The sequence below is a fragment of the Felis catus genome, chromosome C1 (genome assembly GCF_018350175.1).
Source record: "Felis catus isolate Fca126 chromosome C1, F.catus_Fca126_mat1.0, whole genome shotgun sequence".
In the NCBI taxonomy this organism is placed as follows: domain Eukaryota; kingdom Metazoa; phylum Chordata; class Mammalia; order Carnivora; family Felidae; genus Felis; species Felis catus.
This window is the reverse complement of record NC_058375.1, coordinates 202,098,424-202,168,578: the sequence shown is the minus strand read 5'-3', so window position 1 is coordinate 202,168,578 and position 70,155 is coordinate 202,098,424. Positions and strand designations below refer to the sequence as shown.

Here is a 70,155-nt window from a genome sequence, read left to right as displayed (position 1 = left end):
TGAGCAGGGGAGGGGCAGAGAGAGAGGGAGAGAGAATCCCAAGCAGGCTCCGCTCTTAGTATGGAGCTGGAATCAGGGCTTGATCCCGTGACCCTGGGATCGTGACCTGAGCTGAAATCAAGAGTCAGATGCTTAACTGATCCACCCTGGTGCCCCAACCAGTTTTTTTTTTTTTATGTATTTCCTAATTTATCTATGCAATGTTCTGTAGTTTTCAGTACATAGATCTTGTACCTATTTTGTTAAATTTGTCCCTAGGTATTTTGTGGTTATTTTGATGCTTTTATAAATGGTATTCAAATTTTTTTCCAGTTTCTTTTTCTTACCAGTATATAGAAATATAACTGCATTATGTAACTTGACCTTGTATCCTGGGACTTCAGTAAATTCTCTTGTTAGTTTTAGTGACTTTATTTTTTTAAAGATTCTTTTGGATTTTATAGGCACATAATCATGTCATCTGAGAATAAAGACAGTTTTATTTCTTTGTTTTATTATTTATTTATTTATTTATTTTTAAATTTTTTTTTAACGTTTATTTATTTTTGAGACGAAGAGAGACAGAGCATGAACAGGGGAGGGGCAGAGAGAGAGGGAGACACAGAATCTGAAACAGGCTCCAGGCTCTGAGCTGTCAGCACAGAGCCCGACGCGGGGCTCGAACTCTTGGACCGAGAGATCATGACCTGAGCCGAAGTCGCACGCTTAACCAACCGAGCCACCCAGGCGCCCCTATTTCTTCATTTTAAAAATTTCTTTTAGTGGGGCACCAGGGTGGCTCAGTTGGTTGAGCAACCAACATCAGCTCAGGCCATGATCTCATGGTTTGTGAGTTCGAGCCCCTCATCGGGCTTGCTTCTGTCAGTGCAGAATCCACTTCAGATCTTCTGTTCTTCTCTCTCTCTGTCCCTCCCCCTCTCCTGCTCTCACTCTCAAAAGTAAATAAAGTGTTAAAAATTTTTTAAATAAACAAATAAAATAAAATGTCTTTTATTCATTTTTCTTGCCTTAATTCATTGTCTAGGACCTCCAATATGATGCCGAAGAGAAGTTGTGAGAGTGGACATTCTTGCCCTGTTCCCAGTCTTAGGGGTAAAGCATTCAACCTTTATTAAATGTGATGTTAAGTGACGATTTTTCACAGAGGATCTTTATCAGGTTGAGGAAGTTCCTTTCATGAATGGGTGTTAAATCTTCCTCTTTCTTTGAGCGCATGGCTCTGGTGCTTTAATGCTTACTATAACTACTGCTTTGTGACCAAGGGCAGATTTCTCAGCTTTCTTCTACTACCTTGTAAAATGTGCATAATAACAATGCTCAGCTAAAATCTATGAGGATTAAATTAAATGAGCACACAGACACCAATATAGCATTTAGAAGAATGCCTAGCGTACAATAGGTACTATATAAATGTCATCTATCGTCATTATTTTGGTTTATCCTTTGTTTTGCTAGATTACTGGGTCTTGATAAGGAAGGATATAAGGGAAATAACTTTTTGAAGACCTTGAATTTCCAGAAAAGCTTTTATTCAGCTCCTGCACTTGACTGGTATTTGGGCTGAGTATTGAATTCTAGGTTGCAATTCATTTTCCTTCAGAATTTTTCAGGTTCTTAGTTTCATCTAGCTTCTAGGGTTGCTGTTGACACTGCTCATGCTATTCTGATTCTTGACCTGTTGTATGAGACTGACTTTTCTCTTAGAAAGTTTTAGAATATTCTCTTTATCTTCTTAGTGTTATTTTAAATTGACTTTTAATTTTTATTTGAAAGAGAGAGAGAGAGAGCAAGCATGATGAAGGGAGAGACGTAGAGAGGGGGAGAGAGAGAGAGAGAGAGAAAGAGAGAGAGAGAGGGAATCTCAAGCAGGCTTCATGCCCAATGTGAAGCCCAATGTGGGGCTCAATCCCACAACTCTGGGATCATGACCTGAGCTAAATCAAGAGTCAAGCTCAACTGACTGAGCCACCCAGGCACCCCAATCTTAGTTATAGAATGCACAATGATGTGTCTTGGCGGGAGCTCTTTTCTCATTCATTTTGCTGGTGAATCCGTTTAATCTAGAAACTCAGATTCTGTGAAATTTTCTTGTAGTATTTATTTGGTACTTTTCTACCCTTCATTTTCTCTATTCTCTTCTTTCTGGGATTCCTTTTACTTGTGTGTTGAATTCCCCAAGGTTGATTCTCTAATATATATTTTTAAATCACTCTTTGTTTTTCAATGTCTTCATCTTTCCACGTCTCATGAAGTTACCCTTAACTTTATCTTCCAGCCTGTTAATTGGCATTTAAAATTTCTGATCATATTTTAAATTTCTAATAGGCTTTTTTCCTGTTCCTTAAGGTTCCCTTTTAGAGCACCTCTTTCTTGCCTCACTAATGCAATATTTCCTCTTATCTTTCTGAGGTTACTATGGTTTTTGTGAAGATTTCTTTAGCTCCCTTCATGGTCTTTGTGTCTTTTCTTCTGGTCCAATAACATCTACTTTTTGATTTCTATTAAAAAATATCTCATATATTCTTTCACATTTTCTTTGTTCTTTACCTTGTGGGATTATACCTTTAGTGTCATTTTTAGTGGATTTTTAAAAATATAATTTATTGTCAAATTGGTTTCCATTCAACACCCAGTGCTCATCCCAACAGGTGCCCTCCTCAATGGCCATCACCCACTTTCCCTTCCCCCCCCCATAAACCCTCTGTTTGTTCTCAATATTTAAGAGTCTCTTATGGTTTGGCTCTCTCTCTCTCTCTGTAACTTTTTTTCCCCCTTCCCCTCCCTCATGGTCTTCTGTTAAGTTTCTCAAGATCCACATATGAGTGAAATTTAGTGGATTTTTGAGAGGGAGAAGAGATAAAAACATTCCTTCAATCTTGAACTTTTTTAGATAAAACTCTCCTGGATTTAAAAAATATACTTATTGTTTTTATTTTATTTTATTTAAAAAAATTTTAATGTTTATTTATTTTTGAGAGAGACAGAGCGTGAGTGGGGGAGGGGCAGAGAGAGAGGGAGACACAGAATCAGAAGCAGGCTCCGGGCTCCGAGCTGTCAACACACAGCTTGACATGGAGCTTGAACCTACGAACTGTGAGATCGTGACCTGAACTGAAGTCGGACGCTTTGCCGACCGACCCACCCAAGCGCCCCCCAAAATATGCTTATTATAAAGGCACATTCAGATGCTCTGTTATCTTCAGTCCCTCAGGTATAAATTCTCCCAATTGTTATGTTGGCTGAGTGTTGACGGTAGAGGTATTAATTCTATGGAATATTGATTGTGAGCTCATATGTTGAAGAGCATTTTGTTTCATGGGCATCTTGCATATGTTTTGGATTATGAAGAAGTCTACCCAGGGGAAGTGTCATGGCTATCTTTACTGGAGCTCTACTGGGTCACATGGTTCAGAGCATTTGTTGTTGTTGTTGTTGTTGTTGTTGTTTTTCTTAGTCCTGGGTTTCCACACCATTTCAAAGGGCAGATTTGTGTCCTCACCATTTGTCACTCAGGCTTGGGATTTGGGACTGTCCCCCAGGTGGCTCTCTTTTCCCCATGGCCTAGGGAAGGTAGTTCACTTACAGGACACGTCTCAGAGCTAAGTGGTATTTTTCTATCTCCAGACAAGCGTGGGCCAACTCTTTCCTGGTTCGTAGCCTTTTTCTGGGAAACCAGTTCCAGTTCCCTGCTGCGGGGTCTGTAAACCTACTGTAGACCTTCTGTTGTCACTATTCCCATCATTAAGATACATGACCAGTTCTAGCATCCTTCTGGGTTCCTGTGGTTTTAGGTCCTTCCTAATAAGTCCAAACCTCTTTATGTTCCTCTTCTCTCTCTCTTACTCTCCTTTTGCTTTTGATCTCAGATATTTACTTAAAAACTTAAAAATACATGTTATCTAACACTTCTCTGTAGATTGTGTGTGTGTGTGTGTGTGTGTGTGTGGTTGTTGTTGTTTCCCATGCCTCCTCAGCCCAACATCATGATGATGGGATATCAGTAAAAATTGATATATCTCATGAAATAAAAACAAAGTTTCCCTTCCTGTACTCTACTTCTTCTTTTCAATGAAGATAAGCATTGTTAAAACCTTCTTCCAATACATTTTAAATGTCAACCTGGAAGACACATTGACCAGATTTCTAGTTAACTCACAGTGTGATGTGTATGTGTGTGTTGGAGGTACATGGCACTGGGTTATCCCAGAATTACCACCCTCTTCTTTCAGCCAGGTTAGGATTGGGGGTGTGGGAGAAGTAAGATATAAAGGTAAGTAGGAAGGTGCTTGTGAAAAAATCCAGTCATTTCCGACACTGTATTGCCCAACAGAAATGTGAGGCCACATCCGTACCTCTTTTGGTTCCCATATTGTAAACAAGGCTATCTTCCTGAAAGGGTTGGCTTTGCTCCAACTTTGAAAGTGTTGAGGGTGGAGGGAAATCAAGGACGCAGTGCAGGGCTCCCCACTTTGACAGTGTACTGTGCACTCCTCTTAGCTGGGATCCCGATGATACTTAGCATGTACTATGCCCTGTGCACATTGATTGAGGTGTTCTAGAAAACATACGTTCGTAAGTTAGGATCAAATAACCAGTTATTGGATTATGTATCAAATGCCTACTATGCACCCAACTTCGTGTTAGTTCCTTAAGACAAGGGCACATACTATAGAAATGAAACTTAGGGGACAAAGGAAACTTGTGAATGGAGGATATGTGAAGAGTTATGAAATTTCCTGTCGCATCATGGTGGCCAGAACAAAGAGATCTAGCTGGGGATCCTATTGTACTACAAGCGGACTATGAAGATTTGGGAAAATGCTTCTAATTAAATAAAAGAGAGAGAAAAGAAAGACTTAGCAGCTGTGTGACCTTGAATATTCACTTAAACTTTCTGAACCTCAGTTTCCTCTTCATTGAATAGAAGTTTGATTAGGGAAGCTCCCTTCAAGTTCTAAGAGGTGATCTAAATCTAAGAGTCTACTGAGAAGTGCACATGCATCTATATTTGTGCAGATGTATAGCTCCATGTAAACTTGATAAGAAACTTTTATCTTTGCTCAGATCATGATCATTAGTGATTAGGTACGTCACAGAAGGCCACTTTGTGCTTTCCAGGCAGATGCTGACTAGGCCTAACATGAAGGGTTCCAGAGAGGCCTCCCTTCTCTCCCTTGCTCTCCCCTCTTTCCTTCTTTCTTCCTCCTTCCCTTCCAATATCTCCTTTTCTCATCTATCAGCAACTAATTCCTTTGGGTTAGGCAGGTCATCTGGAAAAAGGGAAAATGCTCCTGGGTGAGGGAAACACTTGTCTTTCAGTTATTAAGCCTAGAACAAAAATGGTTGGAATCGTTCCCTTGCACAGAAGACTCTCTCCTTCTGAGCCTTCAAGGTCATGAGAGACTTGCATGCTGCGATCTGACATGTCAGCTTAGCCTGGCACTAACAGATGTGTCTGCTAATTGAAAACCTACTCAGTGCCAGGCACTGCGAAAAGCACTTCTTACATTCATTATTTCATTTAATGCTCGCCGAGACCTTATGTTAGGAATTATTACTATCCCCACTTTACAGATGAGAGAAATAAGGACCAAGGAGATTAAGTACCTCGCTCAAGGTAACACAGCGACAGAGAAGTGGCAAAACTGGAGGTTAAATCAAGGACTAAGTGCTTTCAGAGTCTGAGCTCTCAACTGCTCATGGTAGGTGGAGAAGCACTATGGTAGAGCGAGAGCCATGTGGCGCTTTGAGTCAGGATCGGTCTCGGTCTATCCTGACTTCTTTAATCCTGAGCAAGTAACTTAACTTGTCTGAACTCCTGTCTCCTTGAAGGGATGATAGCATGAGATGCTTGGCAATATATGGCAGACTCTTGGAATAGACCAGGGCCTTGACAAATGGCAGACATTATTATCATAGCAGAGCCTTGGAAGGGTGGCTCAGTTGAAGAACTGGCAAGTATCCTGAAACCTTCTAACTTTAATGGCAGTGCTTCCTGCATGATGTTACAGGGGTTGGGGGCTAATAGGAGAGTTGGTATACATTACTTTCAAAGGCATCAGGCCACTCTGAGATGAAAGGACAGAGCTTGGAAAGGGGATCAATTGTCTTGCTTCATGTTCCTACAACCATTTTTTTTCTCTTCTCCTGAATCATTCCCATTAGCATCTAAGCTCCCTTCTTATAATAACCATCCCTTCACCCCACATCCCTGTCAGCTACGGTCCTATTTCTCTGCTCCACTTTGCAGCTAAGATCTGAGTCTTATGGCTCGAGGGATGCTTCAAACCCATGAAGGGAGATGAGGGACATTGAGCAGAGTCTCAGTTGGAACCTGACCTGGGCCATTCTGGGGGTTCATGTAAGCCTGAGCACACCTGAAAGGAACAAGAGGTCAGGGGCTTTTTAGGAAGTGAGCTCATTTCTATAGGACTAGAGTAAAGTCCATGGGCCTGCAGAGGGTAATGAGTCAGAACTGGGGGCAATGGGAGTGGGCGTTGTGGTTAAGACCATGGACTCTGGCCCATGGATTCTCACCTGTCAGGGAGATGGGGCTGGGAGAGAAAATGAAAAACACTGGGAGATTTTGCCAGTGCAAACAACATGCTCAGGGAGACTGGGCCTGTTCTTTCTAGGTGGCCAGGCTGGAATTGGCAGAGGAATGAGGGCCAGCTTGACGAAAAGGCCAAGGGGCTTCAAAGGGGCAGGTGGGAGGCAGTCCCAGAGAGGTTCCCTGAGGTGACAAATCACAGCTTGCTCACTGGGTGTCTACATACAGGTTGTAAGCAAGGAAAGAGCTCAAGAAGGAAATGGCGGGCAGATTTCCGGGACCACCAGTAGCAGAGGAGGGCATTACTTCTCCACATACCTCACTTCCTCCTTCTTAAAGATCTATTCTCCCTGGTCTCCTGCTTTCCTTCTGCACGTTGGTCTTCTTTTCAGTCTCTTTGGAAGGCTCCGCTTCCTCTCCCAGACTCTTAAATGCTGACGTTCTTCCAGATCCAGTTCCCCCTTTCCTGCTCTTTATCTATTATCATCTTTCCCTGGGTGATGAGATCTACCCCTGTGGCTTTAATGATCTGCCACCTCTGTGAAAATGATCTTCAAAAATGTGTTTCTAGGGTAGCCATTTTTCCTGGGCTTCCCGAACTAAATTTTCCAAAGCACATCGACATGCCTACTTGGACCCTCACCATAAATCCAAAATGAAAGCTGGCGTCTTCGCTCCAAAACCTGCTTCCTTCAGGCTGTTTGTCCAAGCTACGGGTGGAAGAAAACTTTTTGACCCATTCCCTCTTTTTCACTTCCTCACTCCTATCCTTGATGGCCGAGTCCTGTTGTCTTGCCCTTAAAGGTCTCTTAAACTCCACCCACATTGTCCTTACTTTGCCCAGACTTTCATCATTTCTGCTATAGCCTACTGACTGGACTCCTGCCTGAGCCTCTAGATCTCTGGGTCCATTCACACACTACTCATGGAACAGTCCGATTTCATTATTTATCGGCCGAAAGCTTTCCCAGAGCTTCTATTTCTTGTGGGATAAAGCTCCAACATTTTGGCACAGCACTCAAGGCCTCCTGAGGTTTGGACTTGCCCAGTCTTATCTCTCTTATCCTCACATCTGTTATGACCTTTGCTTTGGCCAGACTGTTTTCCTTAAATTTCCCCTAATACATAATGCTGTCTGCTTTGGTCTAGATTTCTTTGCTTGTAAGTAACAGAAACTTGCTTTAAAGAGACCGAAGCCTGAAAGGAATTTAGTGGAAGGGCCATCTGATGGAACCCAAGGGTGAGGTGGTTCTAGGAGGGACAAGAACAAGGAGGAGGAAGGTAACTCTTTTCTTGGGCTCTCTTTCCTTGGGGGCTACTGATTTTTCACCTCTACTTCATTTAGCAAGTCTGTTTCACTCCTCTTTCTAGGCATACCAGCTTTTTCTGCTTCTTCCTGCTCACAGCTACCCCATAAGTGAATTTATATCACCCTAAATCAATTGAAAATTCCAGGAAACATCCCAGGCTTCCATTTCCAGGCAAGCAGCTCTTGTTGGCCCAGCTTTGGCCATGGAGGCAGCTTCTGGGCAGAACATACATAGCTTCATAAGGGAGGCTTGGATGATACCTTCAAAGAAGTCTCTAAACTGTCATTGCTGAGCTTGTGCATATACTATTCCCTTTCACTGGATGCCCTTCCTTGCATCTCCAGCTGTTAAAGTCTACTCATATCTCAAAAGGTAGCTCAAAATTTAGACTGTTTTGAAAACCTCCCTACACAGAGTTATGAGTCCCTCCATGTGTTCCCATAAAACTATTGTATATCTTGACTCGGATGCTTATTGCGTTTGGGTTATGTCAATTAATTTTCTCCGTCTTTCCTTTAGACCTTAAGATCTCGGGAGTAGACAGTGAATCTTTTCACCTCTTTTTCTTCAGAGTCGGGGGAAGAGTGAGGCCTAAAATGGGGGTAGATCACCTTTTGAACGAATGAAGAGAAAGGTGATTAATCTCCATCTGCTGCATGTAGGTATTTTTCAGGGCAGGACTCAGGCATACGGTGGGAAAAGACAAAATACCACACTGACTTATTCTAATGGCAGCATGTTCTTTCACTGTTCGTCAGAGTCCTACGAGTGTCAGCCCTGAGGAAGCTGCGTAATTTAGGATTAGTGTTCTGCAGGTTTACAGGGTTCTGACTTCCTGGATAAAAAGGGCCTAATCTGACTTATAAGCTGATACAAGAAAATGAATGGCTAAACGAAGAACAGACTGGGTTGCAGACACATTTTAAAAATGTTACCACCTTCCTAGGATGGGCAAGTTGATAGTGGCTGTGTTCATTTTATATTAAAACTATAGCTGGGAACTCATTTGAACTTTATTATCAATGTTGCTGTGCATAAAGTTTAGCCCAAATTATGACTGACCTCTGTAAAGTTGGAGCAAAGTTAAATATTTGAATAAAAATTAATAGCTAACATTTATCAGAGTTTACAATGCTCTATTACTGGGCTAAGTGCTTTTTTTAAATATGTTTTTTAAAAAGTTTATTTAGTTTGAGAGAGAGAGAGAGAGAGAGAGAGAGAACATGCGTGCGCATGCGCACAAGCAGAGGCGAGGCAGAGAGAAGGAGAGACAGAATCCTAAGCAGGCTCCACGCCTTCAGCACGGAGCCCGATGCAGGGCTCAAACTTAGGAACTGTGAGATCATGACCTGAGCCGAGATCAAGAGTCGGAGGCTTAACTGCACCACTCAGGTGCTCCTGAGCTAAGAACTTTAAAAAATTTTTTTAAATTTTAATTCCAATTAGTTAACATACAGTGTTGTATTAGTTTTGGATGTACAATATAGTGATTCCATACATCATCTGGTGCTTATCATGACACGTGCATTCCTTAACCCCCATCACGAGTTCCCCCATCCCCTCTTGCTCCTCCCTCAGGTAACCATCAGTTTGTTCTCTACAATTAAGAATCTGTTCCCCGAGTGCCTGGGTGGCTTAGTCGGTTACAGCTCAGATCATGATTCTGCGGTTTGTGAGCTCGAGCCCGGCATCGGGCTCTGTGCTGGGACTCGGGGCTGACAGCTTGGAACCTGGAGCCTGTTTCAGAGTCTGTGGATCCCTGTCTCTCTGCTCCTCCCCCACTCATGCGCCATCTCTCAAAAATAAACTTAAAAAAAAATCTGTTTCCTGGGTTGGTTCTCCCTCTTGTTTTTTTTCCCTTTGCTTGTTTGCTAAGTGCTTTAGATGTGTTCACTAACTACTCTGATCCTTAAAACTACCCTATGAGGCTGGTTTTATAATTAGTCCGTTTTGCAGAAGAGGAAGGCGAGGCACAAGACTTTAACTAGAGTTGGGATGTGCCTGTAGGGATCTGGCCCCGAAGCTAAACCTACTTACAGGTGGTAGACCCTGGGGCCAGACCCTTAAGTAGCTAAATCTACCACATAAACCAGCTCCAAATGTTTACCTGCTTCTCACGATGGGTGGGAATACATGAAGAAGTGTTTAGAACAGCCCTCTAAGTCTCTAATTTTGGGTTTTCTTATCCCTTGAATCTTTATAGGTGCTGGAAGAAAAAGGTCATGGGCACAATCTCATGAGTCTTGCTGTCAGTCCTATGCGGATTAGTTTCCCCAGTGACTTGACTGGAGGCTTCCTGGTCTAGTGAAGAGGGTAATGGATGGGGAATCTGGAGACCAGGGTCCAGCTCTGCTTCTGTCACTTGTAGTTCAAGACCTTCGGCAAGGGTCCATCTGCTCTCGGTCTTGAGTCACTCACTTGTCAAAAGGGGAGTTCAGACTGGAAGGGGATATTTTTAAGCTCTCTTCCAACCAGTCTAGACTTAGGTAAAGCAGTTCAGGGCCACCACTCGTAGATGGGCAGGTTTGACACTGCACAGCCTAAGGGGGTGCCATTTGCAGAGTATGAGGTGAATAACACACACACACACACACACACACACACACACACACACATATATATATGTATATGTATATACATGTATGCCCTAAGCTGAATTAGCAGGGCCTCCCCATAACGGAGGGTTTTTGTGCAACCCTGACCCTGGTCCCCGGGAGCTACTATGACGTTGAGAGTCCTGAGCCTTTCAGAAGCTCCCTGGGAGTCACACTCCTGCATTTTGACAACTGAGTGAGACCCTCGGGCAAGCGTAGACTTATGGGACAGCAGAGTTGCCCAAAGTGCCAGCTATGCAGTCTCGTGTAGTAAATCCCATAGCATAATGCTGGACATCCGACAAAGTCCCCTAGAAATGCTAGTTGGTATTATTACTGTAGTGGAATAGAGAAGAAACATGGGTCAGATCACCTCATGGGATTCAAGACTTTGACCCAATCTCTGAGGTGGCTTGGCACAGAGCCAGCTTCGATAGGAAGCTGACCCTGCCATTTATGGCCGGGGGAACATGTCTGACATCAGACCTTGCAAGGCTCTGTTGAGAAATCAGTTGTGTGTCTGTCTTCTCCGGGAAGGTGACTTGTGAATGTCTCTGAAGGGCTGGGGGAGGGGCCTTGAGTTGGGAATGTGATCTCTGTTTTCCCCGCTCTCCCTCCCCATCCCCACATCTGTTCTATTTTGAGCAGATGGAATGGTCAGGAGGAGGCTGAAATGCAAGGCCACCTTGCTTTGGGCTAGGGGTCAGCAGGAGTTGGAGGGTCTTAGAAACTGGAAGCATACACGGAGAGAGAGAGAGAGAGAAAGTAGAATATATACCTTGTGCAAGGGAAAGACTCACCTTCACACACAATTCTAATTGCAACGGGGCATTTCTCATCTCTGGTTTGGGCAGCTCGGCCATCACTGCTTCTGGGTCAGTGGGCTTTACGCTTGAGTCTTGATGATACTCCTCTGGGACTCCAGATTTCCAGGACCCCACCCTCAGCTATTCAGATTCGGTAGGACTGGGACCCTCCCCTTACATCAACCTCGGGTTGGAGCGGTGAGTTGGATACCTTCCACGTATCCACTCTCTGCCTTTCTTACCCTGCTCTATGCCGTGGGATGCTGACTGATAAGGACTACCTAAATGGATTCCCCTGTCCTCTGGATTCTGAGCTCAGCCAGCGGGACCCTAGTAGGAGATGGGTGGGCTGAAACTTCAAGTCAGGGCATTTATTCCCCCCCTAGCTCTGTCCCTGCTAGTTGCTGGGATTGGCTTCTGCTGGGCGGCCATCATACAGCTTCCTCCCTGGGCTCCCGTAATGTCTCCCTTGCTTCACTCCTTAGACCTAGAGGCAGTGACAGCTCCCAACTGTTACTGGCTTTGGGGTGCTGCACCATCACTCATTTTCTTTTCCCCGAGCCGTTTCCACATGTTATTATGCTCTCACCAGTCTGATAAAACTCTCTCTCCTTGCCCAGCTTCAGTATGCCACCTGGTGCTGCCAGGGCTCTGAGCCATTCAGGGATTGTCCATAAAGCTGCCTTTTAAGCAAGGGGCCCATCTTAAACATGAAGAACTTTTAGAAATACGGCTTTATGGCCTTTTGTGCTCTCTAGTTCTTTTTCAGTCCCTTGGCGCTTAACTCATTTGAGACCAAGGTGATGTTTTGCAAAGGCAACTTTACCAGAAAATGAAGTTAAAAAAAGAAAAGACTGTTCAATGGGAAAATATAAAAGCATAGGGACATATCCATAAAGCCTAGCCTCCTTGTCTGTAAGGAGACTGATATGCGTGCAGCCTGGCATGCCCCCTCCCCAGACAATAGGCCTCCATTCCCCCCCATTTTTGAGAAAATCCCACCCCAATCAAATATGTGAAACAATGCAAAACTCTATGAATTAATCCTAAATATAATTCCACTGTCCAATTCTCTTTAACTCTAACGCCTTTCGATAACTTTGTGTATATCCTCCCAGATATTTTTCTGAACATTTATAAACCCATATATATTATGGTTGTTTTTTTTTTTTTTTACAAAAATAAGCCATTTACTGTTCTACTTTCCTTTTTCATTCAGCATGCTTTCTTAAAGATCTTTCTGTGTCCATGCATATAACCACCTCATTATTCTTTAAGGATTTTTAAAACAGCTTTATTGACTATAATTTACTTACAATAAAATTCACCTGCTTTAAGTATATACCATCCAATGGCTTTTGGCAATTTTCCAGAGTCGTATGACTATTACCACAATCCAGATGTAGAATATTTCCACTGCCCCTAAAAGTAGTCTTGTGCCTGTCTTCAATCATTCCCTGCTCCCATCCCGAGCCCTACAGCTCACCTGATCTCTGTCTCTGTAGATACGCCTTTTTCAGACATTTTATGTCGATGGAATCATACAATATGTGATTTTCTGTTCTGACTTTTTCCACTGAACACCGTGTTTTTACCTTGTGTTTAAGCCACTGCATTCAATGCATTCCATGGTGTGGATGTTCCTTCGAACCTTATTGCATCTTTCCCTTGAGACAACAACAATTTAGGTTGTCTCGAAGCTTTGAGTTTTAACAGCAACGCAGTGACAAATATCCTTTGTCTACCTATGTGGGTATTTCTATAGGGTAGATTTCTAGAAGAGTAATTCCCGGGTCAGAAGGTATATACACTAAAATAATACGATCATATTACTTTCTCTAAAGGGTGTCCCTATTTACCCTGCTACCAAGTATGGGTGATGATATTGTCTTCTAATCTGGTGGATTCTGACCCCCAAAACTATAGGATGTGGCAGCCTCCCCTTGACTCCCTGCAGTGGCTGCTCCAAATGACCAGAGTTGTCCTTTGTTCTCCTGGTAACTTTCTTCATATTCTTTCCCTTAATTTTAGTGATTAAAAGCACTTTTATGGTGAATAGAACACATATTACAGGTTGTAGAAAACTAATGTTTTTAGCTTTAAGAATAATGATACATCAGGGGCGCCTGGGTGGCTCAGTTACTTAAGCGTCCGACTTCGGCTCAGGTTATGCTCTCACAGTTTGTGAGTTCGAGCCCCCGGTGGAACTCAGCACAGAGCTGGCTTCGGATCCTCGGTCTCCCTGGCTTTATCTGCCCCTCCCCTATTCGCACGCACGCTCGTTCTCTCAAGTATAAATAAACGTTTTAAAAAAAGAATAGTGACGCAACAAATCCCAGGTATCCATCACCTAGGTAAAGAAAGGGAATATTACCAGCATCCTCAAAAGCCCCAGTGTGTTCCTCCCTGATGGATTCAAACCCTAAGTAAACATTATCCAGATTTCGGTGGTAACCATTCTTCTTCTTTCGAGTCTGCACCTATGTTTGTGTGGAAGATTTGTAATGAGTTGATGTAGTTACACTGGAATCACGTTTCCTCAAGCTCCCTTTCTTGCCTAGTTCCGCCTCAGCCGTCGGCCAGGAGAGACTTCTGTGCGAGCTTTAGCAGCAGAAGCTGCATTCCTTTTATGCTCTGGAAGATCAGCGTGAGGCAGCAGATGCTGATCTATGTTGTGCCTCATTTGCTGGCTCCTCTTGTTAGTGTGGGGCGGCCGCTGAATCTGCAGCACTTCCTGCTCCAGAGCCAGGTGTGCTCTGACCTTCATGACGCAGGCATTGCCGTGTCCCGCAGGCCATCACACGTTGAACTTGAAGGCCGTGAGAGGCCAGCGCAGGTCTCAGTCCGTCGTTGCACGGTCCAGCTTGTCCTATTCTCTGCTTCACGTGATCTCTCCTTCTCAGCCACCTGTCCTGCCACTTCCGGGTCCCAGCACCAGAAGCAAAGACCGCAGCCTGACCTGGACTGTCTAGCCAGCTCCCACAACTGCCTACAGTCAGATCCCTATAACCTATCTCTCCTCCAAGGGGTCCCGCTTTCCTAATTGAACGCTGCGTGACAGCGCGTGTGTCCTCGATAGAGGGTTTAGGGCTGCCTGTCTTTGCGCTTTGTACTGGGTTCCAGTTGTCTCTTTAACTGGCTTTCGTACCAGCTCAGAATACGGTAACCCTGTTCTGAGCCTGCTCCCAACCCTGGGCCCCAAGCCTCAGTTGGCCCTTACCTCTATCACATGAGTGTAGGCACTGAAGTAGAGACTGGCCCTACCTGTATGAGTGGAATGCTCTGAGACGTTCATGTATATATTTCCCCCATCTGTTTGTAAGGGGCCAGAAGTCTCACCACTAGAAAAGCAAAATATCTGAAAAAACGAACCATACTAGGAATTTTCATTGCAGCTCTACTCTGACCCAGCCATGAGATTTTGATGAAGTTGCTTTGTTCGGGCCTCAGTTTCCTCATTTATGTACTGCAAGGGTTGGCGGGGAGGGAGGGGGGCTCCAGGTTGCCTCCGGCTCCACTAGGGCAGTGGTGGCATGGTTTTCCACGTGGGTCTGCATGCGATGAATTTCTTTTTTTTTTTTTTTTTTTAAATTTTTTTTTCAATGTTTATTTATTTTTGGGACAGAGAGAGATAGAGCATGAACAGGGGAGGGGCAGAGAGAGAGGGAGGCACAGAATCGGAAGCAGGCTCCAGGCTCCGAGCCATCAGCCCAGAGCCCGACGCGGGGCTCGAACTCACGGACCGTGAGATCGTGACCTGGCTGAAGTCGGACGCTTAACCGACTGCGCCACCCAGGCGCCCCATGCGATGAATTTCAATGTGATATGCAAACTGGAGGTACTTCTTTATGTCACCCAAGAGAGACTGGAGGCTGTCCTGATCTCATGAACAGAGGGAGCCCATCCCATAGAGAGTGGGGAGGGGTTGCTGTGGAGGAAGGCGGTATAAACTTGGGCCACAGAGAAAAAAGGGTGTTCGTGCAAGTAGGGGAATATATCTCCAGAAGCAAGAGCCCCCCTCGCCCCCCTCGCCCCCCTGCTTAGATGGAGCAGGCAGATCTAGACAGAAAGGAGCTGGACCCTAGGGACGCCTGGGTGGCTCAGTCAGTTAAGCGTCTGACTTCGGCTCAGGTCATGATCTCACGGTCTGTGAGTTCAAGCCCCGCGTTGGGCTCTGTGCTGACAGCTCCGAGCCTGGAGCCTGCTTCGGATTCTGTATTTCCCTCTCTCTCTGCGCCCCGCCCCGCCCCCCCCTGCTCACGCTCTGTCTCTCTCTCTCTCTCTCTCAAAAATAAATAAACGTTAAAAAAAAAAAAAAAAAAGGAGCTGGGCCCTGCCAGTGGGACTCAGGCCTGGAAACTTGGGAGGGAAGGAAGAAATCAACAACTCAAAGGCAGGCCCGGGATTTGCCTCCTCCTAGTGATGGCTTGGTCGGTCAGTCCCTTGTGCCAAGGGAGGAGGGAGGGAGAGAGTGAGAAAGAGAAACATTAACAGACACCTAATTGCAACTGAGTCTCTGCCTGATTGCTCCCGGGCTTGTTTTATCCTCTTATTTTCCTTGGAGAAACATGCTTCCTCGAGCCCTTGTTATAGGAGGAAAGAGCAGAGCCCCGGAACCAGAGTGAAACTTCCCACTGACAATGATCTCAGGGAGCCATCTGGCCCATCCACTGTGCCAGGTCAGAACACCACCGGCCCCTCTGGCAACTCGGGTGTTCCCTCTAGTAAATACATGCTCACCTGCCTTTCCCACCTGCTGAATCAGAGGCTGCTCTGGAGGCTTGGGTCATGCCTGAACCTGAGCTTAGCACAGTGCCGGGCACAGAATGAGCTCAGAACAAGGGATAAATCGTTGCCTGGATTAATCCTGTTTGCACTTTCCTGAGTTGGGAGTGCTAGTTACGTGCCCTTCGAACACTCAGCTCAAGAGATTTGCTCCTGCCTCCCTGGTGAGGCCTGTTTTCAGGCCTCCGATTTAGTGGTCAGAGAGCTGGTAACAGGAAGGGGATCAGAACCCGGTAAAGTTTGGGGACTGCGCACTTCAACTCCCCTTGACGTCTTATTTCCTTAGCAAGCTGCTCAGAGCTCTCTTGTCCCCTGCAGAGACAAGGCCTGTGAACAGGAGGGCTGCCGGGGAAGGCTCTGCCATATTCCAGAGCCCTGGGCTGGCAGGCCCTTAATAAATACTGCTAAAGCAGTGAGTTGAAGCCTTTGTTTTGTGCGGAAATCAGTTCCCCATGCTGCAAGAGTGTGCTTTTGCCATTCTGGACGATGGGTGTATATGTGCACGTGTGTGTGAGTGTACGTTTTGTGTGAGACTCGAAGTAGGGGTTGCTGACTGGGCTCAGGAGAGCTCTCTGACTTCCTGCTCTCCCGTCTAGCTGATCTGGTCAACACACTTGGCTTTTCTAATCCCATCCTTGACACTCTTGATTATGGTTTCACCCAAAGTCACGAGAAGCACTAGATGACCCCGGGACACATTTCCTTCCATAACACATGACCAGCAACAACAGGCTTGGGCTTAGGATGGAGGAGGTAGAAAGGCTGGCCTTGATCTCTATTTCAATCCTTCTCTCTGTGTGTCTAATAAACAGCAAAGGAGTTTATTTATTGTAAATAAATTTACACTCGGGACCTCTGTTCACCCTTATCTGACTTTCCAGTTTGGATGCTTTTTGTTGCAAGTAATTAAATACTCGACTAAAAGTGGTTTATATATAAAAAAAGACATTTAATTATCTCCCTTAACAAGAAATTATTGGTAGATGGTTCCATGGCTGGTTCAGTGGCTACAATTTGTCTTTTGGGAACTAGTTTTTTTTTTTTTTTTCATTGTAGTAAAATACACATAACATAGAATTTACCATTTTTTACCATTTTTAAGTGTACTGTTTAGGGGCATTAAGCACATCCACACTGTTGTACAACTATCACCACAAGCCATCTTCAGAACCTTTCATCTTCCTCAAATGAATTCTGTACTCATTAAACAATAACTTCCCATTTTCTCCTCTCCCCATTTCCTGGTAACTGTTATTTTACTTTTCGTCTATGAACTTGACTCTTCTCGGTACTTCCAATAAGTAGAATCATACGCTATTTCTGTCTGGCTTATTTCGCTTAGTGTAATGTTTTCAAGGTTCATCCATGTTGCAGCCTGTATCAGAACTTCATTCCTTTTTAAGACTGAAGACAAAATTCCATTGTACGTATATCCAACATTTTGTTTGTCCATCATCCACTGAAGGACATTTGGGTTGTTTTCCCCTCTTGGCTATCGTGAATAATGCTGCTATGAACACTGGTGTACCAATATCGGAGTCTCTGCTTTCAGTTCTTTTGGGTATACACTTAGACATGGAATTGCCAGATCGTATAGTAATTCTAGGTGTCATCTTTTGAGGCACTGTTTCTCACGGCAACTGCACCATTTCACATTCCCACCAACAGTGCACGAGGGTTCCATCAGTTTTTCCATATCCTTGCCAACACTTGTTATTGTCTGTTGTTGTTGAATTGTAGGAATTCTTTTTATATCGTGGAAAGTAACCTGTATAAGATATACGATTTGCAAATATTTTCTTCCATTCCGTGGTTTCCCTTTCCACTATGTTGATGGTACCCTTTGACGTACATAAGGTCTTACCTTTGTTGAAATCTAATTTATCTATTTATTCTTTTGTTGCGTGTGCTTTTGGTGTCACATCCAAGGAATCATTGTCGAATCCAATGTTATAAAATTTTTCCCCTATGTTTCTACTAAGAGTTTTATCATTGAAACTCTCATGTTGAGGTCTTTGATCCATTTTCAGTTAACTTTTGTGTATAGTGTAAGAGAAGAGACCAAGTTCATTCTTGTGCACGTGAATAGTTTTCCCAGCACCATTTGTTGAAAGACTATCCTTTCCCCTCTGAAGAGTCTTAACGCCCTTGTTGAAAACAATTTGACCATTTATGCTTAGGTTTCTTTCTGGGCTCTTCATTCTCGCGTCCTTTTTATACTTTGACTCCATCTGCCTAAGTATGTTGGGCATACTTAGTTTTTGCCACTTTGTCACATTATATCCTACAACCATATTTAAAGGCAAGAACCAAGGGTGTGTGTGTGTGTGTGTGTGTGTGTGTGTGTGTGTTTAATCAGGAGTACTTCCCAGGAGTCCTCCGGTCCCAGCAGACTTCCTCTTAAGCAATGGTGCACTGAAGCCAGTTTGTACCTGCTTGTGAAAGCAGATCATTACATTTCCTAGATTTTTGTGAGCTGGTTGCTAAACACCACCACCCGTGACATCGCCACGGTGGGAGCATTTACACCAGGCAACTTGGCAAATGCTACAAATCAGGACTTTTTTTTCCCCAGGACAGTGGTTGACCAGCACACTAATGCCCTTAAATCTTATTAGTCAGAAGTGAATGATAAGGCCACTCCTAGCAAAAAGGAGTCTTAGAAAGGAGTACCTGTCCTTTTTGGCCTCTCTCAAGGGAAGTGGACTTTGCTGACAGGCAAGAAAGAGAGAGTTGGGGCAGCAACCAATGCTGTTTGCCACTAATGGCTCCCAATGGTGGGAACTTTCTGTAGTCACTTAAAAGAATGTCTGTTAAATGTCTTTAAGTGTCTCAGGGGACAGGGTGCTATGGGCTCAGTGGTAGGATGGACTGAGCTCTAGCAGCTGACATAGCAACTACAGTAAGGGGAGGGGCAGCAGGGCAGGCTTTCTCAATCATACAAGGAGGGCCTGATAAGGACGTGACCCCAGTAACTCCCTGTAACCACAACGGGGGCTGCCTTGACATAGAGACTGTGGACAGCCAGTGGGCGTGAGGCTTAGAATGGGGTGCTGATGGCAAGGGAGGAGCCCCGAGGGGCTGCAACAGGGGCAGGGGCCTAGAAGGTAGTAGAAGTGTTCCCTGAAGAAGAGCCAACAAAGGAAGGCCTGCTGTCCTTGGACAAGTGCTCCTTGCTGATGAGGCCATGGATGGCCATGATCTTGATGAGTCCATGGCGAAACTTCTGGCCGATGAAGGCGTAGATGATGGGATTGAGGCAGCTGTGGAAGAAGCCCAGAATCTCGGTGGCATCCAGGGCCCGGCCAATGTCATTGCGGCGCTCACAGGTCTCTTTGATCGCCCGGAGCCTCATGAGGGTGTCTGCGATCAGGACCAGGTTGTAGGGCAGCCAGCAGAGCAGGAAGATGAGCACGACAGCAAAGATGACCCTCATGGCCCGGTGTTTCTGCCCCATGTGGGCCTCAAACAGCGTGCGCAGGGTGAGTCCATAGCAAAATAGCATGACCATCAAGGGCAGGAGGAAGCCAAAGGTCTGGGGCAGGACCCGCATCACCATCCGCCATTTTGTAGTATTGGCACCCATGTCCTCATAGCAGACTGGGCTGGAATAGGGGGGATAGATGGCCCTGCGGAAGATGAAGATGGGCAGGGACAGGATCAGGGACAGGGCCCAGATGCCTAAGCATATGAACTTGACCCAGTGCCGCTTCTGAGTCAGTGTGCGTGTGGCATGGACAATGGCCAAATAGCGGTCCACGCTGATGCAGGCCAGCAGCAGGATGCTGCTGTAGAAGTTGATTTCTTTCAGGAGCGAGACCACCTTGCAAAGGGCTGTGCCAAAGATCCAGCCCTTTGCCTTGGAGGCAGCCCAGATAGGCAAGGTCAGGGCAAAGAGCAAGTCGGCTATGGCCAGATTCAGCAGGTAGACATCAGTGACAGAACGACTCACCCGACTATATAAGACAACCAGTATCACTAAGGAGTTTCCCAGTAGGCTGAGCACGAAGACCAGGGCATAGATGACCACCATGGCATACTGATTGATTTCCAGAGATTCTGGCCTGCATGGGGCAGAGTCTGACAGAATAGTGGGCAGGTCAGTGTTGTAACTATAATTTTCCATGTCGAAGAAATCTTCCAAGCTGTAATCATCCCAGTCTACTTCCATATTTGAGGCAAACTTAAATCCTGTCCTAGAGAAGAGAGGTGAGAGTTACTGCACAGGAACATCTCCCCAGACTCTAGCCTGTTTGCCCATAAACCTCTGACTCTTTGCTTTGGCTTGTATATTACATGCAAGCAAGTTTCATGTTAGGAAATAGTGGCTCTAGGGTTTTGAGACTCATTTACTTAGTGATAAGTGGTACATTGCATGAAGAATGTAGTTCCCTTCAAAGCCAGAGAGGTTCTGAGCACTTTCCACGGCACCACCATCACCCAAAACATTGTTGAAACTTCCCTTCAAATAATCCCTATAGAGCATATCTTGGATTCTTCAGTGGTGAGCATGTCTGGCTGTTGAGGCTGAATTTAATGTCAGAAACATGAGGTACCATTTAGTTCTTGATCTGGGGGATGAAGCAGGCAATCCAGTTGGGTTTGACCACTAGAAAAAGATCAAGGTTTGACTATAAAGCTGAGGGAGGAAGCCCTTTGTCCAACTTTTTGAAAGTTATTTAAAAGAAGTGTGCGGGGAAACAGATTTAGCGGTAACAGCATACAGTTGCAGGATACTTGAGCTAGAAGAAGGAGAGTTTACTCAGTACAGCCCAGTATTTTCCTTTCAGAATGCAGGAGACCTGCAGTGGGAGTATTTGTGTAGTTTCGAAAAAAATATATTAAAAATCCTAAGCAGGTGGCTGATTGATTCTCCAAGTGGGTGGCAATGAAACAGAGTGTCTTGGGAGCTCTAAGGAGCCATATTGTGTCATGCAGAGGTGAGCAGAGAAAGCCAGCGTGCTCCCAGCATGAGGAGCAGAGGCAGCAGGAAGCAGAGAAGACAGGTGGAGACACACTATCCTTGTTTTGGTGGCTTTCCAGTTCTGGTGGGGATACTCTCTGTCCTGCTAGGGAGTGCCTTCATCCATCATTGACTCCCCAGCACCCCCAGACTCTCTCCAGGTAAACCCACTTCTCTTGGCTCTGCCCTTGTTACGGGGATAGCCCAAAGCCTGCTTCTGGAGGAAGCTGCAGTCACTCTGAAATATGAACCCAGTTTTCAAACAGGAAGTAAATTAAAATAGACTAGCTACCAAATTAGTTGCTTTTGAACCACAAAATATGTCACCATTGTGCCATTTCTTTATACCGAGGTATGACCATCCTGTGACCATATGCAAGTCTGTGACCCACCTCAAAATGGAACCAGTGTCAAAGAGAAAAAACATAAAGTAAATGGTTCTGGAATTACTTCAATACTAACTAGGATCATCATAATAAAACAAGATGGACAGCAATGATATTGACAAGGATGTGGAGAAATTGGACCCCTCATACATTGTAAGTGGGAATGTAACATGGTGCAGGTACCTTGGAAAACAGTCTGGAAGTTGTTCAAAAAGTTAAACACAGTTACCAATGACCCAGCAATTTTACTTTTAGACATGTACCCAAGGGAATTGAAAACATATGTCCACACAAAAAGTTGTACACAGATGTTCATAGCAGCATAATAGCCAAAAAGTGGAAACAATCCAAATGTCCATCATCCAATTAAAGGATAAACAAATTGTGGTCTATACAAACAAGGCAATATTATTCAACCACAAAAAGAAATGAAGTACTGATCTATGCTACAACGTGAGTGAATCTTGAAAACATTATTCCAAGTGAAAAAAGCCAGACATAAAAGGCTTCATACTGGATGAGTCCATGTATGAAGGAATAGGCAAATCAGTAAAGACAGAAAGCAGATCTGTGGTTGCCAGGGGCTGGAGGGAGGGGAATATTAATGAGTACGGGCTCTTTTTTCAAGGTGATGAAAGTGTTCAGGAATCAGACAGTGGTGATGATTGTATAACTGTGCATATATTAAGAACCACGGGTTGTACATTGGAAGTGGGTGACTTTGACAGTGTGTGAATTATATCTCAACCAGAAAAAAAATAACCAAAGGGCAAATACGTTGAAAAGCAAATACAAATAGTAAAACAATAGCATCAACAACAAAACTCCCAGGGAGCTTTTCTCTTTAACGGAAGAAAGTCTGTTATTGTCAATCACACATAGTAAAGAAGAAAGCTGGGTAGGGATAAGAGACACCAGAAAGGTAATGCCTTTTCCCCTAGAGTGACAGAATTCTTAGCCTTCACTTTCCTGAGAGGTTATTACTTTTTTGCCTAGATGATGGAGGTCAGTTAAGTTAGCCTCTTAGCCCATGGAGACCACGCACAGAGCAGATTCGATCAGTCTGTGCTGGTGGTGGTGCCCTGTCTGGCCAGGAGGAGAAGGTGGTTGTGGGATAGGCAGATGGTACAGCTGGCTCAGCCATGGTTGTTGGCAAGACCTGCAAGTCATTGGCTTCGCAGTCCCATAGTCAAGAGCATGTTTATCCCGGGGTCACATCCAAGGAAGTCACAAGGTCAAGGGTAGGTCGCCTCTGGGAACTGATGATCAAAGGTGCTCTCAAGGGAAACAAGTGACCTAAGAGAAGGCCCATTTTTGAAAGTGGATGCAGAACTTGTGCCCACAGAGGAGACCCCTTCCTCCCCCCAGTTATGAGCATTGGCTGTGAGAAGACAGGGCTACGGTGGCCACAGAAACTTCCCTATCAGGACAGGACAGGCAGCAGTCAAGTATATTTCACAGATATGCCCTCATTCTGGATAATCCAGGGCTCAGCTGTACTTCCACAAAGTGTCAGTTGGAGGGTCCAGAGGGAGACCCCGCAAATCAGGATAGAAGGTAGAGAACTCGGGAAAGAGAACCAGGCCAGGGCAATGACCCCCAGCCACTGGGAGATGGGGTGGGGGGGGGACGAGGTTTGTTGTTGCCTGTTGGGTTTTCAATTTACCAATCTCTAGGGAGGATGTTTTGACAGTTAAAGGGAGAAACTAAGGGAAGGGAGTTAACATATCTGAGATCTGCTTTGTGCCTCATAGGTACGTGATCTCCCTTGATGGTTACAAATAGATATGATTAGCCCCTGTTTACAGATGAGAAGAGAGGCCCAGAGAGGCACAAAAACCAGCCCAGGGTCACAGAGCCTACAAGTGCTGCAGCCACGATTCCAAGTAGGTGTGGACATCTCCACATGCTACTTACAGTCTACAGACCTGCTTCATGAAAAAAAAAAACATACCTCATATATTAAATATACTTCTAAGCTAAGTTCTCAAGATCTCATGAAGTCAGACTGTATACGGTTGGCTCCCATCATTTGCTGTTTTGTGCAGTGCTTTCTTAGCTATTCTGTAGACCCAGAATGAAATCTACAGCCCTTGCAGGAATGAGAAACCAAACGCCTTTGAACTGGCTAGCTGCTACTGACCACCCAGTCCTGTTCTCGGTGAACAAGCAGGAGACTCCCTCATTGAGTGAGATGGCCATACCCTTGATGACTCATGGCCGTTCAGAAACTCCACAGATGAGGGGCGCCTGGGTGGCTCAGTCGGTTGGGCGACCGACTTCGGCTCAGGTCATGATCTCACACTCCGTGAGTTCGAGCCCCGCATCGGGCTCTGTGCTGACAGCTCAGAGCCTGGAGCCTGTTTCAGATTCTGTGTCTCCCTCTCTCTCTGACCCTCCCCCGTTCATGCTCTGTCTCTCTATGTCTCAAAAATAAATAAACGTCAAATAAAAAAAAAAAAAAAAGAAACTCCAAAGATGAGATGAGTCCAATTTATTTTATGAAAATGCTATAAAACGGAGACATTTATAAGATCCCAAACATTGAAGGCAATCTTTTCAACAGCAATGGAAAATTCAATCATCTCAATACAACTTTAGCATTTTTTCTCTCTATAAATGTAATCCACACATATTTGCATTTAATATAGTGGACGGGGTGGGGGGTGGAACTCAGCAATGTCTGTCCCTTCCTCAGACCCAATCCTAGCCAAAGCAGGAGAGCTCACTGAGTTAGGAAGGGAAGGGGGTGTGAAGAGAGTTGCCCTAAGTGGTTGTTGGAGAGAGGTGTAGGGATGAAGGGCAGAAGCTCTCCCTTTGGGGGCAGGGAGGCCTAAAAATGGATAAAGCCCACCCAGGGTGGGGAGAGGTGTCTGGGATAAACAGAGGCTGGGTGTTAAGAAGAATAGAGAATAGAAACATTCTGGAAGGTGAGAGGGTAGGTGTTGCAAGACTTACCAGGAGTCTGGGACTTTCACCTGTACAATGCGATGCGTCCAGGAGGGCAGATGTGCCTGACTGACAGGGCGGCTGTGGTGAGAACACAGTGGAGGAAGTGAGTGGAGCATTTAGATTGCTCAATTCTAGGGTGGAGTCCTCAGGGTGCTGGATACTTTTGATAACTTGAATAATTAATTCCCAGGTCAGCTCTTGGATCACAAGTAATTTTCTGGACCGGGAGAGTCCCGTATTGGTAAGGGACATATGGTGTTTTCTAGACAATCTTTTCCATTTCACAGATGAGGCAATTGAGGCCCACACAAAGGCAGCGGTTTGCCCAGGACAGCACGGGTTTATCTCACCTTTGCCCTGGTCTCAGCAGCCCCTGGTTCTTTCAGCTGCCTTGTCTGACTCTCTCCACACTCCAGCTGCCTCGGGCAGCTCCCGGCTCATGAACCTCTTTCACATCTCAAAGGACAGTGACTCATGAAGACGACAGAGATCGTTTCCTCCTGCCTCCTGTCCCATCCCATTCACCCCAGGAACCCTTAAAGCCTCACAGGTTCCTTCTCCATGTCACATCCCTGTGAGAACTCCCACCCCCAAGGGGGGGGGGGCCCACTCTCTTGTCTTTCACCTCCCTGCCCAACCATCTGCCCTGACCAGGGGCTCCTCTAAGGGCATTGCGATTCTTTCTCGGCTTGTACACTTGGGATTGGCTCTGCCGTAGCTACCGTCTTTGGAGCCAAGACCATCGGATTTGGAAAGAAAGCCTTTCGGGGAAAAATTAACAGCGTATCCAAGTCCAAACAGTTTTGAAAGCAGTGTTGGGTGGCACTAGGAATAGGTTTTGTCACATCGGCTATCGATTACTATGGAAAGGATGAACACGGGCAGAGCAGTGAACACGAATTCACGGCTCCCTCCCAAGCCCCCGCCCCAGCAAACGATACCTCCATCCCCTCCACTACGCCTTACCCTAGCCTGTTAGTCCGTGTGTCCCTGCAGAATATTCTCAAAGCCTGCAGCAGACTCACCCAGGCTGCCTGCCCCTACAAAAGAACCTCTGAGTCCAACTGTTTAGCACACATTCTTCGTCACCCTTCCCTTTCCCATGCCGGAGAAGAACGCAGTGACTCCTGACCGGGTGATGCCAAAACCAGACAGAAGCTCGTTATACACGGAGGGAGGAACGTGAAAGCAGGATAAGGATTCTGCTAGCCGAGCAGCTCTAGGCAAGTGACTTTTCCTTTCCAAGTCGCAGTTTACTCATCTGTAAGATGAGACCAACGATAGCATCTAATTCGTCAGGTTGTCCTGAGGATTGACTGAAGAATTACCCGTAAAATTCTTAAGACGTACAGAAAGCGTGATGTTAGCCTCTGTCCTCGTGATCTTTAAAAAAATTTTTTTTTCATGTTTATTTATTTTTGAGAGAGAGAGAGAGAGACAGAGCGTGAGCAAGGGAGGGGCAGAGAGAGAGGGAGACACAGAATCCAAAGCAGGCTCCAAGCTCTGAGCTGTCAGCACAGAGCACAAAGCGGGGCTCGAACTCACAGACTGTGAGATCATGACCTGAGCCGAAGTCGGACGCTTAACCGAGTGAGCCACCCAGGCGCACCTATCATTGTGATCTTTATTACTGAAATAGTGTATCAACTATACGATGACGTCTCTCCACTATACCCCCAAGCAAGGAAAAGCAGTGGGTAGGCTTTCCAGGCTGACTCTGATGTACATCTTCACTTTCTCTGACCTGGATAACAATAGTCACATTAGCTATAATGTTGAGTGCCTACCAGGGTCCAGCTCCTGGGAAAAGTGCTTTCCAGAATTTGCATTTTAGGGGCGCCTGGCTGGCTCAGACAGTGGAGTAAACAACTCTTGATCTCAGGGTTGTGAGTTTGAACCCCATGTTGGGTGTGAAGAGTACTTAAACATAAAATCTTAAAAAAAAAAAAAAAAGAATCTGTACATTTAATCCTCTCAACAAACCCATGAAGTACACATTTGGTGAATGAGGAAACTGGACTCTGGGAGTTAAGCAACTTCGTCAGAGTGACGCAGGGAACTGGGTTTTAAACAATTTTTTTAAGAAATTTATTTATTTTTGGGAGAGTGCAAGTGGGGAAGGACAGAGAGAGGGGGACAGAGGATCTGAAGTGGGCTCTGTGCTGACAGGCTGACAGCAGTGAGCCCGATGTGGGGCTTGGACTCACGAACTGCGAGATGATGACCTGAGCTGAAGTTGGACGCTCATCTGACTGAGCCACCCAGGTGCCCCTTAAACAATTTTTAAGCAATGTTTTTTACCGGACCTTAAATCCTGTATTCTTTCCACTGTTAACAAGGGGCCGGATGCTAGCCTCAGGTTTCTGAGCTCTGTTAGGTACCTCTCTGTCCCAGACAACTAAATGAAAAGGTGTCGAAAGGGGAGCCCAGATTTAAAAAAAATTTTTTTTAATGTTTATTTATTTTTGAGACAGAGAGAGACAAAGCATGAACAGGGGAGGGTCAGAGAGAGAGGGAGACACAGAATCTGAAGCAGGCTCCAGGCTCTGAGCTGGCAGCACAGAGCCCAACGCAGGGCTCGAACTCACGGACCGTGACATCATGACCTGAGCTGAAGTCGGACGCTTAACCGACTGAGCCACCCAGGCGCCCCGTAGGGGGAGCCCAGATTTGACATTTTCCCACCTGCCAGCTTCTTGACGTCCACCGGGTTGATTTCATTTCCCCTGAACCCACCATCTGCATATGGATGTTGGCGTGAATAAAGAACAGGCTGGTTCTGCTGCTGATGGTCAGGGTGAACTGAGACAAGTCAATTCTCTCTGGGCCTTGACGTGGCCCGTTGGAAAATGAGGCGATTGTTCTAGATCTGCATTGTCCAGTACGATAGCCACTAGACACATGGAGCTACTTAACATGAGTTAAAGTGAAACAAAACATTTAGTTCCTCAGTCATAGCAGCCATCTTTCAAGGGTTCAAGAGCCACGCGTGGCTATCACGTTGGACGGTGCAGATACAGAGTCTCTCACACTTGCAGTAAGTTCTTTTGTACCATATGCTGTCCGGGTGAAGATTTTGTTAGCTTTAGCTCGAAAACTCATCATCCCGGTTCTCGGGGGCTCCGTGGAGGAGACTGAAGTTTCAAAGTCACGTCCATCAGAAAAATGCCCCCGGTGGCCCTCAGCCCGAACACTCACTTACCTGCTGTCGCCGCTACAGCTGCTGTTGTGATTGGAGTGGTCACTGGTACCTCCTCTGTGACTCAGGGCTGGAAGCAGTCAGGGCTGTCGGACAGGAAAAAGAGCGAAGTGGACTTTATGGGGAAACCTCGAACCTGGAGTTGCCCAGGGTGAATTCCAGGAGGCCCGCCAGGGGAAGAGTTCCCTCGGAGGAATGAGGTCTGTCTGGAGACTCTGACTCCAGGCCCAGGATCCGCCTGGAGATTCTGTGATGAGCGCTGGGGATTTTCATGCCTACCTGAAAGTCTAATGGCTGCTGGAGGAGCCTGCCAGTCTGAAGGTGGAAGTATGCCTAGTCTACCTCTGTCGCCGAGCGTGCGGAAACTGCACCTCCTTCTTTACAAGGAAGATGCGGGCGACCCCGGTCCCCGTGAACAGGCTTGCGTGCCCTTGTTGCACACCTTCTTCCTTCCTTGTAGAGTCAGCGTGAGAAGTGTCCCTCCTTCTCTTTCTGGTAAATTCCTGCACTGTCTGTGGAACACACTGCCTCTCACATCCTCGAGGGTCCTGCCTCCCGGCCTCTCTGCCCCACCTCCCATCCCTTTCCCTGAGCTCACCCTCCCTCTGTCGGAGGACCCCTCCGGCTACCACTCCCCTAGTGCCCTCCTCGCAGGCAGACTTCTGGAGAAAGCGGGGACTGTCTTCACCTCGCCACCTCTTGTTCACCGCTCAGCCCGCTGTAGCTAGCTCCCTTCCCACCGCTCTGCTGACGCAGCTCTTGCCAACATTACCAATGACCTCAGGCCACGGCCTCCAATAAGCCCTTTTCTGAAATCAAGCCACTTTAATATTGGAAAAACAAAGCAGGACTATGGTAAAGAATAGAGGCACCACAGAAGCATCTGAAGTCAAACAGGAAGGACTCTTTCCGTCCTTAGATTCACATATACCTTGTGTCCATCTTTCCAGACTTTTGCCCATGCATATACAAGCATGTTTTCCTTCCTTCCTTCCCTAAAACAAGTGATAGTTAACTAGATGTACCATCCTGCACCTTAACACGCTGTCGCGGACCTATTCACACATCAGTGCATGTAGATCCGTCTTTCTCTTTTCAGTGACAGATACTGGCCCGTGGTGAGGATGTATCACGATTTATTCGATAATTACCTTATGGACGAATATTTAAATTTTGCTACGAGCATCTTTGGGCGCAGGTCTTTGGGAACTTGTATGATTGTATGTGTGACTTAATTATAATTTTGCTGGGTCATATCCGTGCATGTTTAAATTTTGATAAGGCTGTACCAGCTTACGGGGGCTCTACTTACCGTGATGAGCAGGGCGTGATGTACAGAATTGTCCACACCACCGTGTTGTACGCCTGAAAGTAATATAACATTATATGTCAACCATACTTCAAGAAAAAGACTGTATCAATTTATTCTCCCTTTGTCAGTTTACAAAAGGGCCCCTTACCCCATCTACTCATGTCTGCCAATTATGTTAAAATATCCCCCCCCGTAACTGTATTTACAGTGAAATGGTTATTGTTCAAGTTTTATTTCACCTCTGTAGCACTTAATCCCCTTGACCTCATTCTTTTTTTTATTTCTCCTGCACCTCTCTTCATCTCACTTTGGGGCATTATTTCTCAATTCATTCCTCAAATCTGGATGTTCCTCCGGGCTCTGCCTGGGTCCTCCTCTCTCCCTGCCCTCCCCAGGCCAGCTCACCTGCCCCCGTTGGCTTCAACGGCCACCCAGTTAAGGGCCAGGATCTCCCATACCTTTTGCTCCTGACTCGCCTCCTGCACTTCTCGCCTAAGCTCCAACTCCTCACGGGGCCACCTCTTGAAATTTCTGCTGAGGCTCCACAGGTGCTGCAAGCTGAGCAGGTAGAAAACCAGTCTCGTGGAATTCTGACCCCACCCTCCTAGCCGGGCATCTGCCCAACCGGAACGCCCGCCCCTCGCACACCCCTGTCTCAGAGGCTATCTCTTTAGCATCTCTTGATTATCGCCATCTTCACTGACAGTGTTAGGCAACACCGCAGTCCTCATGCAATAGCTGTGGATTCTGGAGCTGGACTGTAGACCTTGGGGAGGTTATTTAGTCTCACTGGGTCTCGGTCTCATCATCTGGAAAATGGGGCTGTTGAAAACACCTACTGCATGTTGGAGTGTTGTCATGCAGATTAAATGAGTCTATATTTATAAAGCACTTGGAATGGTGCTTGGCACCGTTTGCTACTGCTGTTCCCACTACTACTAATCACCAATACCACTAGATCACCGTGTCCACCACCACGACAGCTACAACTATTCTCCTAAGTGATCTCGGCCTCAAATCTTTCCCTTTTAAACCCTCCTCTACTCTGCTCTCAGAACCATCTTCCAAAAGTGTGAATTTGATCGTGTTCTTTTCCTTTTAAAACCCTTGGAGGACCCCCCATTGACCTCAGGTAGAGCCCATCTCCCGATTATGGGCAACTGGTGCCCCTGCATGTGACCTTGTGTACTTCTCCAGCCTTGTTGCTGGCCACATCCCCCTGACCCCTTAACTACAGCCACAAGGAACTACTTGCAGTTCCCCAAAGAGCTGTTTGGTTCCCCCACAGAGCCTGGCATGCATTTCCCTTCCCCTTGGAAGGTTCTTCCTTACCCTCTTGGTCTGGTCAACTGTCCATTTTCCTTTAAAAAGTTTTTTAAGTTTGGGGTGCCTGGGTGGGCCAGTCAGTTAAGCATCCAACTTCGGCTCGGGTCATGATCTCGCAGTTTGCAAGTTTGAGCCCCATGTTGGGCTCTGTGCCTACAGCTCAGAGCCTGGAGCCTGCTTCATAATCTGCGTGTCCCTCTCTCTCTCTCTCTCTCTCTCTCTCTGCCCCTCCCCCTCTTACTCTGTCTGTCTCTTTTTCTCTCTCAAAAGTAAACATTACAAAATTAAAATTTTTTTTAAAGTTTACTTATTTTGAGAGAGAGTGCACACAAGTAGGCTGGGGACAGAGAGAGAATCCCAAGCAGGCTCCACACCATCAGCACAGAGCCTGACGCAGGGCTCGAACTCACAAACCTCGAGATCGTGACCTGAGTGGAAATCAAGAGTCAGATGCTTAACTAACTGAGCCACCCAGGCACCTCTCCTTTTTCCTTTTAGATTCAGCCCAGTCATGACCTTTATGGAATGCAGCCCTTTCTCTCTGTGTTGTCCACACCCTTAGGCTTACCTCTATCATGGCTTCAGTTAGGGGTTTTGTAATCTCTGGCTGCTCCCTCCTCCCCACTGTGAGGTTCTTCAAAGCAGGGATTTTATATATAATAAGTAATATACATATAAAAATATAAACATAAATAAATATATACAGACTATATATATATATACTTGACAAAGTAGGGGGATTGATGTACATTGGAGGATCTGAATGACATCTAATTGAAAGAAATAATTATGTTGCCCAAATTTCCCACCACATCAATAGCAGTAATAGTCAATAGTCACATCAATAGCAGTAAACCCAAATAGCACTGGCTTAAACCCTCTGTGCTCATTCAGGGCTTCATCCCCCTGTAAGGTACTCTCCAGGAATTTTGAGGGGGTCTGTTGGGAATGTCTCCTGGGCGCTCCTGTGCGTGCTGCTGCGCTAGACACGTGTGCTGGAGTCACTGCTGAAGGACCGGTACCCTTGGTGACCCTTCTGGAATCTTCTGCCAGAGGATTCCCCAAGGTCTAACAAGCTCTTCTAATGTCTTTGTGGAGCTTTTGTGCTCTTCATTGGAGTTGGTGTGGACTCTTTGGGGGGCAGTGTTGAGCTAGAGACTGGTCCTCAGCATAGCCCTTCCATCCCACCCAAACGGGGAGAAGGTCAAGCTCCCCCATTTCTGGCCCCTGATTTCCTTCCGATGAGTTCTTGTCCAGGAGCATCTTGCCTTCTCTTTGAACATTGGCTTCTGCTACCTCTCTTCCCTCCCATCAGTTCATCAGGCAGGCCTGAACTTGACACTGGAGTTCAACTAGAACATGATGTCGTCCAGTATAGTAAGAACCTAATAAAAGTATCTGAGCAAATCTAATCCTTAACAAGGGACCGCTGTCCTTTAGGGTAGGGGTGATTCTATTGCCCTGATTGCTCCAGAGCCCCAGCCCTGCCCCCCTCCACTCCCTCCATTCCGTGCCCCTCACCTTGTTGTAGCTTTTGCTAAGGAGAAGTTCTTACCAGCTCTCCAGGGCAGGAACTGCTATTGCAAAACTCTTGCTCCATGCTATGGTAATGGGATGTAACTCTGGGTGTCCCTGACCCCAAGAGGCGGTCCACAGGCGCTGGTCAGAGCCACAAGGTTGCCCAACTGCTGCAGAGGCTCTGGCAGTCTGTGTGAGGCAGAGGGGATGGGGATAATAGCACACATGCCTATTTGGGGCCACAGAGTCTGCCCTGGAGCCCAGATAGGGCAGCTAATCCCTATCTGGTACAGAGTGGGGCCCGTGCTTCTTCTGAAACAGTATCCTCAGAAGCACCACAATTGGGAGTCCAGTGAATGACACAGAATTTGTGTAAGACTTCTTGGGCAGTCGGGGGATATGGTCTTGTACCATGAAGGTACACAAATCCTCATAACTATCTTTACTAAAGTTTAGTTGAGTGAGCACTGCATAGAGAGTTACCTAGTCTCAGCTCCTCCGTCCAGGCACTCACAACTGGGGACTGACCAAGTCACCACAGTGGTTGGAAGGGCAGGACAGAGAGGCCCAAGCCTCATGTCTGAGCCTCCTCTCCTGCCCACTAAACCAGATGCTCTGCGAAGCGGCTGGCCCTCCCACACACTGCTGGTGGGAGGGGCCAACACACAACTCTTTTGGGAACAACTCAGCAGTTTCTTAAAAGTTAAACACATACTTATCATATGACCTGGCAATTTCATTCCTAGGTATTTACCCAAGAGAAATAAAAGCAAAGGTCTAGGGGCACCTGGCTGGCTCAGTGGATAGAGCATGCAACTCTTGATCTTGGAATTGTGAGTTTAAGCCCCACATTGGGTGTACAGATTACTTTAAAAAACAAAAATCTTAAAAAAAAAAAGTAAACGTCTATGCAAAGATTTGTACACAGATGGTTATAGGAAATGTATTTGTAACAGTCTCAAACTGGAAATAATCCAAATGTCAGGCAACAGTTGCATGTGTAAACAAATTGTGGTATATCCATGCAGTGGAATACTACTCAATAGTAAAAAGGGACTATTGAAGGCAGACAATAGAGAGTGTATAATTAGGATTCCATTTATATAAAATTCTGGAAAACTAGTCTCCAGTGATAGAAAGCAAATAAGTGGGTGCCGGGGAGAGAGGAGGAGGAGGGAGAGGTTACAAAGGGCATGAAGAAATTTGGGGAATGATGGGAATGATGTTCATTATTTCGAGTATGGCGATGGTGGCATGGGTATATATTAAAGTGAAAACTCATCAAATTGTACAATTTATGTGAAGTGTGTTAAATGTCAATAGTAACTCAGGAAAGATGTTAAAGACAAAAACACAACAAAAGCAGACCTTCAAAGCAGACAGGATGCTCCTGAGTGTGGTGAGCAGTGGGCTGGGTGAGGTGGGAGTGTGGGAAATGTCAGGGTCCCTGGGTCTTCTTCTTGGTCAAGGACATTCTGAGCCTGGAGGAACTTTAGAGAGGATGGTGCCCAGCTCCCTCACTTACAGAAGAAGCCCAGACAGCTGTGAGCTCTCTCAAGTCGCCCAGCTCATGGATGGTGGATGCAGGGCTTCAACCTGCCTCCTGCCTCCTGCCTGCCAGCCTGGCTCCTTCCACTCCCACACTACAGAATGCGCACACAAGTGCTGTCCGCCTCAGGTCACCAACTTCCAGAAGGCAGGACAGGGCAGACCAGAGGGGTGGGAAGGGCGGAGGGGAGGGAGCTGACGGGACGGGGTGGGTGGCCATTCCTGGGTGATCTCATTGGTCGAACTGAGCTGCTCCCTTCTGGGAGCAGGGTGGGCAGTGGCGCCCTCTCTTCTTGTAATCCACAGAGCAGGCATGGCAAACCAGGCCTCCGCAGAGCCTAGGAGCAGAGGTGGGAAGAGTGGGGAGCTCAGGGATGTGTTTGGGGGAGGGAAGCATGTTTCTCATCTCCCATCAGAGCAGTGTGTCTCAGGAGGCCTCCCTTTTCCTAAAGGGCGTCCCAGTGCCCCACCCCCTCCAGAGTCCTCTAAATGGCAATGACAGGTTCTCCTGCTGGCCCCCCTCCCTCTCTCTCATGGCTGGTCCTGCCACCATGTTCCTGAGGAAGATGAGGGGAGCAGCTTCCTCTGTACAGGAGATCTCTCCCAGACCAGGAGCCTGTTAATCAGTCTCTTCTTGGAAGGCTGGCACAGTCCCATCTTCCAGACACTGTTGCTTGTCTGACTCCTTTCCACTGTTCTAGCTCATGTCTATGCTAAGTGTTGTGTAAAGTGAATGGCCAGCTTTATGTGGCTCTCATGAAAGCCCAGTTCCTGTGACACCTCCCTTCCCAGAGAGGGTAGAGTGCTGTGGGCTGGTGGAAGCAGGGCTGTCCCAGAGGAAAAATTCTGTGCTCTCCCATTACCTGCATGGGTACCGCCGAGACAGCCGGCCAAAGACCTTGCTGCAGTCAACACAGCATCCGGGGGCCATGGAAGAGAGATGCTGGACCTTCTGCCACAGGTCATCCTTCTCTCTGATGAGTGGATGGAGGTGGGGACACACACACACACACACACACACACACACACACACACACACCAGGAGGATGGAGATGACACAGGTAGAGATACCGAGACCGGGAGAAAGAGAAACACAGAGACCAAAGGAAGAGCGAGAAAGAGAGAGAGAGAGACAGAGAGAGAGAGTCATACAGAGATACACACACACAGAAACAAGAAAAGGAAGTCAGGAGGTTGGAGAGGGAGACAGAGACAGAGTGGTAGGTAGGGAGATAAATGTAGAGAGAGAGGGAAAGGCCAGGAGAAAAAGATGTGGAGACAGTCAGGGACAGAGACACAGAGAGGGAGAGAAAAATACAGAGAAAGACGGAGAGAGAGACATAGTGACAGAGAAGGAAAGAAATGAAGAGATCATGAGAGAGACACACACACATAAGAGGTGAATGAGTCTGCAGTCTTTGGGAAGATGGATGGTGACACCCCAGTCCCCTCCCCCAATACAACCTCGATCCATTATTTAAGAACCTTCATATCCCACCTCCTCCAAGGAGTGTTCCCTGATCATAGAAGCCCCCATAAGTTTCTTACGATGCCCTTATCTTTTATTTGGCACTTGATACAACCCCCCTTGTATTTATGTATGTTATACTCCTGCAAAACTATCTTTACTGTTGTTTTTTTTTTAAAGGATGTTTAGGAATGTGGGTTTAAAGTCTTTTTTTTTTATCAAGATGATATATACACACGATTTAAAAATCCAACAGTGCAGAAGAACTTATATCAAAAGGAAATAGACACCCTCCCTACTCCTTCCATTCTCAATGGCAAACCACCTCTTACACTTGTCGCTTTTCTCTTTGATATTACTTCCGCACTTAAGTAATATGCTCATATCCTCTTTTTTTTTGATATATCAAGAGAGAACATCTACAGAGCTCCTTACCTTGATGTCAGAGGACTTAGCTTGTTTATTACCATCCCCACTGAACTCCACCTCCTTCCTCCCCATGTGGTTATATCCTTATTTTTGGTTCCTCTATTACTACTGTAGTTTTACAGAATATACTCACACGTTTATTTCTCACTCATTCTGTGGAGTACAGATAGCATCCTGACTGCCATTCTGTAATATGATGATACCAGCATCACTTCCTCTTCGGTTGGCCTCCTTCATCCACCTCCTACTTGTTATCTATTCCTGCTATGTCCAATATGGTAGCCACTAGCCACATGGGGCTACTTAACTTTATATTTCATTTAACTAAAATTAACTAAAATTAGAACTTCAGTTCCTTAGTCACATCAGACACATTTGAGGTACTCGGTCACTACATGTGACTGGTAGCTGCTGTATTGGACAGGGTGAGTATAGAACATTTCCATCCTCACGGGAATTTCTATTGGCTTCTATTTTGTGTACTTAATGTTGTTTAGGTAATAACATTTACATTTGTTCTATAATTACAATTGTTTACTGTGCTTTGTCTTTAGGTTGATTCTAACATTGAAAAAACCAATAAATAGTATTTATATTATTAGAAAATATATAAGCATATTGCTTCAAGGAGAGCTAAGATGTGTTCTAAACATTTCCTTGGAAATTTTTTGTTTTTCCAGGACTTTTTAATTGCCTTTCTTTGCTCCTTGCAAAGTCCTTGCATGACTTGCCTTTAACACAGCCTAATTATTCCCTTTCCTCAACAAATTCTTCATCATATCAGGTATGGCATTGATTCTCTTTTTCCCCTGAGACCTTCCTCCTCAGTACTTCTGTTTCAGCCTGGATGTACTGCTCCTTGGGTTTGCCAGCCACTTGTCATCTTGGAAATTCCCTTTTCTTCTCTCCCGGGCTAGAGCTACTGTTTCCTGAATTCCACATCTTCTCCTTTCTTGGTAAGCCAAGCTTACTTCCTTGTTTTTCCGAAGCACATCCTTAATTAACTTCCCAAGAAGGGCCCTGTGGGAGGTAAATTTTCTATGACTTGTCTTTCTGAAAAATGTCTTTTCCCATATCACCTTCTCTACTTGTTTTATAGTTTGGCTGGATCTAGAATTCTAGGGCAAAAGTTAGCTTTCCTCAGGACTTGAAAGTATTGCACCATTGATTCTTAACATGTTTTTCTGTGTCCTACTTCCTTTATAGGTGACGTGTCTTTGAGTATATTGTCCTCATCTTTGTTTTATGGAGATTTCACAACAGTGTATCTCAATGTGGGTTTTGCTCCCTTTCACTTATTGTGCTGGTCACTCAGTGAAATCTTTACATCTGAAGATCTGCAACCATTAGAGCCTGGAAAGTCTCTCATACTTTTATCTGATATTCTCTCTCTCTCTCTCTCTCTCTCTCTTTTTTTTTTTTTTTTTGAATTCTTATCAGTTGGAGAAGAGATAGTGAGATAGTGAATCTCCTGGAATGATTCTTTATGTTTCTAACTATCTCTTTCATGTATTCCATCTTTTTATGCCTTTTATTCTACATTTTGAGAGATAGCCTCCTCTTCCTTTTCCCATCCTCGAGTTAAAATTTTAGAGATATTTTTAATTTCCAAGAACATTTCTCATCTTTTGTAGGTCACTTTTCACATTATCCTGTTGCATAAGAGACCAATATTTTTTGTTTACCTTTGTCTCTGCTTCTATGTTCTAGACTCTTCTCAAACATCTGAAGATCCATGGTCATGATTTCATGTTTAAGCTGCTGGAGCTTCAACAGTGGACAGGGGTGGTTGACTTGTGGCTTCTCTTTAAGAAGGATGGGCAGGAAGCTAACTGCCGCATCAGACTGTCAAATGCCAGAACACACTGTTGTTTATTTGGGGCATTTAACTTTGTTTAGAGAAGGAAGTTTTAATTATTTGCCTGGGAGATAGACCCCTCAGGGTTGATATTCTGAAGTTGGGGAAGCAGGCTGAAAGCAGGGGGTATACACTGATCTTTCCAATGACTTTATCGGTCAATATTACTGATTGCTGTCCCTTATCTCATTTCTGTCATCTGTGTTCCTAGTGTCTCTGGTCCCTGAAGTTCTAACTTGGGCTAAATCTGGTCTCTACTTCTTCATCCATTTTCTGGCTTCTGTAAATTAGCTGAAATCTCTTATCTGTGGTTGGCTCCTCTACCTTTCTCTCTCTTAGAAGATTTATTTATTATTAATTAATTAATTAATTTATTTATTTATTTTTACAATCATTCTACTGAGATCTCAAGATGGAAAGCAGATGATGTGTTGTCTACCATCTTGATGCAGAAATCAGCCTCTATAGCTTGCCTGCCCACTTTGTGCTCAGGGCCATATTTTCCATGATGCTTCTGCAAGGGACATTATATTATGTATCTTGGGATCTTGTGATGAGTTTCTTTAACACAGGAAAAAAATTTTTCTTTCCTGATGAACTGGTATATTTCCTTGGAATGCATAGTGACATTTAGGCAACTTACTGTGTTTCCATTTTTGATTCTGCCAAGATGCTCAGAGCTAAGTTTTAACCCTAATCCTAATCCCTCAGAAGTACGAATGTTTCCTCTTCCATTTCATCTATTTTTCTTAACAATCATATGTATATGTCTTTTATTGTTGGCTACCTTAAATTCTTTTGTGAGATACATGGCTAATTTTTTATATCTCCCTTTCTCCCCATTGACAGCTCTGTAGAGGAGGTCATTCTTAAATTCTTTGTTTGTTCTTTCCAGGTTGACTTCTCCCTTCTCTCATCTTTAATATCACTTGGATTTTTTGCAAGAGGATTTAGTCCTGGATGATCCCTCAGTGACCCTCCAATTCTAATGAAACCCAAGTCCAATGCTGTCCTGCTTCCTGAACTGGGTCAAAGTATAGCATGAGTTCCCTAATAGACTGAAGGGCGGAAACCAGGCTTTACACACCTCCTCCATTGCTCAGTGGTTTAGTGGTTTAGAATCCATCCTGGTGAGCTCTCTGGTACCTAGGGCAGCTGACCTGGGATGGCCCACAGGCCCAGTGGTCTCAGGAAGTCTATCAGGCAGTCAGGGGTAGCACATATGATTACCTCTTGGTTAACCTCCCTTTTTCTTCTCTCAAATCCTTCTCCATCTATGGGCTCTTTTCCCTTCCCCTAACCTTAGTAGGTATGTGTGTATGTGGGGCTGTGTTGGAGTGGTGGCATGCCTTAGAGCTAGAGGAATCCATGCAATTTATATGCGGTGTGTCCTTGGTGTCCAAGTCAGCATCTCTGACCCTCAGTTTCCTCATCTGTGATATGAGGAGAACAGCTGGGGTGGCTAAAAGAAGATGAGTTAGCATATATTAAAATTCTGCTCGATAGTTCTCAGCGGAGTAGAATTTTCATCACCCAGTCTCTACATCCCATATCATCCCCTCTTCTGCAGTCCTGCCCTGCTGTGTCCACCCTTACTGAATCAGTTCCAGCACCCTCATCTTCATGGCGTGGACCAGGTCCCGCTGCCCTCCAAGCTCCTTCTCATACATGGCGTCCCTCCTCTCAGCCTCCTGCTGATTCTGCTCCAGCTCTGTCTGCAGCCGGGCCCTCTCTTCCTGACACCTGGGCACAGAAGGAAGACTCAGTTCCCAGCATCTGTGACCAAGCTAGGCTGGGCCTCTACCTGACAGGGAGCTCCTGGGGGAAGCTGGTGGTACCTCCTACAGCTGATGTGCGCGCACACACACACACACACACACACACTCCCTTCCACACACACACTATTCTCCATACCCCCGCGCCCTCCCACGCCACACATACTCACACACACATAAAACACGCCATACCACACACCAAGCTGAACACCACGGATAGCATGCCATCTATAGGTTGACTCCTTACCAACCGTCCAGAGGAATGAAAACAGGGTATAGCCTCCTGTGTTTCTTTAGAGAAGGTGAGCCAACATCTCCATTGGTTGTATTTCTTTTCTTTCCTTTTTTAACATTTCCATCTTAAAATGTAATTTTCTTGAAAGGCATGCCCACAATTGCAGCAGCTCTCTGGAGGGAAGGGGGGTATCTGGCAACCCAGGCTGGATGGGCTTTGCCCAGCTGAGAACAGCAGTTGGTTTGGGAGTGGGGTAACTGGTGGAGGACTTAGGGGGATATTTTTAGGTTTTAAAATATTTTGAAAAATTATGGTACTTCGTCTTTTCAATTAAGAAAATAATGTTAAACATATGGCTTCCTTAAATTTTTGTTTCAGTTTGGGCTTAGAATCTCCTCAGCTCTATTCTTGCCTCTTTTTTTTGTCTTTGGTGGCTTCTTAGAAGGTTCCAAGAAATCTGCTGCACTAGAAATAAGAAAGTCCCAGCCCCGCCCTCCATCACTCAGATGAGGAGGGTGTTGCAAAGGTGGGTGCACATCCTGTGACCTCAGGGTGTGTGTGTAGGGGGTGTGTGTGCGCACGCACACACACGCACGGCCACACCCCTGGGCTTCAGTGTGTTTGAGGCTCGCAGAAGCCTTGCCAATGAACTGAATTATGAATTTTTACAACACTGCCGTGTAGCACACCTCAGAGAAGAAAGCTGGGTAGGCTGTAAAGTCAAACTGACAATAGAGATCCACCATAATTCCAAAAAGACCAGTCCCTGCAGCTTTAAGGAAGGGTGTTCTTGTGCTTGGGCACTGGACCAGGGCTGTGTTTATTTTAATGAACATCTTGGCCTTCAGTGTCCTTGTTTCTTAATATTGGTATTTGGTTTTCCTGAGCTAGTTTACTTGCACACTGATCCCAGGGCCTTTGGTGTGGCCAGTGCAGGTCCCAATGTGAAAACCGTGGTTAGTGTGTGTCTTTGAGGTGGGAGGGAACACTTATTAAGCCCCATCTGTGTGCCAATGGCTGTTTGAGGTGCCAGGAATACAGCAGTGCCTACGGCTCCTGGTGGAGCTTATAGTGTGTTGGGGACAGTGGTCAAAACAAGTGATAAACCAATAGCATAATTAAGCTAAGTGTGTGACGGAGATAAATGAGGGGCGGATAGAGGCTCGAGAGGGTGTTCAGGAAAGGCTTCTTAGACAAGGTGACCTTTAAGCAGATGTAAGAGATGAGAAATCAGCCAAGCAGAGCCAGCGAAGGTCACATGGAAAGGTCTGCAAGTTGGCAAGAACTTGCTTGTTTGAGGAACTGAAAGAAGACTAGGGAAGCTGGGATACCATGAAGTTGCAGGAGGTGGGGGTAGGCAAGAGATGAGGTGGAAAGGGGCAGGGCTGTCTCCCTCACTGGCCCCAGGAGGAGTGGACTTGAACCTCAGTGCAATGGGAAGCCACTGAAGTATTTCCAGCAGGGGCTGACAGACATTCCTGGTGCAGGAGAGGACACGGGAGGAATTAAAGTCTAGAGCACCTGTTACACGCCAGCCCCCGAGCTTAGTGCTTTATGCCCTATTTCATTTAATTTTCACAAATGTGGCAGACAGGTGATATGGTCATAATTTTACAGGAAAGAAAATAGAGCTTCAGAGAGGAAATAACACTTGCCCAGGGTCACACTGTTTGATATGTGGAGGGAGAAGAAATCTGGACGCAGGCCTGTTGGGCCATAAGCTCTATTGGCCTCCCCAACTGGCCTCCCCATACTTTTGTCCGTGCAGGGCCTGGTCGCCAGTGGTTTATGGCGCAAGTGCTGAGTGGGAGCAAGGGATAGATCCTCATGAGCCCCTGGCGTGCCCCAAAGGAGCTCAATGGGGGGTGGGGTGGGGAGAAGTGTGATGTCTGCCTAATTCTGTCTGAGGACCTCTTCCACTTATACTTGCCCTAATCACTTTTGCTTTGAGGTCTTATCCAGGGGCAGAGGAAACCTACCTACTTGGAAAGATGGTCCCACGGAGCATCTGAGCTGGAAGGAGGAACTTTAGAGATCCAACTGTCTCCTTTTGCAAATCAAGGATCAGAGGCCAGAGAGGGAAGGCCAATTTCTCAAGGTACCACAGCCAGAAAGCTAGGAAGTGGGTACTAGGTGCCCCACAGCTCAGTTCCAACTGTGTTTTCATAGCCCCTGGTTGGTCTGCTAAGGCCTGAGGCCAGGCTTAGCTGGCCCACTGTGTCTTCCCTATGTGTCCAGCCTGGGGCTCTGTGCCCAAAGGGCTCTAGCCTGCCCACCTTCTGTCTATTCTCCACACCACAGACAAAGTAGTCCTGAAACCCATGGGGCTCTCCACTTCCTGCTCAAGACTCTGTTCCAGCCTTCCATAGCACAGGGAGTCTCTGTCCACTCCAGCCACATGGGCTTGCTTGATTCCAAGTGCACTTCTGGGATTTTGCCTTTGCTGGCACTCCTGCCTGGAGCACTCCTCCCACGGTCTTTGCACGGTCATTTTCCCAGTGGCTGGGGTTTCTCCTCAACTGTCACCTCCTCAGAGAGGAACCCCATGACTCTAAATCTAGGTGAATTTGTGTGACTCTAAATCTCCTGTCTCTGTCCCCTTCCCTGGACTGATTTTTTTAACAGCGCCCATGACTACCTGACATACTATTCCTATTTGTTGATCTAGTGTCTGTGTCCCCAGGTCTGTGAGAGCAGACACTGACTGTTCTATTCACTGCTGTCACCATGCTCATGGCCGCAGGAGAGTCACAATATACTATCTGCTGACCGAGTGGGCTCCCTGGCACTTCAATCCGGCGGTAGTGAAACAGTCGCCCCCAGCTTGATGCCCATGGCCCCTTTTCCCTGGAGTGATGTGTTCCTCCTGAGTGTCTGGATCCCAGGAGGATCCCTCCTGGCCACAGGAGCTTCTGTCCTGCCATCTGCATTCTGACGACTCTCCCGCAGATCCCCAGCCCAGGCTTCTCTGAGCTCCACACTCAGCTGTCTGCTCAACAGCTCCACTGACATGCCTAAGGGGTGTCTCAGACTTGGCATGCTCTCCCCTCAACTCCTGAACTTTCCCCACAAGCGAGCCCTGCCACAGCACACCGTCAGCTGTGACTCTAGCTTTCCAGCTGGTCAGGCTGGAAAATGAGTCATTCCTGACTCTGTCTTTCCCTCTCCCCCCAGGAAACCCCAGCTCACGGTGAATCCAGAGTCTCGCAGCTTCTCTGCACCTCCACGACCAGAGAGCATTCAGAGGCACCCCTGCCCTCCCCTTCCTCATCGCTGTCCCCGCTTCCACCTTGGTTCCTTACAGACTAGCTCCACAGAGCAGCGGGCTCGAGCCCTTGAAAGCACAGATCAGTCCAGAATAGGCACATCTGTGGGGACAAATCAGCAGTTGCCTAGGGCTGGGGGGTTGGGAGCAAGTGGGCAGTGGATGCTAATGGTACAGGGTTTCTCTTTGGGCTGATTAAAATGTCCTAAAACTGATTGTGGTGATGGATGCACAATTTCATGAACACACTAAAACCCACTGAATTGTTAAAAAAAAAATGCAAACCTACTTAACCTTAAAGCAAATAGTCACATCTCCCTCTGCTCTGAACTCTCAGTGGCTCCTATCTCACTCTGAGTCAATGCCAAGGTCCTTTTGATGACCTGTGGTCTCCTGTTACCCAGCTGACCTCCCCCTACCTCCTCTCCCTCCTCTACTCCCCTGAACCTCCGTGACATTCCTAGGACCTGCCATGCCCATTCCTGCCTCAGGGCCCTTGCTCTTGCTCTTCCTGGAATGTTCTACCACATGCCCAAACAGCGCATTCCTCATTTGCTTCAAGTTTTTAACTCAAATATCACTTTTTCAGGGAGGCCTTCCCTGGCTGTGTCGCCTCATTTAATATCACCCCGACACTCCCATTCCCTGCTTTATTTTTATCTTCCTAGAACTTGTCACATCTGACATTCTACGTAATTAACCTGCTTATCGTGTGATTGCTTTCTGCACTAGAAGGTAAGCTCCACAAGGACAGGCATTTGGTCTGTTTTGTCCGCAAGAGGATTTCTGGCACACAGAACAGGCCTGGCGCAGCTCTGAGTATCTGGGATAATGGACTGGATGACAGGTGGAGAATAGTTGGGGCTCCCCCAGCTGAGGGAGCAGCCTGGGCCTGGTTGTCTCCTTGGAGCCTCCCAGCTGCTTCCTCCAGCCTGTCTTGATTCCCAGAGAAGGCCTCTGGGTGTGCAAGGCCTCTGCATTCACCTAGGGCCTGAATCATGGGAATCCTTGCTGACCAAACTGCCAGGCTCAGCTGAGTGTCTGGTGGGAGGAGCCCCTGGGGGCCTTTTTGGGTTGGTTTCCGGGCCTATAGTGTCTCTCAGCCTTTGAAACAGAGAGTCAGTAAACTGCTCCATGATTCAGTCTGAATCACAGCTACCCAGGCTCTGATGGGGTTCAGGCTGGTGCCTCTGGCCCTGGGGCAGGTGTCAGCCATGTGCAAGAGTCAGGGGCAGGTGAACTGACTGGGGCACACAGAGCTAAGGGAGAGAGGGACAGAGAGACCAAGTCAGACCAAGGAAGATCTTTGCATAGCAGAGGTATCTTTTAAAATTATGAAAGAGAAACTCGGACACTGAGAAAGTTGTTCTCTGGGCTCTTGCAGTTAATGTAATGACAGGAAGTTGGAGAAGGTGGAGGTGAGAGTAGCTGAGGGGGAGGCAGAATGAAATAAATACAGGCACTCAAAATATTGGCGGAGGGCCCGTCTTTAAGCCCACAGGTTCTGGAATCATCTACCAGGGTGTAGACCTCAGCTCCTCCACTAGTGACACTGGGTGAATTGTGTGGCACCTTTGAGCCTCAGTTTTCCTATCTATACAATGGAAATTCTTAGAGAACTTATAAGTGTGTTGGGAAGAAACACCTAGAACAGTGCCAGGGACATAGTAAGCGCTCAGTACATGATAGTTACGATGATGATTATGCATTAAGAGAGTGAAAGAAGACTGTGCAACAGGGAACAGGAAAATGAGAGACAGAGGACAAGAGGAAAGGTGGACACTGAAGGGGCAGGAGTGTGGAGGGGCAGGGAGGGAGACTGGGAGAGAGGGGAATGGCAGTGGAAGAGGCAGCAGAGAGATAAAGGTGAGTGTGGGAGGGGAGGGAGGGACAGGAGGCATGCACCCCTCCTGCAGGCTGTTGGGAAGGCCAGTGAAGGAGGGTCTGCCAAGGGGAGGGGAGGGGCCGGTGGGAGCTCCTCCAGGAGCCCCAGGAGTAGTGCCCTGAATGCCTCATGTCCCAAAGCTGTGCCCAGCACAGGGCCTGATGTACCAGAGACGCTCAGAAGCCGCTTGCTGGTGTGGCCATGAAGGTGAGTGGGCGCCGGGGAGCGCCTCCTGTCCTGCTGGCCTCTGCTGCCCACCTGGCAGCAGTTGCCAAGGTTGCCAAGGTTACCTGCTGAGCCGCTCCTGTAGTGTCCGAAGCTCCCCTTCCTTCTCCCTCAGCAGCTGCTCCTGGTGCTGCGCCCGCTCCTCGGTCTTCCGGAGCCCACGTCTCAGGCTCTTGGGGGTGGGAAGTAAAGGAAAGGAAAGGGAAGCTGAAGGAGGAGGGCAGAGATCCCAGCCCCGGGTGTGACCTGACAAACATCCCCGTGAGACCCCAGGGCCGTGCGAGATAGCCCTTGGGTGGAGGGCTGGACTGAGGACAGCACTGGGAGCTGAGAAACCCGGCTCTGACTGCCCCTGGGAGAGGATGATGATCACAATTCAAGAGAGTGAGAGGGGACTGTGCAGCAGGAACAGGAAAATGAGAGACAGAGGAACAGGTGAAAGATTTCTTCCTTTGCTGAAGGATGAAAGTTACAGAGCTCAAGGATACAAAGAAGGCGGAAGGAAGGCTTGAAATTGATCTTGGGGAATCTCCAGGAGAAACATCTACAACCAGAGCTGCTTGGTGGGATGTGCAACAGCAGAACTTAGACATTGGTGGGAAATCCGCCAATAATGAGGGCTACTGAACTTGAGAACCTGTCATTGCCCCCAAAGAACTGTTGGGGGAGGGGGATCTCAGACTCCAGGGCCTGCAGGAGCCAGGCAGGTAGTACTGGTGAATAAAGTGGGCTTGCCGTGAGGCCGTAGGGAGAGGCAGGGACTGTGGTGACCTGAAGAAGACCTTCTCAGAGAATAATAACCCTGTGCAGACCAGTCAGAATTATCTGTGGGCTGGAACGCACCCCTCCCCCCGCACCACTGAAGACTCCCACCTGGGGGTCAGGTTAGAGAGCGGAAAGGAGACAGGTACAGAGCTCAACTGCTCTCACCTTGACCACATCCTGCAAGGCCACTTCTGCTTGCTCCTTCCTCCTGGTCACACTGGTCTCTCCTGTTTCCTCTTGTGGTTTCTCTGGGGTGAAGTCTTCCTTTGTTCCCAGGCCCCAAAGGACCCCGGGCTCCCCTGGAATGCTAAGCACCTCCCAGTCCTGCTGGTTCCCTGACATTGTGTCCTCTATTGTCCCTGTAGGGCTGGAGGCCAGTAGCCTATGGACATGACCCTGCTCTGCTCCCCCTTCATGAGTCCCCTCCGCCCTGGGAATAATCCTTCTGCCCTTGGCCTCTGTGCCTATCACCTCCTTTGGAGCCCTCTCAGACCCCTCTCCCTGTCCCTGGATGCTGGGTGTTGAAATCTCCAGGCAGATCCCAGTTCTTGGGGCTTTCTCCTGGGCTTGCTGAAGTTCCTCCCCTGCTGGTTCCCACATGCCCTGGGAGGACCCGAGGCTCCTGGGATCTTCTCCTTTCTTTTCCAAAAAGGGAGGAAGGTGCCTTTGTTGCTGGGACCTGGGGAGTCCGGCCAACCAGTCTTCCCTGGGTGCATCTTGCAGACAGCTGGTTTGGCTAGTGTGCAGCTCCTCTGGCTGGACTCCTGTGGGGTTTCCATGTGTGGCTGAGATCTGCAGAGAAGCCCCAAAGCCATCACTGCTCTCAGCACCAATTTGCCAACCAGGTGGGTGGGAGAGGCCACAGACCTAATCCAAGGAACTTACTAAATCTAAAGGAATATTGATTCAGGGCCCAGGAATCAGAATGTCAACATCGCCCCAGGTGGAGGGGAGGCCCCAGCTTTGATCCTGGTCAGGGAGCAGTAGTGCTTCTCAGTGCTCTTTTCTGTCCCCCCCTCCCTGCCTCCCCTGCGTCTTCTGCAGCCATCTGGTTTCTACTTCCCACCCTCTCCTCTGACCCTGCCCCCTGAAATTCTCTGGGTTTCAGTTTTCTTGTCTGCAAAATGGGAATAATAACGCCTGCCTTGCAGAGTTGTGGTGAAAGCTTAAACAGACCGACAGCAGCTAAGGGTCACCTCTCCTGAGAAGCCGTCTCCAGGCTCCCCTGTTCCTCCGTGCATGGCTGCATCACCGCACTTAACAGGTGGCGTTGCAGTGTGTTCCCCCTTCTGGGCACAGGCTGAGTCCTCACGGTATCCGTACCTGGTGCTAGGAAGCTGGTGGAGTGTAGAGTGAGATTGGGGAATGACAATGGCCATGAGCTACCACTTATGGAGCACGTGGCCAGGGGCCTTGCTCTGTGCTACACGCAGGCTGTCTCTACACTTCCTCACAATCACCCTGCAAGGCAGGGCAAGTACCTTGCCAAGGGCCTTGGTTATTAGGGGCAGAGCTGAGATTTGAACCCAGAAACCTGACTCTTCAATCTCTCCAACTGAATGAACTGAGACGTTTGCAAATTGACCAACGGAGGTTGTTTCCTTGACGTGCATCCTACACGCTTCCGGTTACCCTCCCCACAGCCTCCTCCTCTCCTGGGCCCCATGGCTCCCGCAGATGGTGCCAGTGGCCCCCTTCTCTCCCCGATATCCTCACCACCTTAGGACTACGAGCCCTTTCTTGTCCTGTGGCTACCCAGTCCCCAGGTCTACATGCCGGCCTCTCTGTCTGTCTGTCTGTCTCCTCAGCTACTGCCTATCCCTGTGGGGCCCAGCAGAGACAGAGAAGAGGCAAATCAGAATGAAGTTGGGCAGAGGCACCTGCTTTGGGGAGTCTTTGGTCTTTCTGGGTCTTCTTCCCTGGGTCCGGCTGGGGCAGCAAGACCTGCAAGGGAAGGTGGCAGGGGGACCACGGGTCTCTTTCCAGCAGTGGTCGTGGTGCTCAGCGGCAGGACATCCCATCTTTCCACCCACCCACTCATTTCGCTTCCGCTCCCGCCTTGCCACCTCCCCACCCTTCCATCCTCATGTGTGCATCCCCCTCTCCATCCATCCACGAGCCTTGCCCACCACTCGTCCTAACAGCCACCATGCGCTCGTCCTTCTAACCCTCCACCCCAACCATCCAACGACTCTTTAGTGAGTGTGCAGTCTATGCAGCATCATGTGACAGGACAGATCGTGCCGGGAAAATAGAAGTCTGGGGAGGTGGAGAATCAGAGGCTCAGACAGCAAGGAGGGAAGAACTGATGGGACTGGAGGCTGAGTTTGGAGCTTGCTTGGGATGCGTGGTGGTCAAATGGCAGGAAGGCACTGAAGAGAGGCTTCCCTTCAAGCTAGACGCACTCACTCTGAGAACATGGGCCAGGCTTCATCTAGGTCCGGCCACCGCAGGTTCAAGTCGAAGGTCACTCCATTGAGAGCATAGAGAGAATCCAGGAGGTCTTCCCGGAGTTCAGGGCACACCAGAGGGCTCCGGGGCCATACCATTCCCTGTGTTATCGGTAATCAGCAGACTTGGCCTTTGGTACTTGGCCTTGGTGCTGTGGCCGCCCCCGCCCCCAGGGGATCTTCCTCTGCTATACACCACCATGGGATGGTTCCCCAAGCAGGGCTGTGGCCCTTGGGGAGCAAGAGGCTTAAGCATCATGGTGCTACGAGGACTCCTGGGTTCTGACGCCCCCTCTGCCCTTTCTTCCTGGACTTTTCCCTCATGGCTGTCATTTTAGTTGTCCTTGATATTAATCCATCCATCTGGGGGGCAAAGAGGCATCTTTCACAAGGGACAGACAGTAGACTCAGAGGGTGTCAGTAGGATCATGTCCCAACAGCCCCACCTGGTGAGCTCGGGGTTCAGAAGGCAGAGCTGCAGGGACTCGGCCAGCTGTCCGTGGGCTAGGCAGAAGCGGATGAAGGCACGGCCTTTTGCTAGAGAAGTCTTCAACTGCAGGGTGCACAGGGGGCGAAATGGTGGGGAAGAGGTGGGGAGGTGGGGGCCTGGTGTGGTATTAGATCAGAGGGAAGTCGGCCAGAACAGAGAGACAGGATGGGGACTTGTGTTGTTTGGGAACGAAAGGGGTGGCTGGAGGGCTGCTGAGGGCAGGGCTAACGAGACACGAGGGCCGGGTGAGGGGTCTGTGGTCAGTGGAGCGGGCATGGGTGAGAAAGGGGCTCCCGGAGGCCATCCCCATCAAGGGCCTGGTGGCAGGACCCCCTCATGCTGAGGCCAGTCTCCCTGCCAGCTGGCTCTGGATACCTTGTCCTGTGAGCAGACGAAGCGGGCCGGCTCCGTGCTGCCCCGCTGTTGCCGTAGGCCAGAGCAGAGGAAGTCCCAGTAATCCTTCCGAGGCCTCAGGAGGCTCTTCTGCTCTTTCTGGTCAAACTGGGAGCAAGGCCAGGGAAAGGAAGGCAGGGAAATGTTTCCTCCCGGAACCCACCTTGCATTCCAGCATGCTGAGAATGGAGGGGAAAGGGCTACTGCAGACAGACCTGGCTTCAGAGGCTGGCTCTGCCCTCAAAGGCTGTGTGACCACGCTCAAGGTGCAGGACCTCTCTGAGCCTTTGGTATTCTCATTCATTCATTCCAGTAATACTTACTGAGCACTTACTATGCGTCAGGCTTTGCTCTGTGCCCTGGGAATATACAGCAGTGAGCAAACTGACCTCATGAGCTTATACCTTGGTAGTGGAGACAGACAACGTGCAGAGTAAGTAGAACATATAGGATGTTAGATGGTGCTGACTGCTAAGGAGAAAAATAAAGCAGGGAAAGAGAATAGAAAGCACGTGGTATGTGCACACGTGTGTGTATGTGGTGTGTGTGTGAGATGTGTGCGGGGTGTGTGATGTCTGTGAGCGTGTGGTGTGTATGTGTGTGTATGTTTTAAAAAATTGTATTAGGGTGGCTAGAGAGAGCCTCACTGAGGCGATACTATTCAAAGTCCAGATCCAAAGGAAATGAGAAATTGTGCCATTCAGATTTCTGGGGGAGAGCATTCCAGGCAGAGGGCAAGTGCAAAGGCCCTGAGGTTGGTGTATGCTTTCGGAAGATCAAGGAGGTCAGTGTGAATGGAATGCAGCAAATGAGGGGGGTAGACTGGCAGAAGATTCACACGTGCATCCTACCAACCTCACATGTACACTCACACCACACACATGTGCACAACACACAGAGAAGTAGGAAGGGTATGTGCGCGTATGTGGGGCTGGTAAGGTCATCCAGCACCTCAGGGGGTCAGAATGAGAATTTAAGGGGCACCTGGGTGGCTCAGTCGGTTAAGCATCCTCCTTCGGCTCAGGTCATGATCTCACGGTTTGTGGGTTCAAGCCCCGCGTCGGGCTCTGCGCTGACAGCTCGGAGCCTGGAGCCTGCTTGGGATTCTGTGTCTCCTACTCTCTCTCTCTGCCCCTCCCCTACTTGTGTGCATGTGCTCTCTCTCCCTCTCCCTCTCTCAAAAATAAGTAAATAAACATTTAAAAAGAAAAGAATGAGAATTTAATAAGGTGGGGCAAGAGAAGGGCTTTGCCCGGCCCTTGGTAAGTGCTCAACAAAAGCGCCAGCAGCAGAAAGGTCCAGCCCTAGGACATCTCAGCTCTGAGACTTCAGTCCTCAGGGAAAGGTGGCTGCCCTACCCCACCCCACTCCGCCCTGCCCCAGCCTCCTGTCCACCTCGTGCCCCAGGCTGCAATGTCAACCTCCAATGGTGAGGTTAGATGTCGGGAAGGGCTTGCTGACCCTGAGGGTGCTGAGGCGGCCAGTGGCTCTTCCTGAGTATCTGGGAAATCCCTGCTGGTGACCTGGGCCTGGAGAGAGCGGGGTGGGAAAGGGGCGGGGCGGGGGGGGATCACCTGTAGCAGCAGCTCCAGGCAGCCACAGAGTCTGTGCAGCTCAGCGCTGGCATCTGTCACTGGAGGCTGCCCGCCAGGGTAGCCCTGGAGGATGGCGGAGACGGCAGCTGCAGGGGTGGGGGCGGGGGGATGGCGGACATCAGGCAGTAAGTAGTGAGGGCTCTGACGGAGGGGCTCCCGAGAGCCCTCACCTCTCTCCCAACTCAATCCCAGAAAATCTCTCAGGACACACTCACCTTTCAGGTTCCTGGTGAGGATGGCCCCTTCCTCTGCCATGAGTATTTCAAAATGATGTGATTCTTTGTGGCTCTGCAGGGTCAGTCCAGGAAGGAGCCTCCGGGCTCAGCTGCCCAGTGGTCTCCTTATACAGAGGAAGAATCGGCGCCTAGGCCAGGAATGGGAAATATCTTGAGTCACACAGTGAGTCAACTGGTAGGATAGACACTTGGGCTCTTCCTCATAGGCCAGCATGGGAAGGGGATGGTATGGGCCCCACAACACCAAGCGAGCAGTTCCTGGGTGCTAGGCCCTATGTTCTGTGCCTGACATCTTTGTCTTGTTCAGTCCCCATAATAACCTAGGAGGTCATTAACTCCGTGAAATTTTTTTTAATGTTTATTTTGAGACAGAGAGAGAGAGAGAGAGAGAGAGAGAAAGCGTGAGTGGAGGAGGGGCAGAGGGAGAGAATCTCAAGCTGCCTCTATGCCCAGCTCGGAGCTGGACTCGGGGCTCGATCTCATGACTGTGAGATCACAACTGCGAGATCATGACCTGAGCCGCTATCAAGAGTTGGAAGCTTAACTGACTGAGCTACCCAGGCCCTAAGTGGAGAAGCTAGAGTTTGAACTCAGGTCTGGGTGTCCACACACAGGGCTACCTGATGTGAGCGGCCCTGTGAGGGCTCACGCCGTGAGGACACTGGGCTGAGGGACGGTCACCCCTCTCTGCCACAGGGAGCCTTGCCAGAGCAGTCATCATCCTGGAGGCGCACATTCATCCTTTCCTGGCCCCCAGCTGAGTGGAAAATGTGTGCTGTTTGGGGAAAGGGAGGCAGAAGTAAAATGAGGCCCTAGAGCTGGGACTGGGCCAGAATGCTGGGTGTGTGTGGGGGGCAGGGCACCTGGTTTTAATCCTGTGGGTTTCCCCTGCCAGGGGATCACAGCCTTTCTTCCCCCGTGGGTCCTGGGGCTCAGAGAGGAATACCGTGGCCGCTGGGGGCCAGTGGCTTATCCTGATGTCACCTGGAATAAAGACCAGTCATGGGAAACCCCAGGGGTCCTGTGTCTCAGACCACAGTTGCTGGAATCCGGGGGTGTGGGTAGGAGTAAAGAAACAGGGGACACAGTGGAGGGAGAAGGGGAGGGAAACAAAGGTAGACGAGGGTGGAGGGTGGAGATGGTGCTCAGGAAACACTGAGCTGGACGTTGAGAGCCCTGGGTCTTCATCCTGACCCTGCTACTAACTCACTGTGTGGCCTTAGGCTCATCATTTGCTTTCCCTGGGCCTCAGTTTCCCCATCTATAGACCAAGGGGGTGGACTGAGGGTTTCTGCACCCCCTTCCAGTCCAGATCCACTTTGAACTCCACGAACACCTAGATGTGCCTCATCGTCTCTCATTTCTATCCAAGTGTCCCTGCCTCTCGCTCCCAGCATTGCCCCATTTCTCCAGCCACCCCTAGACCCCTTCCCTGCTACTCACCTGGGAAGGCCTGGCTGGCTGGGAGACGGAGAGCCGGCACTGCAGCCCGAGCCTGTCACTTGTGACCGTGGGTCCCGCGCAGCCTTTCCCAGAGTGCGGCCTGGGAAGTGACTCAGGCCCAGCCCAGCAGGAGCAGGAGGAGCAGAAAATCATGGGGGACATGTGGGAGAGGCGGGATCCAAGGCACCAGGGCAGAACGGGTGAGCTGGGGGATGGTACCCTTCGGGCAGATGGGGTGGCAGATTCACTTGTTGGCCAGACACCAACTCACCCAGAGCCACAGCCGCAATTGCCCCTATATGCGAGTTTCCTTCCCTTTCTCAACAGGGTCACTGGCTCTTGCCTTTCTTCCTTGTCGCCACGAGGCGGCACAGAGAGGCTGTGATTGCTGCTCTACCAGATATTCTGTCTTTTCGAGCCTCGGTTGAACTGCGGAGCAGGTGGGGAGGAGGAGGACAGGGTCCCACCACGTATCTCCCTCCCCTTCCCCACCTCAGTCTCCGGGTCACCAGCGCCATCCTGCTCCGCCCCGCACTCACCCCTAGAAGAATGGAAGTGAAGCCACTGTGAACCCGGGTTCACAGCCGGGTTGCCCGGGTGGGCCGTGTTCTCCCACCCTGGCTGTGCCCCGCCTCCTCGAGGCCGGGGTCTTTCCACCTCCGGGTCCTCATTTTTCCAGGCTGGGATGCCCCGAGGGCTAGTATTGGGGGCCGAGAACAGAGGGGCAGGCACCTGCGAAGACTACTGTTTCACAGACCTCAGGAACCGCCTGGAAACAGTGGCACTCGAGGTGGCCGAGCCCGGGTCCGCCGTTCCGCCGCGGACTTCCTGCCCGTCTCTCCCTCTCTGGGACACGGTCTCCCCGCGCAGAGGCTCCGGCCCCCCTCTCTGTCCCCCGTGTCCCCGCGTCCCCGGTCTCTCCCTCACTGCTTCCTGCCTCCCCTTCGCGCCGTCGGTCTTCTTCTCGCCCTCCCCAGACTCGGCCGGCCGCCGCCCGGGCCCCCGAGACCCCGCCGCCGCCCCTCCCCGCGCCCCCGCGTCCCCCTCCGCCCCTGGCTGCGTCCGGGCGCCCGTGTCGCCGCCCCTCTCCCGGCCCGCACTCCCCGGCCGCCAGGCGGTGCGGGCCCAGAAGGCTCCGGGCGGGGACGCGCCGCCCCCCCCCCCTCCCGACGTGCGAGGCTCCCCGGGCGGCGCGGTCGCCAGGGCGGGGGGGAGGGGGCCCGGCTGCCCCAGCGCCCGCGTCCCCGCCCCCTCCCCCCAGCCGGGCGCCCGGCCGGATGGGCTGCACCGTGAGCCTGGTGTGCTGCGAGGCGCTGGAGCCCGGGCCCCCCTGCGGCCCCCAGCCCCCGGGGAGCCCCCCGGCCCAGGCGCGGGCCGAGGGCTGGGAGCCGGGGGCCTCCGGCCGCGCCGAGAGCCGGCGGCTGCTGCTTCAGGTAGGGCGCTGCGGGGCGGCTGCGGGGGAGCGGGTGGCGGTGGCGGGCAGAGCCCCGCTCACCTGCCACAGGTAGGGAGCCACGCCAGGGGAGCGCCTGTCAGTCGCTTGCCAGAGCCGGCTGCCCCCGGGGGCGCCGGTCGGGGCCGGGACCGGGTGAAGGGGCGGCGAGCCGGCCTGAGGTCCCTCCTGGGTCTGTTGTGTCCTTGGGAGGAGGCGGATGTCGGACGTGACCCCCTTAAAAGGGCAAATGGTTCAGGTGAGGTTTAGGAGCCACCCAAGTTGGGCAGGGCTGGGAGTGCTGGGGAAGGGCACCGAAAGAGTTTGATTTCCCCTGAGCCGATGCAGAGTTGACTGTGTCCCGGGGTAGCTGTGGCTGTTGTCCCTGACTTCTGTAGGCAGGAGGGAGGGGGCCTTCTGAACCAGGGAAGGCCCCGCCAGAGCAAGGACTGACCTGAAGATGATATGGGCAGCTGGACCCTCACCCCTGCATTCTCTGTTTCTGGTAAGTCTTGGAGCCTCTCAAGTGGGCAGCTGACCCAGAGGGATGGGGATAGGCTGGTGCGGGAGGCAGCTGTTTGTTCTGGACGAGGCGTCTGTCTGGGAACCACCAGGCCCCCGTAGGTGTGGGCGCTAGATTTCTCCAAGGAGGAAGTGAAGGACAAGGAGATATTTGGGGTCACTAGGGACTAGATAACCCTGCTCTAGGCTCCCTGCTTAAGCCCAGCCTACTTCCCTGTTTGGGAAAGGTTGCAGCCTCCTAAGATTTGTTTACTGGGCAGGGTTTGGCTTATGCTGGTGTCTTATCTCCCTCCACCTGGGGCACATGGTGTTTGGGCAACTCAAAATGTACGCTGTGGCCATATCCCAGCCCTTCTTCCCCTTCACTGAGGCAGCCAGTGAAGTCCAGTGTGTGTGTGTGTGTGTGTGTGTGTGTGTGTGTGCGTGCGCACGCATGTGCTGGTGACCTTTCTGTCTCGCTTGACCGGATGTCCCTCCAAGGCAGGATTATAGCCTATTCGTGGTTATACTCCACTGTGCAAAACATGGGGCTGCATTTACCGACTGAACTCTGTCTTCCCCAAGCCCTAGCCCTGATCATCCGCGTGATGACCCATCATGGTGAGGAACAGGCTTGGTGGGGCAGAGTGTTGCCCTAGCCCTTATAGTGGCTGGTGGCCCAGGTGTGATTCCGATGGGAGCCTTAGTGCCCCGGGGTAGGGTGAGGCCTCAGCGTGTCAGCTCGGCATCCCATACTATTGCTTCTCAGTCCTGGCAAAAGGGCAGAGGGTCTGGAGAGTGGAAATGACATGGCACAACCCCTGGACTGTTGGGCCCTTCTAGAGGTCATCAGGACTCCTCTCTGCCTCAGAGCCTCATGAACTCTCCTCTCTCCTCGAAGGTTTCAGGGGGAAGTGCGCTCACAGTGCTTCCCCTTTATCTGTTCTGTCTCAGACCCTTCTGGACTTCACTTTCTCTGTTGGTGCTTCTTCTTGACTCCCCCTGTCTCCCTCCATTCTGCACTTGCAATGCAGGCAGCTGTGGGGTGGCTTCCAGGGGGGCCACCTGAGGGTGGGCAGGGACAGGGACAGGCAGTTGGTGCTGAGAAGGAGGAAGAAGCCAGGGGCACTGGAGGTAGGTGATCGAGGAGAAGGAGGGGGAAGGGAGTGAGTGCGTGGGTGTGTGACAGCCACAGGGACAGGGATGGGGACAAGTGTCTGTCTGCATTCGGATGAGCTGGTTTCTGAGCGGCCTCTTGAGAGTGCCTGGCGCTCGCTCATGACTCACCGGCTCCTTTAGCTGCGGGACAAAACTCCATCCCAGTCCCAGCCCCTGCCCATTGCTACCCTAGCCCTGGCTCCAGCGGGGCATGCTGTTGCCCGCTGCTCCCTCCTCTCACCAGCACCCCTCCCCCCCATTTATACTGCAACTCTCAGGAGACCGGTGACCCAGGAAAGAACAGCCAGGCTGCTTATCGCTTCACTAGAGGGGGCGTTTACCACGTTCTTGCAGTGGATAAACATCTCTTGGGCTCTGAGCTCCCCTCCGGAGTCAGGGCTTAGAAGTTACTCAGGCATCTGGGCTCCCAGCCAGGGCTCTCCCACTGACAGACCTGCCACTGACATGCCACCATTGCTGCCACTGACCACGATCCCCCTCTCCCCCTCCAATACATATGCTAAGCTTCTTTCCTTGGGCCACAGGCTCCTATCACTTCCTCCACCCACAGCCTTGCTCTCCTCCTCTCCCCTCTGGGCAGCCCCCTCCCACCCAGGCCATATTGCCCTCTCCCCCGCTGCATGCTGCCCCCAACTCGTTCCCCTAAGCAGGCTGTCCTCTGCTCACACCACACTGCCCTCCTCCCTCTGGTGGCCTGCTTTGTCCACCCCTCCCCCCCGCCCCCACCAGGCCCCATTATCCACAGCACTCTCCTCCTCCCTCCCGAATTTGTGGCCTGCTCCTCTTCTTTGCTCTGGGGAGGTCTGTCCACTTTGGTTCCCAGGCCTCAGAGCCCTAAGCCTGGGTTTTTGGAGCCTGGAGGTGTAGGCCCTCTACCCCTTAGGTGGCCTCCTGAGGGTCCCACGATTACCCTATGCTCTAAGCTCTCCTTTGGTTCCACATGTCAGCCTGCCAACTTCAGGAGAAGGGAAGGTGGGGTTTGGCACCCCTCCTGAGCATTCCCGCCAAACCTTCTCTGACCTGGGTGCCAAGGGGCCTGGAGGGCATCTCCAGGTGCCAACCTCGCCTCCTCGCTTTCTGCTGTATCCCAAGGCAAGTGGGTGCTTGTCAGATGGTGGCAGGAGCAGAGGGAGGAGACTCTGGATCGTTTCGGCCTCCTCTCTCAAAAAACCAGCCCCTCGGGTCAGTTGGTCTGGCTTTTGCCCAACTGCCCAGAGCTCTGCTGAGTTTAGGAGTTCCCCAGGAGGCCAAGTCCTACAGCCTCCCCTGTGTTCCTGTTGTGCGGTCCTCACCCCTGATGGGAGTTCTTTAGCTCTGTCTACTGTAGGCTGGATTATTTCCTCTTTCTCTCTAGTTATATATAATCATAACCACCCCCCCCCCCCACCACTGCCCCGAGCTGAAAAGGATCTTGGTTAGTGGATCTGAACTTCTTGAGGCCACAGATCCCTTTAAGAATCTGGTAAAAGCTATGGATGTTCTTGCTAGGAAAATGTGCACGGGCATGTGTACACATGCGTGTATACACACATCATATACCCCTTCCCGTATACCCACCACCACCACCACCACCACCACCGTCTGTGGTCCTGATACAGCTAACCCCTGCATTTCACAGAGGAGCACGCTTAAGCCCAGAGAGGAGACATGACTTGCCCAAGGCCATAAAACAAGTGGGTGGCAAAGTCAGGACCACAGCCCAGGCGTCCTGACCCCCAACGAGTGGAAGTTTTGTTCCCAGAGGCAACTTTGCCTTCCCCAAAGGCTGCCTTCAATGGCCTGGCCATTCATTTATTCAACAAGAGGGTTTTTGGTGGGGAGTTTTAGGGTATTTATTAGCTTAGCTTTTAATAGGGTTTATTTCACTGTATGTTGATGTATTTTAAAAAACGTATTTTTATTGAGATGTAATTGACATATAACATCGTAGAAGTTCAAGGTGTACGATGGGTTGGTTTGATTCATTTGTATGTTGCCATATGAACGCCACCGCAACGTCAGCTAACACTTCTATCAATGCTTCTACTGAGTCACGTAATTATCGTTTCTTTATGTTTTTGGTGGGAACAATTAAGATTTAGTCTCTTAGTCCGCAAGCAGTTTTGAGCACCAGCTATAGGCCAGGCGTTGAGCTGGGAGCTGGGGAGAGAGCAAGAAATCAGGCAGCCCCTAGCCTTGCCTTCAGAGGTGGTGCTGATGCAGTGGGACAGACAGAACAGAGCGCAAACATGACTGGAAACAGAGCCATGGAAGAGAAATAAGGATGTAATGGGAGCTAATAGAGGGATCAGATTTAGGTTGGCAAGGTGGAGGAAGTCATCTTTAGCGAGCAGAAGGTAGGGAAGAGAAGCATTCTAGGTGAAGGGAACGTCATACTTGAAGGTCCTGAGGTGAAGAGGTGGGAGCCCTCATGGGATTTGACAGAGGCTTTCTCTGGCTGCGCCTGGCTCCCCATGGGCCCTGCCATCCACGTGGTGTGGATATTGATTGGAGGGTGGATTGGAAGCGGGAAGGGGGGCCGAGCAAGGAGACCTGCCGGGGGGAGATGGGTCACCCCCAGTCATCTGGGTGAGATGCAGGCTTGTGGGTGAGAGATGGTGGTGGTTTAGGTTAGCGAAGTGGCTGGTCATGGGGAGGGATCAGGGGGTGAGGGTGAGACTGATTCAGGCAGAGAAGGGACAAGATATGGAGATGGGTTGGAAATGGGCTGCAATGAGGCAGAGGTGTGTGTGAACCTGACCCCCTCATTTTACAGAAGTGGTAGCTGATAAAGCCTCATCAGGCACTCCTCGATTTCAGTTTAGTATTTCATAAATATAAAGTGTTTCGTAAATACAGAAAAGTGCACAAACTTTTCCCAAGCTGAATACACCCACATACCCATGACCCAGAACACAGCCAACAATGGAGCGTTACCAGCATCCAGAAGTCTCTCCCCCTGCCCCCTTTCCGGTCACTAAGTCCCCACTGAGGGTTATTCGCTATCCTGACTTCTAACAACATAGATTTTCCTGTTTCAGAGCTTCTTATACGTGAGCACTTATAGGGGTTATTTTGTACCTGATTTCTTTTGCTTAACATTATGGTTGTGAATTTCATCAGTACTCTTGCATTCGTTTGTAGATGGTTCCTTTCCATTGCTGGGTAGTGTTCCATCTGGTGAAAATACACTATCAATCCTGCTATTCACAGGCATTTGGGTTGTTTCCAGTTTGGGGTCATTGTGAAAACCACTGCTATGAGCATTTTTGGGCCTACCTTTTGGTTCTAATTTCTTTTTCTTCTTCTTTTTTTAATGTTTATTTATTTTTGAGAGAGAGAGAGAGAGAGAGAGAAAGTGCGAGTGGTGGAGGGGCAGAGAGAGAGAGGGAGACACAGAATCTGAAGCAGGATCCAGGCTCTGAGCTGTTAGCACAGAGCCCAACGCGGGGCTTGAACTCACGAGCCATGAGATCATGTCCTGAGCCAAAGTCAGACGCTCAACGGACAGAGCCACTCAGGTGCCCCTGGTTCTAATTTCCGTTTGGTAAATCCATCCCTCTGTTTTGATGGGTGTCTCTGGAAGACCCCAGCATCTCAAGAATCAGAGGCATCATTCTATAAGGGGAACACTTCAGGCATTTGTGGGTGATGAGAGACATTTTGGGGAAGTGGAGAAGGTTCTCTAGCACCCTAGTATGTCCCTTTGTAGTAACTCTTCTCATCTTTCCCTCCCTCTTACAGTGGGTGGGAGGGGAAGGAAGAAGAAGCTTTAGAGGCCTGCATTGAAGTAGGGGTGGATGGGAGCTGACCACCTCTGACTTGCATACTCTCTAGGGGCAGATCTGGGTCCCTGGTGGATCAAGGGGGTGTGAGGCTGAGGATGTGGCCACGCCTCCAACCTTTCCTCCTTCCCCAAGGGCAGGAAGCCAGCCACTGCCTCCCTGTTTGATGTATTAACTTGCCAAGGGCCCCTGGCACCAGGACAGAGTGTGATGCCAAGGGCAGGCAAGCTGCAGCAGCCCCTGGAGGGGCAGCGGCCTGTGGGTGGGAAGCAGAGGCTGCCATCTGCAAAGAAGCCAAGTGGTGGGGAGCAGAGCGAACCCAGGCGATGTCCAGGGTTCAGTCCCCTTGCTGATCATCCCAGTTTTGCTCCCTAAGTTGACTCCCTTCCCACCAGAGACAGCAGCCCTGGTGCTTCTGGCCAGCCCCTCCCTCTCTCAGCCTGAGTGGCCTGAGGGCCCAGAGCAGGGGCAGGGGATGAGGGATTTCAGCTTTAGTGTTTGTTGCTGGCCAAAGATGTGAGAGTGTTGGGGTGCTTCTGGTGATTTCTGTCTCCCTAGTAGGTCTGGGAGCTGGTATTTTTAGACCAGAGCCCAGTTTTTGAGAGCTTGGTATCCTAGGAATTTAGCAGAAGGCAGGCTCCTTATGGGTCGCCCAGTGGAAGGATGACCGCCTGTGAGACTGGGACAGGTAGAGAGACCCCAGAGGAGGCGAGGGAATCCCCAGGGAGGCCAGGCCTAGGGGATGGCGATGGGCAGGTGTGGCCTGCTTCGCTGGGTGGAGCTATTCTGCCTGGGAGGCTGTGATCCCCACTCCGTCTTGGGCCCAAGCTCCTCTGGGCAGCCCGTGGGTGGGTGTGGGTGGGGGGGATGGGACGGGAGGTAGGAGGAGACTCCCCTGGTCAAGCTCAGCCATGGTTGGAAATCTGCTGATAGAGGCCTTTCCGAGGTTTGGAGAGAATGGAGAGGAGAAAGACCCTGGTGATCTCCTGGGGTTAGCAGTGGGCGGCAGTCACCAGGGGGCCCAGGGGCTTGTTCTGTGGCCTCAGCACGAGTTTTGCCTCCGTCCAGCTCCTCTTGGCATTCTTGCCAGCCAGCCCCTCTCAGGAACTTCTCAGGGTCCCCGTCAAACCCTACTTTAGCCCACTCCCCGTGCCACGGCTGAAGCCAAGGAGTCAAGGATGGCCTGGTGCGTCCTTGGGCCCAATCCTCAAAGCCGCCTGGCAAGGCTTTCTGTGGGATGTCCCGTGGGCCCCGGTGCCCCGTGTGGCATGTGCCTTCTGCGTCTAGTAGAAGCTCCCTGTCTCCCTTGTCTGCTCCCCTCTCAGTTCACCTGTCTTCTCAACCGTCCGTTCCTCCTTCTCTTTTCCCTGTGCACCCTTCCTCCTTGCGCCCGTCGCCTTTCCTCTCTCCCACTCACCTGCCCTCTGCCAGGTCCTGAGCACACATACTGGTCTTCCCCAGTAAGTCCTCACCCTCCATTCGGAGGCCCAGTTTGGGGGCCGGCCGGAAAGATGTCTAAACACATCATCTGGAGGCAGTGTGCAAGAAGGTCTGTATAAGCCGTCCCCTGGCTCTAGAACTGGGGTGGCCTACTTTGCCTGGGGCAGTCTGGAAAGCCTTCCCAGAGGAGGTGACATTTTGACCTGGGTCTTACAAGGTGAGTAGGAGTTCACTGACACAGAGGGGAGGAAAACCCAGGGGCGTGAAGGTGTGTGGTACCCTCAGGGTAGGGAGAGGAGAGGCTGGATCAGAAGCTGGAAAAGAGGTAGGTCAGTGTGGGCAGGGCCTTGAATGCCAAGCGAAAGAGTCTGGACTTCAGTCTTATGTGGGTCATGGAGAACCGCTGGAAGGTTCAGCCGGATGTGTGGAGAGGGGGTGGAGTCTGCATTTTAAACTGTCCCCGGCACAGGGTGGAAGATGGATGATAGGTGTGTGGGGCGTATCTGGAGCCAGTGATGGGTCTTTCTTATGCGACTAGACCAATCGGGGATGGGTGTGTGTACGTGAGCGTACGTGCATGCGTGTGTGGGTGCGTAGAGGTTTTCCTTCTTTGTCCCTGAGTTCACTTCCGCCGACCCCTTCATCCCCTAACCAGCAGCCCCGAGAACTCTGGTCTGGCAGGTCAAGAGTTAAGCTGGGAACTCACCTGGAGGAACTCACCTGGTTCTCTGCCATGTCCCTTTGGCTCAGTTTTACCTGCTGCCCAGCCCAGACATCACTCCCACGGAGGCTGGGCAGGGGACAGGCCTGGCTTTGTTGGGACCCTGAGACCCGGCTGGGCTAGCCCTGTTGGCTCTGCCCTGGAAGGGATAGAGGACTAGGAATGGCGGGGGCGGGGAGGGATGGAGATTCCAGGGACTGGGCACTGCGAGGAGTCCCTTGGCTGACACCCTCATCACATGCCCAAGGGGGGCGAGTTGGGGGTGGTTGGCCAAGGATGGCAAGAAGTGGGTGGGGTCGGAAAGTGCTCCAGGGCCACCTTCTCCTTCCTCTTTTCCTCCCTGTGGTCCAAGAGCTCAGCCCGTCCCTGCCCTGGGGAGGTGAGGTGCTCTTGCTTGTAGGATCAGGACTCTTTGGGGCCAGAGCTGGCTCTCCTCCTAGTCTCTTCTGGCTCTCATTTGTGCCTTCATTCTGTCTCTAAATTTCAGCTCAGTTCTTTCTGCGTGTCTGTCTTGCCCAATCCTCAAGAGTTTCAATTCCCTTTTCTACCCTCTTTCTCTCCCCAGATGGGTGGGCTCTCTCTTATAGAGGAGGCAGTATGGAGTAGTGGTTACACAGAGGCCTTTGTGGTCAAACTGTTGCCAACTTTGGGCTTGGCCACTTCAGGGCTGTGCATCACTGGGCACCTTACGTAACCTCTCTGTGCCTTGATATCCTCTGCTGCCTTTAAAAGCACTTAGAACAGTGTGGCGCATTTCAATAACATTCAATGAACGGTAACTATTGTTGCTGTTGTTATGGTTACTGAGTCATTGCATTAGTCCAAGTTCTCCAAGAAACAAGATGGGATTAAATGTGTAAAGATTTTATTAGGGGAAATGCCTGAGTGAAAGGAAGGAGCCAGGGTAGGCTGAGAGAGCCTTCAGATGGCCATGTAAGACTGACCCTGAGTGAAGGAGAGGCAGAGGGAGCCAGGATTGGATGGAAGTGTCCTAGACCTCTGTGCTCTCCTGAGCAAAGCCCATAGGGAATCCATGAACCAAAGTTGGCCAAAAGTCTTGTGTCTGCCGGGAACAAGGCTGCCTTGGAATTGTCCCTGCGCTCTGAGTGCATGACCTCGGCAAGCATGGTAGTGATTTCAAGTGGGGCCTTGGTCAGTCCCGTTCCTTCCGCAGGTCTGTAAGGTGCATTCTTATGGCCTGCCCCAGGGCCTGGAGACAGGGGGGGAGGACAAGGTCTTTGATTCTGGGGGTGTGGGGTGGGTTGGTGTGGAGGTGAGTGATGTGGAGGGAGGCAGCAGACTGGGCCCCCGGCTGTCCTGTCCCCTTCCAGGCCTGGGCCTGCTTGGCCTGGCTTCAGGCTGGGTCCTGGCTGTCAAGTTAATATCATTTGTCCTAGTCAGGTTGGGGCACCTGAGTGGCTCAGTCAGCTAAGCGTCCAACTTCAGCTCAGGTCACGATCTCATGGCTTGTGAGTTCAAGCCCCGCTTTGGGCTCTGTGCTGACAGTTCAGAGCCTGAAGCCTGCTTTGGATTCTGTGTCCCTGTCTCGCTCTGCCCCTTCCCTGCTCATGCTCTGTCTGTCTCTCTCTCAAGAATAAATAACACATTAAAAAAAAAAAAAACAAACCTTTTGTCTTAGGCTAAATAGAGTGATCCTGCTTGAGGCAGACAGATGACCCACCTGGCCTTTGATACGGCTCTCTGTTCCCCTCCCCATCTTTCCTTTGTGCTCAGGGTGTCTCAGTGCTGAGGGGGAAACTGAGGCATGGGTGCATGAGGCCAGTGAGGGTCCTGGGTAGGTGCATGCAGGATTCCGCGTCATGCTGTTCTCTTCTTCCCCCCTGAACAGAGCCATCCACTTCAAAGTTTGTCCTGGGGAAGGATGGACAGCTTGAGACTACCCGTGACACTACCCTTAGGTGTCCTCTGGGGCTGGCCCAGGTTTGGCGGGAGCATGGGGCAGGGGTGCGGAGAACAGGTGCCAAGCTGCGACACCATTAAGGGAATGAAGTTGGAGCAGGAGCAAGTGCTTCTGGGCACTGAGCTGAGGCCATCCGTGGGAGGTCGGAGCAAGCCCAGCCTGGCCAGACTGCACCCCCACTCCCTCCACTGCCCAGATCGCCTCTCCGCCATTGCAGCTGCTGGCAGACTGCATTGAGATGTGCGAGCCACCCAGACGGCCTCTTGAACCCCAGCCACTCAATATGCTAAGCAGGGCTAATTTATTCCTTTGCTTCTTAATGGAATTGCACAAAGCCAGTAGGGGGTGAGCATGTTGGAAGTAGCACTGGGGTGGGGGGTTCTCTGTGGTTCTTCTGCATTCTGAAGCAATTCTCCTGGCCTCCCTGTGGGACTCAACACTGCCTCTTCCAAGGCTTCCGCTCAGAGAGGAAGCCGGGTAGTGGAGAGAGCAGGGACTGGGGGACAGGCAGCTGGATAAGTCCTTGCTAACTCTTTCTTAGCTGGGTGCCCCTGAAAAGCTACTTTTAGTGCCTCTGAGCCTTGGCTTCCTCCGACCTGCAAAGTGCGGGACTCAGGGCCCACCTCGCCAGGCTGTTGAGCGAGGCAGCTTCATAGTATGTGCCAAGCCCTGGGACCAGTGGACAGGCAGCACTGTTCGAGCTGGTCCACACTGTTCTGGTTGGCATCTCCTTTCCCTCTTTTGTCACCCTCTGCAGTCTCGAGACCTGAATCCTGAGGTCAGCTGGGGATGGTGTTCGGGGAGGAGGTTGTTCTGGGAGCTCTGCTCTGAGGAACAGGGATTGGGGGTGAGGGGCAGGGACGGGTGAGCTTAAAGCTCTATGGCAATGAAATGAGGGGGGGTTTGTGGTAGAAAAGCATGGGCCCAGGGCTTGGGCTGCTCTGGGCTCTGCCACTGATAAGTTTGTAAGCCTCAGTTTCCTCATCTGGGAAATGGGAATGATAGCACCTACCTTGCAGGGTTAGTGAGGAAATTGAGATGGCTAACGTATATAAAGTTCCTAGTACGTGGTAGGCCCCCAATGAACATTAGTTTCCTTCTTCCCCTTGAAGGAGGCTTTGAGATCATCTGGCTGACCCTTTTACTTGCTGGCCAGAAGCCTCACCTGAGAATTCCTCCCAGAAAGTAGAAATTGGGGGTAGGAAAAGGGAGAGCCCTGGGCTTGGGATCTCTGATTTGTCTGGCAAGTCAGAGGTCACTTATCAATAATGATAATAAATAAAAATAAAAAGAGCCTCCCATGATCTCACAACAACCCTGAAAACTGATGTGGGCAGTCATCGTTACCCTATTTCACAGATGGGGAGGTTGAGGCCCTGGGAGGTGACCTGTTAACAGCCTCACTGCTGTTAGTGTCTTTGGGACGCGAGCCAGGTCTTAGGATTCCTGGCTCACTGCACTTGGCCTCTCTCCTGCTTCTTACCCATTCTTCTGAGCAGGATACCACCCCCTCTTCCCCCCACCCCCAGACAGTACAGGTTGGGGGTGTGCAGTAGGACAAAAGGAGAGGTTCCTCTCGTTCCCAGTGGCCTCTTTGGAGCAAGAGGCCATTGTCTTGCTTGACTGGTTGGTCCTTCTCCTGGGACCCCTCAGTCTCACCCCAGCCTGGCCTTCAGCCCTGAAGAAGGTACTCACCCTTCTCCTAGCTAGACCCAAGGCAGCATAGGGAAGGGGGGTGGGGAATGGGAGGGTCTGTGGTTTCCCTGCCTTCTTTGGGGATAGTGTAGGGTTGGGCCTGTTGCCCCCTCACTCAGGCTGGGCAAGGAAGCCCAGCTATCTCTCTCTCAATGCCCCCAGCAGGTTAGTACTTCTGACTGCCTCCTCCGGGAAGCAACTTCTGGTCCTAGCTTTCTCCCTGCCTCCTGAGCCCATGAGCCCCCCTACCCCCACTTCCCCCTCCCACTAAACGCTTCTGTGGCCTCTGTGGCTGTGAGAACAGCCCCTATCTTGCTTCCCAGACCCACCGATGGGTATTTCCAGCTCTGGGGTCTCCCCCCGCCGCCCCATTTATCTCCTCCTCTGGGAGCCAGAGGCCTTTTGTGAAGCTCTTTGTGTGGATTTGAGCTCCTAAGCCTGGGCAGGGGGACGAAGGGACACCCCTCTCTCCCCTCTCTATTGTCCCATCTCTTCCCAGGAGTCTGTGTGTGCATGTGTGTGCGTGTGGGTGCGTGTGTGGGCCTGTGCACGTGCCGTGCTCACGTCCATGTCTGAGCCTGGTGACTTTTACATGTAACTTGGGAGTAGGGAGGAATCTTAAAAGGATTCAGGGATGCCAAGCGGTGTCGGGGCCTCTACTCCAAGGCTGAGAGGCCCTGGTGGGTGAAAGGAGACTAGGTGCTTTTGAGGAGGCGAGCAGGCCTGGGGATGTGTGTGAAGTGAGGACCAGACTGTCCCCACGAGTGGGTGCTGTCCCCCTCACCAACTCTACCCAGCTCTCTCATTCCCTTGTTTTTCTATCTCTTTGTCTGTCTGTCTGTCTTCTCCCTGCCCTTCCCCTTATCTGTCCTCCAACTCCCTCTGTCCATGCCCAGCCCTCTTTCTTAGCCTGGCATCTATCTCCTTTGGTACTGCCCCCTCTCATGGAGGAGAAACAAGGCAGACTCCCTTTCCTGCCCCTCGATGCCAGTTCCAGGGGGGCCTTGTCACCCACTGCTATCCCAGTATCCTAGCCTTTTCTGGATGTCTGCCCCTGACTCAGCCCTCCCTGGCCCTGACTCCTTGCCCTGGGCTCCGCTCTTCCTGCCCTCCCTCATTCTGTGGGTGTCTCCTCCCAGGGGTGCCATTTCCGCAGCCTCAGCCCTGGCTCCCCTTTATCCTGGCCAGCCTGCTGACCCCATGGTCTAGAATAACACCAGGTGGCCGGCTGCCCTCTGAGACCTGGCTAAAAATAGACCCATGCTTGGGGGAGCTTTCAGGGCAGTCTGGGGCAGAGGCAGGGTCCACCCCACAGGTCCCTCATGGTCTCCTTGGGGCACATATTCTGCTGGGGCCTTGGGGCCTCCCCACCACCCTGTTGCGGCCAGAAGCCTGGTTGGAGGGCCGTGGGCCTGAGCGACACCTGGGAGGGACTTTCTGGTGCTGGCGGGTGACACGTGGTCAGAGAGAAGTGAACTGAGTGCTGGGATCAACCCAGGATTCCTAGCTGGTAAGTGTCAATGGCCTGGATTTGAACCCATGTCGAGCCTCTCAGACTGGAGGCACAGACACTGCAGCCTTAGATGGTTTTGTGGCACGAAGGTTGAGTTAAGGCAAGAGTTCACATTCCTTCCCTGCACTGCGCTTGTCTTGCTTTAGACCCCGAGCAGTGACTCAACTCCTCTGAACATCCGCTTTCCCTGCCTGTAGGAGGGGCCTTCCACATCTGGGGGCTATTGCTAGGTGCGTGGCTGCTAGGTCAGTGGTTGCCAGGGCTCCAGGGGGACCATCTACAAGCTTACCAAGCTGGCAGCCTCTGTCCCTTTCCAGCCCCAGGCCTTGGACCCTCGTCTCTTCCTGGCCTCTTGGATCCTTCCATGTGTCTGGGTCTCTGTTTCACCAGATCTCCAGGTCACTCCCATCGTGGACTCTGGGGCCCTGAGGGGTGTACAGAGCTTCTAGGAGAGGAGGGCCTGGCCTCCTGCCAGTGTGTGGGGGGTGGGTAAAGGGGAAGGTATGCACCAGCGCCTAGTGAGGGACTCAGTCTGGGCTCTGCTCTTTTAAGTTAATTCCCAAGAACTTTTTTGTTTGTTTTTCCTTCCTGTTCTTGTTTCATAGATGCACTGTCCTCTCTGGCCTCTGTGAATGTTAATAACTTTATCTTGAAGTTTTCTTCTCCCTGCACCCCACCTGTTTCCTCCAAGTGTTCTCTTCTAAGCTTTCCTTAGATGCCTATAGCCTGAGTTTCTGGGTTATATTTCAAATGGGACCCTAACAGGCTGATGGTTCGCTCTTGGAAATGGATCCACCGAGGGCTTCACTCCTGGTGGACCTGGCTGGGCTACTGCATTGGGGAAGCTTTTGTCTTTATCTGGGTTTCTCCTCCTGGGCTTGTCAGATCCCCAGAGAAGTTTTCACTTCTCTGCCTGGGGGGCAGGTACAGGCCTGGCTGCCTCATTCTCAGGAAACACTTAAAGCCCCTTTTTCCTATCAATACTCACACTGTCGGCTGGGCCTGGTGGCCCCTGGGGAGGGCCTGCTGTTTTACCCTCTCCAGGGAATAAAACCTCCTGCCTTCTGCTGGGGGTCAGAGACAGGATCTCGAAACCAATTGCTTCTCCAATGTTCTACATATCTTCTAGTTTAAGTTCACATTCATCCCCACCCCCAAAGGTATCTGCCTCCACCAATTTGGAGTCTTTGGAGGGTTCTGTGCCTGAGGGTCTGGCGGCTTCTTCTTAGCTTTGGCTTTTCCTGCAGGCAGTTCTGGGTGCAGCTTTCTCAGGCTCCCAGATCCTGTTCATCCATCTGCCCTCCAGCTTCCAGATTTTTGACAGTGTTGTCAGGGGTGATAATCAAAATATTTAACAAGCGATTCTGGTGACTGGGCTGGGAGGCTAGAGCGGTCCTCCTGAGGCCCCTCCTGGGCCAGGAATTAGCCCTTTCAGGTCCAGGGGAGGGCCAGAGCACTGGGAGGGTGGGGGCACAGGAGCTATTTACCAACTGGAACAGAAGGAATTGACTATTCCGGTAGTGGTTGTGTTGTGCTGAATGGCACTCCATGGTTGTGTCTTCTTTTTTTGTTTTTTGTTTATTTGTCCTCCGGACTTTTTGCTTTAATTAAAAAAAAAATCTTTTTGCTGTTGTTTTAGAGGAGTTTCAAGAGGGAGCAAAAATAAATGTGTGTCTTCAATTGGCCAATGTCACCGGAAGTATCCTCGTTGTTTCTTGGGGCTTTGGCTGCTGTCACCTGCAGAAAAGCAAAGTTGGGGGCTGCCTGGCTGACTCGGTGGGGCACGTGACTCTTGGTCTCAGGGTTGTGAGTTCGAGCCCCATGTTGGGTGTAGAGATTACTTCAATAAAAAAATCTTAAAAAAAAAAAAAAAAGGTCCTAGTTGGCAAGCAGGGAGGCTACGTGGCTAGTCAGAAGGGCTGGAAGACACAGCCTTTCCTGGGACCCAGAGGCGGAGTCTCCTCTCCCTTCTTGTCTTAGGTATCACCTATGGTAAGCATGGCCTGGAGGCCACTGATGGGACAGTGAAGTGTGAATCCAGCTTAAAAACAGCAGCAGGTCAGACAATTGGAAGCACTTCCCAGCCAACCAGGGCTGTGAAGCCAGAAAACAGGATGGGGTTTCCCTTTCAGAAGCACTTTCAGTCGAAGGGGACCTGGTGGTCCGGGGCTATATAGAGAGAGCTCCAGGAAGGCAGAGGGCCGACTGGGGTGATCCCTCAGTGAGCCCAGGGGGCTTTGCTGCCTGACCTGCCCCTATGATTGTTGATGAACTGATCTCCCTTTTTGGGCCTCTCTTCCTCTTTTTATCAACAGAAAGCTTCTCTCCGTGGGATGCAGGGTCCCTCTCCTGTGGGCAAAGGGGCAAGCCCTTCGTGGAAGGAGGCAATTTGGGGTGTGAGGGGCAGAGACAGGAGAAGCTTTAGGGACCTAGAAAGAGACCCAAGGGTGGGGAGAGGCCCTGTGTGGCCCTCTCTCTGGAGCCCAAGGCTGGAGGAAGAGAGGGACCTCCTGCAAGGAGGTGAGGGGTTTGAGGTGGAGCCCTGGGGGTGGTTCTTACCCCAACACTGACCTCTCATGATGGTCAAGCACAGACAAAGAATTCCCTGTCAGGCGACCTCATTTGCATACTGGCTTGTGTGTCCTTTGGGGTCCATAATGGTCAAAAGGTTCCTTTAGCACCTACTTTTCTCTTCCTGGGGGGGTATTCAGCTCCACCCCCTTCCACTCTTTCCTGTCTTGTCTACAGGGTACCAGGCCTGGACCTGACCCTCTAGGATGCTTACTTTGTCCTGCGGGGGCATGTGTCGTATGTATGTGTGTGTATGTGGTATAGTCTTCCTCTGTTTCCAGGCGCATGTTTGCTTCCTTTCTAACTAAGTCCCAGGACTTTCTTACAGACTTTTAGGAGCAATAATGGGGTTCCATCAACCTTTCCCTATGAAGGGCTCCTCCCTGCCCCCCCATCCCTACTTCCCGCACCCCCTGCTTCCACCGGCAGCCTGTGCCCCCTTCACTCTGCCTCCCAGACAGAAAACTTAAGGAAGGGGACAGTCGGTGCTATACAGAGCCAGGTCTGAGTGGCCCAGGCAAGGCCTGGTTGAGGCAGAAGAAGGGGTTTCTGAGGGATTAGGAGTAGATGTCTCTGTGGGAATTGGTCCCCCATTCCAGGCATCTGAGATGGCCACGGATGGTGGGACTGAGTTTTGGTTTCTGCAAGAGAATCCATACGGAGATGGCTGGGCTGAATGAGTCTGGAGGTCTGGGGACCAGGGAATCAGGGCTGGCCTATTTTCTTGCTAAGGAGAGCAGGGACTTCTAATATTGAGGTTTTATGCCGAGTAACAGAAAGTTGAAGACTCAGACCTCATTTGGGGTTTAGAGGAGAGTGGGGGAGTAATGGGGCTAAAACGGGGGTCTCTCCATAGGTGTGGTGCTTCATTGGAAGTTCTGCCTGTTGTCTAACTTGAGTATCTCCTGCTTCAGTCTGGGCCCATTTCCTCATGTTTATCTTCAGTGTGGGTGGGGAGCTCAGGAACTCACTGTTTGCTTTTTTCTTCTGTTGTCTCTGCCTGAGAAAATCCCTCAATCCCTCTTTCTTCTTGAGTTCTGGACTCTTCTGGGCTCCTGTGCCCCCATTCTACCTCTCCTTTGGCCTGCTTCCAACATCTCCTAACGATACTGTTTTGGCTCATCCTGGCTCCTCTTCCTTGGGTGTCCATTCCCCAGATGGTGGTGTGACTGTGTGTTCCAGACAGGGTGCTCTTGCCGAGGGTTCTGGTGGGGAGCGTCTGTCTGGTGGGGGGGTCTGAACTTGCTTTGACAGTCACCCCAGGGCGTTTTCACATTTAATGTAATCCTCACAACTATCCCATGAGGTTAGGATCCTAGTCTCCATTATACAGAAGAGGAAACAGGCTCAGAATAGGGAAATAATCTCTTCAAGGTCACACAGGATTTGGACCCCGTGCTCTGCTACCTTTGTACCTGTATCCTTTCCTTTGGGAGGTGACTCTTCCTGTACATTTTCCCCTGGCATGCTCTCAAGTTCACTGGGAGGTAAGAAAGGCAAAGGCAGCAGTACCCGTTCTCCAGACCATGCTGGGCTCCCAGAAGCGCTGTGCTCAAGCCGTGTCTGGGATGTTGTCTTCTGTCTTTTGGTCTGACTCCTCACCCCTCATGGCCTCATGACTTTGCTTATCATTCCATGAGGCTGCATCAGTAACTTC

At 49.9% G+C, this 70,155-nt stretch overlaps 2 protein-coding genes across 8 annotated transcripts; both read right to left on the bottom strand.

Moving 5' to 3' along the window:
• Positions 1–17,738: 17,738 nt before the first annotated feature.
• CXCR2 (C-X-C motif chemokine receptor 2) lies at positions 17,739–33,366 on the bottom strand. 7 transcript variants are annotated; one of them, XM_045034463.1, is made up of 7 exons: positions 33,227–33,366; positions 31,705–31,890; positions 29,316–29,415; positions 28,858–28,910; positions 27,549–27,631; positions 24,353–24,424; positions 17,739–20,241 (listed from the first exon to the last, which is right to left on the bottom strand). In XM_045034463.1, exon 7 carries the CDS (start codon positions 20,214–20,216, stop codon positions 19,146–19,148), a length of 1,071 nt encoding a protein of 356 aa, XP_044890398.1. In that variant the 5' UTR covers positions 20,217–20,241; positions 24,353–24,424; positions 27,549–27,631; positions 28,858–28,910; positions 29,316–29,415; positions 31,705–31,890; positions 33,227–33,366; the 3' UTR covers positions 17,739–19,145. The 7 variants fall into 7 exon arrangements, with proteins under 7 accessions (XP_044890398.1, XP_044890402.1, XP_044890399.1 ...); XM_045034467.1 differs by lacking the exon at positions 24,353–24,424; XM_045034464.1 differs by lacking the exons at positions 31,705–31,890; positions 33,227–33,366 and adding an exon at positions 30,752–31,664.
• Positions 32,619–52,744, bottom strand: RUFY4 (RUN and FYVE domain containing 4). Its single transcript, XM_003991145.5, is given in 15 exon segments — positions 32,619–33,587; positions 34,113–34,223; positions 38,601–38,747; positions 44,455–44,561; positions 45,320–45,946; positions 47,035–47,098; positions 47,564–47,690; positions 47,693–47,706; positions 48,051–48,157; positions 48,470–48,595; positions 50,062–50,168; positions 50,298–50,446; positions 50,939–51,093; positions 51,182–51,302; positions 51,762–52,744. Coding segments are annotated over 12 exon segments (1,683 nt in total). The 5' UTR covers positions 50,338–50,446; positions 50,939–51,093; positions 51,182–51,302; positions 51,762–52,744; the 3' UTR covers positions 32,619–33,481.
• Between the last annotated feature and the right edge of the window lie 17,411 nt (positions 52,745–70,155).

Bases quoted from the DNA above. Each gene is read 5' to 3' on its own strand.
- CXCR2 (XM_045034463.1), bottom strand. From the start codon at position 20,216: ATGGAAGTAGACTGGGATGATTACAGCTTGGAAGATTTCTTCGACATG.